This window comes from Hippoglossus stenolepis, chromosome 23 (genome assembly GCF_022539355.2).
Source record: "Hippoglossus stenolepis isolate QCI-W04-F060 chromosome 23, HSTE1.2, whole genome shotgun sequence".
Lineage (NCBI taxonomy): Eukaryota > Metazoa > Chordata > Actinopteri > Pleuronectiformes > Pleuronectidae > Hippoglossus > Hippoglossus stenolepis.
The window spans coordinates 16,499,261-16,561,815 of record NC_061505.1 but is presented as its reverse complement, the minus strand read 5'-3'; the positions used below and the strand labels follow the sequence as shown (position 1 = coordinate 16,561,815).

The window sequence follows — 62,555 nt, the reverse complement described above, 5'->3', positions numbered from 1 at the left end:
GACCAAAAAATAAGGAAGAACTTATACAATCTGCCCTAACGGACATCAGTCTAACTGCATCTTTGGTAAGATCCAGCAGAACAAGACGCAACACTAACTCCATGTTTAACAGAGCTTTCTGGAGCTGTGTCACAACCATCTGCTCTTCACTGAAACATTTTGCGGCTGTGAGGCAGCTTTTCCATTTCACTTTTAGAGTTTGAACACATTACACACATGGGGCCATAGTCAGAAAAGGTTGCTCTTAATGATAAATGCAGGTAGTTTATCCAGTCTGGTTTTCTGCAACCTTTACTTGTTACTTTGCTGTTTGCTTGGTCACTGGTTTTTGGTAGTTACTCTCCAACCAACACTGCTACATATACTGACTGACCAGCATCACAGAAAGTTTGGCCATGTTCCCTTGTTACTATCAAGTAGAGTCAGCATTGCCAGCGTTGTACATAAACATTAGGAAGTAAAAGAGCTCATCATGCTGCAACAGGCTCCTGTACTGTTGTTTTAATGATTCCAAATATTCTACAGAGATGTTCATTACACAAAGCCAGGAAGTCCTAACTACACCATGTCTTTCATAGAGACCTACCTTTTAACAGAATGTGTCATACCTGGCAACAAACTCGACCTCACCTGCTCAGTTTCCTCAGCCCAGACTTGCAAATCTTTAGGCTCATTTAGAAGCTGTCCGAGAGTTCACGTGTTTAATCGTAGTCGTTCCCAGTTTCACTCTTTCAAGTGATTGTTTTCGAGGATGAGTGACTTCCACACCAGTGTCTAGAGTCTGCTGGGAGATTTTTCTGTACTACTCATGGCCTGAGCTCCCCCTCACAATGGGCCTCATTCACTAACCTGTGCACAGAAATGTTCTTACTCTGCGCCGAAAATAAGTGCGATTGCAAAATTGCCGCTGGATTCGTGACACGTGCGCGCCAGCTGATTTTGTTCTTACCACTTTGCCTATGTTTGTGAATCAGAATCTTTCTAAATTGACAGGCGCGTGTCTGTCCTCTGTAATTAGCTGCCACGCCTCTGTTTCTCCGTAAAAGGACATCCGTTTGTCATGAAGAGAGATGTGCAGGAGTGTGCTGAACATTTATTTGAAGTTATAAGAGATAGAGCCCCAAAAGGTCAAAAACACCAGAATTTCACAACAGCAGAAATTGGAACAATTGCATCGGAGGAAGCCTGGGCTGCAACAACTGAGGTGGTGAATGCTGTTTCCTGTACAGTGGTGAGCATTAGAGCTGTGGACATTTCTCCATTCTTAGATAAATCGTGACGTGGACTCTGAATAATTATAACACCGCTGCTCCAGGATCAGGACAGACACTCATTGGTCTGATCGTCCTGTGTCAGAGTCTCTGTCAGTTTGTTTCCTCCTCACTCCCCCTCTGACCTGCTCTCACTTTACACTTTAACAATAAACACCAGCACTGATCACAAGTTATTAGGAAACGTACAGGACTGATGTTTACTTTGTGTTGGTTTGATTCACTCTCGAGTTTATGAGACACGTTTAAACCAACACATAACGTGACAGCACGACATCATCGATTAATGACTAAATACATATGGTTATCAGTTTGTGTGTGAAGAGATGAGCAGACACACTCTCTTGCAGACAGAAGTTCTAACTGCAGATTATGATGCAACTCAGTGTCCAAACTTCTTTTTTGCAGAAGAAGTGACACCCCCCGCGATGCAGAAAAACCAGCACGTCCTGTCCCAGTTGTGCTGGTTTTTCTTCTCTTGTGTGGAGCTGAGTGGTGATGAACAAAGGACTAAGCTACCAGTGCCTCCAGTTTACAGCTAATTAGCCAAAAGACAAAAACATATATAGTTAACTTGTGTCTTGCTAATGTACATGCCTAAGCTACTAGCTAATGTAATAAGTTAGGGTATACAGGCTAATGTACTGTACTTAAGGGGAGAAACTACAGGTGAATACAGTCAATTATAGGCCAATAAACTATTTTACAAAAGCTAAAACTGCTTCATTTTAATATAAATATTCTCATATACTCTATTGTAAACTAAATATACTATCTCAACTGGTATAGTTGAAGATTTTAATTATGACAATAAATGATGAGGATGAACGGGCGTCAATTTCATGGTTATTTAATACATTTGGTCAATGCATTAGTAAATTATTGTTTTCTATTAAAAACTTTTTTATTTATTTATTTATTTTTATTTATATATATTTTTTTATATATATTTTGCATTTAGTTAAAAGTGTGTGTTTTTACATTTTCAAGGGCAGCCGGGCCTTCGTCTGAGGAAGTTCTAAATTTGTTCGTACTCTGTGAACTAAATTGTTTGGAGAGTACAAACAAATTTAGAACTAGATATGTCATTGAATATGAATTATCTAAGCCATTGGTTTTTAAGCATATTCTGCCTAGTTCTACTGATAAACTGATAAATCTCACCTAATTACACCTCAATGTTAATATTTTCAGCTTAACTTTTATTGTCATCCATCCTAAAACAAAGTATAAGGCTAAACAAAATATATATTTTTTTAATTCCAATGTTGGTAAATTCTCTAGGCAAACAGAATGGCCTACACTTCGTGACTAAAAACTCTAGCTGTGGTGAACAGTTGTTAAATGAATTAAAGTGAATGTTCAGTCCAGAGTTAAAACAGCGGAGGAAAGGCAAACAGCATTAAACCACAAAGTGAAACATTAACAGGAGAAAAAAAAAGGCACATTCCATAATCCAGACGAATGATTACTTTAAGACAATCTTTTTTCAGATTCCAGTTTTACATTCATTCACTTATTGTATATCTTTAAATCATATTTATTTATTTGTACAGCTTCTGCTTATATGCTGCTCCGTAATATGGCTGTTATCTGACACTGGAGCCCATATTATTACCCAACTTCCCTTTCTGCAACTTGTGTGTGTATGCGTGTGCGTGTGTTTGCTCATGCTCGAGTGTGAACTACAAAAGGGACTGACTGAGTGGAGCTGAGACACACCTCAGACCAGGAAACAATTGTAGACACTAGACACTAGACAGTAGACACTTGTGAGAATTTCTAACACAGAGAAAGAAGATATAAAAGACAGGGTGAGAGGAAAAGCGTGGGAAGTATAAGAATACAAACGAAGTCAAAGGGAATCCAGAGAGAAAGAAGTGCCCAGTGATACACACTGGACTAAGGTGAGAGTTTTTCTCTTGTTCGTTGTCTTCTGACAATACTATCCTCTATATCACTATCATTTTTTTTACTCTGAAAAGATGCAATGCCCATTTGCTGCAATGCAATATTTGCACCAATTGTTGAAAATTTGAAATAATGATTAATGTCAAAACAAGCTGCTTATGTGGGGACACGAAGGCTCTGGATGTGCTTAGGGAGTGGACCTGTTTGATATATTTTATTCTCTCACCACACACTGTTGCTGACACTGTTCAGGTTTCACTTGCTGTTTGGGTCTCCAAATGCACAAAGGGGGCATTATATGCACATAGTTGGGCAGATGATATGAAACGTGACATGGATCCTCATGGCCTTAAGTACATAGAAGCAAACCACTGTAGAGTTGACCATCTTATGGAGGGGAAGGAGATTAAGAGAATGAGAAGCCAGTCACTATTCCACTCCCATGAGCAATAGTGGGTTCACTGGCCCTTATTCCAGGTCCAAAGCAAGCATACTAAAAAACTGCTCTTCACAGTCACCTGTCATAAAGGGTCATAACGTATACACTTAGCACTCAAACTAAGAGTTATAGCAAATATAATATACATTAGATGTTGTAGTAGCATCAAACATAATAATGACAACATAAGCAATTTATCAAATAACAAATATGTATATAAAGTGGCTCTCACAACAAGTTTGACCTCAAAATACATTACATGGCCTGAACTTGATCCTCATCTACATCATGATAAATTATGAGTGTGGAAAGCCACTGAATATGGCACACTAATGTGAGCAAAGGTATAACTTCAGGCACATAATGATGCATGCTCATGATGCATGCCTTAGTCACATGCTTCCCCAGGGCTGTCATATCGGTTGTTTCAGGCGAATGGGTCTGTTGTTTCATCAGCTTATTTGCATCATTGAAGTTTACATATTCAAAACTATCACCAGAATATGATGCTCACGTCAGTACACTACTGCCCTCACACAAATAGTGAAAGACAGTAAAATAGATTTTTAAAGGTGAATAGCAACATTTTGAAAATGGATGCTGGAGAAAAACTTATGAAAATAATTAAATTAAAACAAATAAAAAGCATGAAAAAAAATGTATAGTATTATATCAGATTAAATAAAATACATGTAACCGTGTTTGGCACCGGTACCACGCAGGAGGTCTTCCATAGATTTGGTACTCTCCCCAGTGTCAGGCTCATGTTCCCACACAGCTGGTCAGTGCAGGATTTGAGGAGCCTGGAGCTGATTCCGTCAGGACCAGCCGCCTTTCTCGCCTTGATCTTCCTGAGCTCTTTTCTCACCTTGTTTGTTGTGAGAGACAGATTAGAGCAGTGGGGGGTGTGCTGGATGGAGTGGGAAGGGGGGCTGGGCTAGGTGTGATGGGTGACTGAGAGCTGAGTGCCGTGGAGGAGGAGGTGGGGTAGTGTACTTGGGGAGCAGATGAGGGGGGTTGCAGCTAGGGTGGCAGGGTAGGGTTGAAGAACGTGTTCAGGTCATTTGCCCACTTCTGGTCCCCTGCAGCAGATAAACCCATATTTAAAGAGAGTTGATAGCCAAGTTGATAGCCATGGGTTAGGTTAAGGTAAGAGAATGCAAACTGTTGACACAAAGTTATTTAGTTTCCATCTCATACCACCACCCCACCCCAACCCACCTTCCTCTGGGAATGGACTGACCCTCAGGCCACTCGGTTCTCCGCCACAGAGACCTGGTCAAGAGTTTTGTAGGGTGGTGTGGCATAAATCCGCTGCAGCTCAACATCATTAAAACCAAGGAGATGGTGATGGACTTACCACGCAGAAGGAGATCCCCTAACCCTGTTGTGATTAATGGGGAGGGGGTGGAGATAGTGGACAGCTATAAGTGTCTGGGGATGCATCTAAACAACAAACTGGAAGGGACAAAGCAGGATGCTCTTTCTGAGGAGGCTCAGGTCTTTTAATTTGTGCACTCGGATGTTTTACCAGTCCAATGTGGCCAGTGTCATCTTCTTTGCTGTGGTGTACTGGGGAGGTGGCATAGGGAGCTATGGCACAATCAAACTCAGCAAGCCGGTGAGGAAGGCAAGCTCTGTGGTGGGGATGGAACAGGACAGTGCTGAGACAGTCTTGTCTTATCTTGTCTTATCTTATGAGCATGCTACTGTCTAAATACATTTTGTTATGCTCAGGCACTTAGTCTTCCCTTAAGATTTCAAAGGAGATTACAACAACCCATCTTTCCACCCTGATGCATAAAGAGCCCTTCCTGTAACTGCACTGTAGGAACATTAACTGTAAATTTATAACGTTGAAGTACTGTTATTTGCATAACTAGCTCACAATTTGCCTATTGAACCCATACTAACCATGGTGTGTGTGTGTGTGTGTGTGTGTGTGTGTGTGTGTGTGTGTGTGTGTGTGTGTGTGTGTGTGTGTGTGTCTCAGATGGAAGACTACACTGTAGCAGTAGCGACTGGTACATCTGCGTATTCAGGTACTAACAACTACATCTTTCTGACCCTGGTGGGAGAGAAAGGGGAGAGTGAACGCACCCTGCTTGATAACCCCGGACTGGACTTCTGTCGAGGAGCAGTAAGTAGGGCCTCTTTAGGATTTAAGATGCTTGTGTAAGGATGGTGCTGGCCTGCCTGTGTGTTTGGATAAGGCAAACCAAAGTCTGTGGGGAGACCAAGATGAAGCAGACTAATATCTTTTTCCCTCCAGAAGGTATAAGACCGTATAACAACTGCTGTACTCTAAGCTTCTTGGTTTGACTATTAGCATGTACGTTAGAGCAAGAAACTTCTCTGTTGACAGATCCATGTTGTTATAAACTCATAAATTCAAGTAAGGACAAATGAAGCTCATCAATTCTTTTTTTTTTTTATTCAGCCATCATCAACAGACAACTGTGCAGAAAATATATCTTTATCAGTCAGACACTTCACAGAACCCTCAAACTCCCAGGACTCTGGTAGATGGCCTGAGTTTGAGGAAGCAATACACAAGCAAATGTGCTAATGTGAGGAGGGCCCTGGGAAAGAATGTTTGAATGTTTCAGTCAGTGAATCTTCTGGTTTGAATGAAGTAGCATTTATCTATGGTTGATTGTATAACTACTTCAAAACCTAACAATAATGATATCTTTCTCCTCTGTCTTTTTTTCATGTCAGGTGGACAAGTACAAAGTGACTAGTCCTTCTCCTTTAGGCTCCCTGCTACTGGTCAGACTGGAGAAACAGAGGTATTGGGTGGAAGACAACTGGTTCTGTCGCTATGTCACAGTGGAGCATTTCGGTGGGGACACAGTGGTTTTCCCCTGTTACCGCTGGCTTATAGGAAACGTCAACTTGGAGATAAGACAGGGAAAAGGTAGGAAGATTCCAAGCATTCAGAGTAAGCTCCTAATTGTCAGCTGTAAACATATTGTTGAGGAAACCTTTTAGCAAAGCAGCCAACCACTTACTCAGGTGTTATTAATAGGTGGACCGTAGTCCAGACATTGTGCAATACGGACCCAGACCTATATCTGATAAATAATTGAGAATTGTCAAATTTTGACAGAGCATTTCTATTGGAACCGGCACAGCTGTGTAGCCTTTATACACTGGTTTACGGCCCAGGAAACTAACAGACCAATTGCATGCATTGTAAATCATCTCATGTGATGATAATTAATCAAATCTGTGGATTCCGATGAGCATTTCAACTGTGTGTATCTCACTTACTAAGTCAGGGTGAGACAAAAGATGGAGAAATAGCCAGTGAGTAAGGTTAAGTCAGGGAAAAGTAAGAAAAGTAACTTTACTTGGCATGTTCTAAAAATAGAAAAGTAGACAGTGAAAACAGAGTTTTTAATCAAGACTGGATGGACTCTTAATTGTTATTTCTTCTGAAAGACATTCAAATGGTGTGTCTCATGTGTTCAGAATTGTTAAAAGGAGCCATGTGAAACAACACTACACCATTCCACTTGACATGAGAAAGAGCATTTTGGTTAATTATTGTTAATTCCCCCTGTTCAATGTGAAAACTGACAATGAATTGTGTTAAAATAGTTTTGCATCAGTTGTTGACTACACACAGATATTGATAAATCTAATATTTCAATATACAGTATGATGTTTTGGATCTTCGCATGAGGATATTTTTTCTAATGAATATCACTAATCAGATATTTCTGAGATATTGATATTGATACCAAGGAAGTACTGAGGTAAATCACTGAAGCTCATTTTGTGCATTAGTCCGTATACTCCTGGTATTAAAATCCTATCAATTATGGAACTTTTCTGGAAGCTGGTAAAAAGAGAACTCAGGCAGCAGCTGATGTCTTATGCAGAAGATTTTAATGTAGACTTGATTTATCAAGGAGACCAGAAGGTGGAACAATATACAAACGGCAACAGATTAACATGAGCAATTGTCGCCCCCAAGTCGGACATCTGGGGCATCTGAGTTAGACATGAAAGTCCCTAAGCATAGACACTACAATGTACTGTTGGTTGGCCCTTTATCTATAACCGCGCGCACACACACACACACACACACACACACACACACACACACACACACACACACACACACACACACACACACACACACACACACACACACACACACTCAGACACAGAGACACACAATCTATTTGGTGAGGGACTTTGCAAAGGCCATTCACGCACGCACACACACACACAGGGTAATAAGATGCACAGCAAGTGGAGGGGTAACCTAAATCTTCCTGTTGTCTCACATCTTAAACCCAATGCAAAACAATAAAACAAAACAACTATTATGATCTGATTACAATGCAGTCATGTTACGACCCTAGCTCGTGGGGGGAAAGGGAAGTACATACACCAGTTGGAATTGGTAGTTGAAATTAAAGTCATTTATTTACAGAGTTCCAAATGAGGTTTCAAACAAATGAAATGAGGCAAACAGCAGAAACGAGGGCCTGTGAGCGTTGCTCAAACAAACAAATAAATATAATCAAAAGAGGACTCTAACCTTGAGCTAATGATGCTAACTCAAAGAAACAACAGATGCAAAAATAAACTCCTCATCTAATAAACTCTAAGCCTGCTAACAAAACAAAAATAACCTAGTGAGGCTATACAAAAACACACTAAGTTTAACACTCAAACAATTAATTCTTATCACAGGCCTGGCTAACATCTAATGCCTGTAGTAACAAAGACCAAGAACTGGCAGGTGCTGCTGAGTGAAGGCAAGCCACGCCTCCACCTGTTGGGGCCAATCCTGCACCCAGGACCGCAGAGCCTAATTAACATAAATACACACAGTCATAACACCCCTCCCCTTAAAATACAAACCAAAGGTATTGTGGCTGAATAATAATACTCCTAATTACCACAATCTGAATTTTATATTTTCATAATTAATTATAAAAATTCATTAATGAACTTAACACAGAAACTAAATATCCACATCCTTGAGTGTTAACATGTATTTCAGTGCAATAGGCTCTCAAAAACCATCATTCAATGATGAAACAAAAGTGAACGCCGACATAAAGTGCAACAACATAAAGGGAAACAACTAACATTCATATTTGTCAATGTCAATATTGGTGCATCCAATCTGCATGAGCTGGAATAGAGTTTCATCTGTCAGCCTGTTTAAATCTTTTGATTTGAAATGCTTCATAGATAGTTAATCTCGCAAATCTTAGTGCTCTCAAACATGCTGGCCATTGAGAGTTCAAAATCTCTGAGGAGTGGAAAGTGGACCTTTGGTAGCAGTCTCCAAAATGATAGTCCCCTCTCATTGAGCTTTACTTAAAACATTGGGTTCGCACAGTTCAAGCTGCAACTCTGGGGGTGTCTCACTGACAGGAGCAGAGAGAGGGTCCGTGAATAACGCTATCCGTGGCTGCATGGCGTGAAATTCTTGGAAGCTGTCTTTTAACTGCTGCTGCAGTGTTTCGATATTAGCTCTGTACTTGTGAATTGTTTTCTGGCATTCAGGGACATATCGCTTCACAGGCGGGAAAGTGTGCCAAATATGGACAAAATGATGAAAAGCCTTCTTTGAACAAGGCTAGTTCACGCTGAAATACGTTCATGTGTGCGTAAAGGTCTGACAAAGTTTGCCCCCTCCCCTTCAGGTGATTAAGATGTGAGGTAATGTCCACAAGGAAGGCCGAATCGCAGAGAAAATCTGTATCCCCGAGTTTTCTGCTGTTCTCCAAAAACACTGGGATTCTGTTCGTCTCCAAACACTTCCCTACCCGTCTGTTCTCGGTGTGCATTTTATGAAACCGGCCAATCCGGTTAATTTTTCCTGTATGGATGGTGCGCCATCTGTAAAAACAGCTGACAGCTCGTCGAAGCCACCGTACTCACTCACACGATTAACAGCATTGAAAATGTCCGTGCCCTTGGTAGTGTCATGCAAAGACAGCAACTCTTCTTGCACTTCAAATGAACTGTCAATAGCTCGTGTGAATATGAGTAGCTGGCTAACATCCGTCACATCTGAACTCTCATCCAATGCTATGGAGAAGTACTTGCAGTCGTGCATGACTTGTTTTATCTTCCCCTTCCACATGATTTTGAAAGTCAAAAATTCTCTGCGTCACTGTGCGACGGGACAGAGAAACAGTTCAAAAGTTTTTAGCCATGTTATCGTCTCCAAAAGCTTTAGCCATCTCCACTGCACATCGCTTCACCATTTCTTCATCTGACAAGGGCTTCTTTGCTTTAGAGAGCTCAAGTTTGCTTCCAACATCAGTGTAACCACCAATTTATTGATATTTGGAAATTGACTCTGATCTAGAAAGATGATATGTTAACATCTAGTGTAAAGGCTAAGTCCCTGTAGGTCTGAACTGTGGGTAAAAGTGCCTTTTCTTGTCTCCACAGCTAAGACACTCAGGGATGAGTCCATAGCTCAGCTGCTGGCACATAGGAGGACAGAACTGCAGGAGAGACAGAAGATTTACAGGTCTTACAAGAAAACAACAACATGAGGACAGGGTTTCACTTTACAGAATTAATGTTTTCAAAGATTCTTTGTATTCATAATTGTATAATGTTGTGTTTTTCTGTGTTAGATGGCAAACATGGGCTCCAGGGGTTCCCAGATGTATTGACGCTAAAACAGAGGCAGATTTACCGCAAGACAGCCGTTTTGAAAATGAAAAGAGAAGCGACTTTGAACATTCCTTGCATTATGCGTAGGTGGCACACAGACATGCAGACACACACACACACACACACACACACACACACACACACACACACACACACACACACACACACACACACACACACACACACACACACACACACACACACACACACACACACACACACTTGATTCTCAATCCCATTCTTAATCTTAAACTTCACTTGATTTCTCACAATGTAACTGTATATTCAGATCTGTATCACAGCAATGTGATGAATGTCAGGTGCACATATACCTTTTCTTCTCATCAGTTTGCTGGAGTTGTCTCTGAAAAAGTTGGTCATCATGTTTGGAAAGTCCTGGAGTGACCTGGATGATTTCAAACAGATCTTCTGGAAGCTGAAAAGCCCAATAGCTGGTTGGTATAGATACACCCAAAAAACTCATTTCAAAACGCAAGGGCTGGGCTGTGTCATGCGGTGCACTACAATTATATTAAATTCTACAAATGAAATCCAAATTCAAAACATGTCATCTATTTTTCTATGCCACATCCAAGCCAAATCTAATGACAACACAGAAAACGAGGTGTATTAGGTTTAATTTTGTCAAGAAAAGGGTAGCCAAGCCATGTCAATACTGAATACAAAGACTTTATGAGATCAGATAAGATAAGATTTTTAAGATTTCTAAGAGAATAAGCCAACATTTAGCTTGAGTGAATAACAACATTTTGCCAAGGAAGATGAGAACAGGATTGCTGGAGAAACATCTTTGCAATCAGGCACAAAGCTGGTATTCTGCCCTACTTCTAGATGAGCTTATATTCCAACACTCTCTATTACACAATGTTTTTTTTGGCAAAGAGGGTATCTGAAGCCACTCTCTTAAAAACCGTAATATGAGTCTTAGCTATAGATGCTGTATGAAAGCCTCAGGAGTGTTAGTGCTAACAAAATAATTGTCCTTGTTAATATAAGCTGCTAAATCTGTGTATACTTGATGCAAAATGACACTACTTTATATACATTGATCTTGAAATTAAAGAAACATCCAGATTCGATTTCACACCCAGTATATGTTTTTGTGTCAGAGTACTGTATGGAGCACTGGAAGGAGGACTGGTTCTTTGGATACCAGTGTTTGAATGGCTCCAACCCAAGGATGATCCAGAGGTGCAAGAAACTGCCAGAGAACTTCCCTGTCACGTCAGACATGGTGCAGAGCTCCATGGCTCCCAGAACCAACATGGACAAAGAACTCAAGGTGGGGAAATGCATTTGTAAAGTTATGATACTAAGTTATGACTCAAATTCGCTCAATTATCTTGCACTGTGGCTTCCTTGTCTCATGTCCAGGAAGGAAACGTCTACTTGTTAGACTACGCCATCCTGGATGGAATTCCCACAAACACAATCAAGGGTAAACCTCAGTACATTGCTGCTCCGCTCTGTCTCCTGTACCAACACCCAGATAATGGACTCATACCTATTGCTATACAGGTATATAATTCACTCTTATTATGCTCATAGACCATGAGTGAAATACTGAATTATCTCAATGTGTCACTGATGTGCATGCACACAATCATACATGCAGTTTATATTCAGTAACAGTTTATTTGCTTTATTGTTGTGACAGCAACAATTGTCTGCCAATTCTTATAATTAAGTTTGAATAAAAGTCTTAGAATATAAAAAAGTTAAAAGAAACCACATGATTGGTAAACACATCCTGAAGATACTAGAAATAGATATATATATAGATAGATAGATAGATAGATAGATAGATAGATAGATAGATAGATAGATCTTAAATTGATATTTGATTAAATTAGATCGATAATTGAAATTAAAGCTGCCAGGTGTATCAAAATACAAGAAAATACAAGGTAAAAATACACAAAAAATTTAATAAAATACACAAGGTGCAATGTAAGTCCAAATACACACTTATAAGACAACAGAATAAGAGATTGAAGGTGCAAAGGAAGTCATGATACTGGTGGTGTGATAACATACTGATGAAATGATGATAATGTCTAAACCTGAAATAATGGTAATTGAATGTAAATATATGACACTGAGAATATTTAAAGAGCATTAAAGAAAGGCTGTATGGCTGTTACTACTTTTGTAAATGATGCTGGGTCATGGTGGTGACTTATATATGAACTAAATATGGTATCAGAGATTTTTTTTTATGCTTAAGATCCCTTTCTTAGTGGTACATGTCAGCTTGTCAAAGTTGCACTTCCTTGTCTACAGTTGGAGCAGACTCCAGGCCTGAACACACCCATATTCCTTCCCAGAGACCCGCCTCTTGCTTGGCTGTTAGCTAAGATATGGGTGCGTCACGCTGAGTTTCAGGTGTTCCAGGTGCTGTCTCACCTGCTCAGGACTCACCTGGTGATAGAGGTGTTTTGTGTGGCCACTCTGAGACAGCTGCCTGCTGTACACCCTATTTATAAGGTAAACTCCCACACAAGTCATATTATCTAACACTGTAATTTTCAGTTAGACCATGTTGCGGTTCTGGGGATAGAGGTAAGCTCACAATCATGTTATCATAACAATACTCAAATATTGCCCAGGGCCCAATTTACTTTAAATACAAGAACCTGACGTTTATTTGACAGAATCTTATATTTGAAGGAGACATTATTTCTAATCTCTGATCTGTGGTTGAGACAAACTCAAACCCTGCTGCTGCGCCATAACAAAGTACTGTCATGGTCACTTTTCTTTTTATCTGAAATATTTTTGCTATTGACTTTTTAAAAAAAATATTATTATTATTATTATTATTATTATTAATAATAATAATTACGACCCACTTTGTAATTTTTAGCTGTACCATTAATGAGACCTTTATGTAAAAAGGATTTCCAGTGACTCAACAGACATAATCCCTCACTGGCAGGCTTTTTATTCGAAATATGAATGATTATTGGAAAATTGCCTTCGGCTCACCAGTAAAACATAAAATCTGACAAACAGATGTATGGACAATACATTCATATTTTAATAAAAATAGAAGTTCAGTTTCTGTGGGTTGAGGTGCAACAGTCACTGTATTGATTACTGCTGAGGAATTGTACATTACACTCCATTCACTGTTACCTGTTATAGTAAAGATTTTCCATCCTTGTTATATAAGCAATAGTTTTAGAATTTGGCTTTTATATGATTACAACTACATTGCTTAAATATGCAATATGCCTACTCACATATACTTCCATCATTACAATTGTCAATTCTGCTTCCTTCATCTCTGTCAGACTTTCTCCTTTGTACAAATACTTTAAATATGTATGCACCTCTAATTTTTTTTACATGTTCTGCTACACATGGCATCTATTGCACTTATGTCCATCCTGGGAGAGGGATCCCTCACATGTGGCTCTCTCTGAAGTTTCCGTGTGTTTTTCCCTGTTAAAAGTTTTTTTTTTTGGGGTAGTTTTTCCTTACATCCCTTACAGAGGATGTTGCACTTTGTTAAGCCCTATGAGACAAATTGTGATTTATGAATGTGGATTATTTTTTCATTCTGTAGCTAACACACATGTTATATTTCTTCCCGCTGTAGCTCCTGGCCCCTCATCTGCGCTACACTCTTGAGATCAACACTAGGGGGCGCACTCAGCTTATCTCTGCTGATGGCATCTTTAAACGGGTGTGGCACATTTATGATTTTTTATGTTATATTTTATTAGATGTTGCCTTGATGTACCTTTCAAGGGACTATTATAGTCACCAGGATGCCAGCCACATCACAGTCACATTATTAATCTTGGATTTCATGTGTACAGTAAACAAAGTGAAAACACACTCACAAGCTGTGTTAAACAATCTTTTGATGATTATCATTATGGTTGTCATCATTGGTGTGATGATCATGTTTTTGTGTAGGTTGTGTCCACAGGTGGTGATGGCGTGTTGGTCCTGGCTCAGAGGGAGTTTAAGATGCTCACCTACCGCTCCCTCCAGCCCTACAATGACTTCAGTGACAGAGGAGTGTCCCGGCTCCCACACTATTACTATAGAGAACACAGTCTGATGTTGTGGGAGGCCATACACAGGTGGACAGCACACACTGCTCATACTTACTACAGGACACTGCTGTTGGGTCAGCTTGATTCTTAAAAAGACTAAGGAAACTCAGGGATCAAACGTAAAAGTCAAGATAGAGATAAGACAAACACAATATGGTTAAGCTAATGACACACAAACCATTAAAATGTTCATGTCTTCATCAAACATTCACAGTGCTGGGGCAAATTAGTGAGTAAACCCTTGGATTTAATACATGGTAAAACCTCCTTTGGCAGCAATAACCTTAAGCAAGCGCTTCTGGTAGCTGCGGATAAGACCTGCACAACGTTAAGGAGAAACTTTTCACATTTACATTATCATGTAAGATGACTTCATAAACTTGGGAATTCATTTTACCCGCAAGGATAGTGAGCTTTCCAGGCCCTGAGGCAGCAAAGCGGCCCCAAATCATGATGCTCCTCCCACGGTACTTCACTGTTGGGGTTATGTTTTCATGTTGGTAAGCAGTGGCCTGCACTGCACATAGATGCACTGTATGAATGTGTGTGTGAATGGGTGAATGTAAAACTGTACTGTAAAGTGCTTTGAGTGGTCATCAAGACTAGAACATCTTTCCCCTTTCTCCTTGGTGTTCTGCCATGGACACCCTGCCTGTTCAATGTTTTGTGGATAGTTGACTCATGAACAGTTCCAATGATTCCTTCCGAACTTTAGCTGTTACTCTAGGGTTCTTCTTTACCTCATTGACAATTCTGCGCTGTGATTAGCCACATTATCCACAGTACCAAATTGTCTCCATGTATAGACAACTATCAATATCAGTCCACTAACTGATGGATATCTTAAGTCTTACTTTGTAACCCTTTCCTGCTTTATGCAAGTCAACTACTCTTGATCCTAGAGCTTCTGATATCTCCTTTTTGCAAGGCATGGTTCACATCAGCTGAGGCTTCTTGTGAATAGCAAGCTCAAAATGTTTGAGTGGTTTTTATGAGTCAAAGTCACACCTACAAATTTGTTTTATTGATTGGACTCCATGTTTGCTAACATCTGACTCCAATAAGCTTTTGCTGGAGTCATTAGTCTAGGGGTTCACATACTTTTTCCAACCCACACTGTGAATATTTGAATGATGTACTCAGTATGGAAAAAAACTACAATATAATTGGTGTGTTATTAGTTAAAACAGATTGTGTGTTGTTCATTTTTTTGTAACATGTACAATTATACATAAATGCTGGTAATTTCATAATCTTTTCTTGCCACGGTATATTATAGAGCATGAATTCCAGCACTCATATAGCACCGTAGCTATTTTATTGCAGAATTGTGAATAATGACACACTAAAGATTTAGCTACTTGATTGTATTTTACAACATTTCACCAGATTTGAGAGGAGATTGGAAAGAATTGGTCCAGACATCATTCAGCTATTTTAAAGGCAAATAATCATAATGACCTCCATGATACAACCACACCAGAGTAAAACCTTGTGGCTGTGAATTGTAATTTATGATTAACAACAATAGCAGATATTAATAATAATAATTATAATCATCGCTGGGCAATTAAAATCATTATCTCTCACTTTACACTTTAACATTAAACACCATCACTTATCAGAAGTTAGACAGGAGAGAAGTTCTTCCCTGCTCACTTAGGCAGCGTAGACACATGTTAACATTGGCACCAAAATTATTCATTTTTCTTTAAAGTTCAATAATTGCATAATGTTTCCAAAGTCGAAGAGTAATCGTGTTAAATAATCGTGATTACAATATTGACCAAAAATAATCGGGATTATGATTTTTGTCATAATCGAGCATCTTTCTGTGGTGCTATAATTATGATTCATTTTGGCATGTAAATGTGGTCATGCCAGGTATTCACACATGTTAAGTCTCGTGCAGATTGGACAATGTATAGTCAAATCAGTGGAAAGTCCTCTTTCATGGCTATATTGCCACGGGTATGATGTTGATGGAAAACGTACTATTAGCACAACTTTTCAAAACAAAAATGTGATCAATTGTAAAAACTAAACATCAACCTTCTAGGAGGATTTCATTAAAGTACAATGCATGGACGTGGCAAAAAGCAAAAGTTGTACATTATATAGGGGGGAGTGCACTTTGGGAATGAGTTTTGTGATTTGAGGTCAGATATGAATCACTATGAGTAATAATTAAATGTAACCGTATTTCAGTTTTGTCTCTGGTATGGTGAGCCTGTACTACCAGTCAGATCATGATGTGCAGGAGGATGTGGAGCTCCAAGCATGGATCGGAGACATAACACAGAAGGGGATGGCAGAGCTCCCCAGCTTTGGTGAATCATTCATATCTTGTTTTTTCCTCCTTAACACACATATTAAATCTAAAGCCTTTAACATTGAGAAGTGCAGCATTGGGGGAAATACTAGATTGTAATTTCACATCCATTCGAGGTCAGGATGGGGTAAATTGAGCCTAGCATAGCACAGTCCTACTATTTTCCAAGTCTCTGTCCAAAATTTAAACAAAACAGAAAACCAAAAATGACAATTTGCTGGGAAGGGCCCTTTTAGTCTCAGAATGCTTAGCTAAGCTAACCACTTTGTGAGCCAGTAGCAAGGCATTTAATGTAACTGCAACTGTACATGGCAGGACAAATATCAGAGGAATTCATCTATATATATATATATATATATATGAAGAACAGAGGGTGTTGCAACAGGCAAAGCAGGCAATTGGTCCCTTAAAATGCTGTTAATCATGGATTTGTTTCAGGTCTGCCCAATAAGCTCAGCACCAGAGAGGAACTGTCCACCCTGCTTGCAGTGGCCATCTTCACCAGTACAGTCCAGCATGCTGCTACTAACAACGGGCAGGTACTGGCACTCCCACACATTATGGTAATGGTCTGTATTTGACCACTCAAAGCGCTTTACAGTATAGTTTATTGACATTCACCCATTCATACAGTATGTCTATGGGCAGCACTTTGTCTATGAGGGGCAATTCGGGGGGTTCAGTATAACACTTTGGCATGCAGATGGGGAAAACTGGGATTGAACCGTCAACCTTCTGGTTGGAGGATGACCGCTCTCTCCCTTCAGCCGCAGCTGCCCACTATTAGTAGTGGTTTTTGTTAATGCACTGACATGTTCAAAGCTGATGACTTACTGTTGATGGTCTAAAACTCAACAGTCCATTGCACTTACTTTGAAAAAAATGTGAATGAACTTTATGTCTCATCATGAATGTTAAGCATGCGCCTGCCTTTTCTTTTTAGTTTGACTGGTGTTCCTGGGTCCCCAATACTCCCTGCACCATGAGACAACCCCCACCAACTGACAAGGGTGCTACCATGGAGATGATCATGGCCTCCCTTCCTGATGTCAGCCAGTCCTGTTTGCAGATGGCTATCACATGGCATCTGGGGCGAGCACAACCAGATGCTGTGAGTCCAACTCTGTCTGGTTTGCATGGGGATGGACAGTACACTCATTAATGAATTTCTAATTTCAATAAGCTGAATTGAGTCTATATGTTGATTCACCCAAATAAGAATCACTTTTCTTCTGGTAGTGTTTTTGTAGACACAGTTTATTTCCTTAGTTCAGGTTTTTAGATCTCTCAGATTTCTTCCTCCACAGCATTAGGAAGGAGGTGAATGGATCATTAATTGGTGCTCAATAATGTATATTTAAAAGTGCTGATCCCTCAAGATTTTCACACACATAAGTTTTTTTAATTTATTTTACTCAGAATGGAGCCAAAAAAACCATCCAGTGAGCAGCAGTTCTGTAAATGAGAGATCAGAGGAGAATGGTCAGCCCGGTTGGAGCTGAAAGGCTACAGTAACTAACCACTAAACCTAACCCTAGCCTCTGGTTACATACTAACCATACTACTATGTTTTAATTTCATTTTAATTTCATTTCTAAGGGATAATCCAATAACAAAGCCCCTTTTGAGGGGAACAGGAGTAGAACTGGAGTTATACCAAATTTCCTACTATTTTTCAGTCTCATTGTCACTGGCTTTGCATGTACCACGACTGATGTTTCCAATAGCACATATTTATGAAAATTATGTTCTTAGAAGCGATAAATTATATTAACATAAGTACATTTTTCAAACAACATAACCTGTAATGTAAAAAACACATCTCAATTATGCTGTAATTTGTCTGTGGAGTTGTTGACTTAACCTGACATTGATTGATTTCCACCCACATTAGTTCCTCTTTCTTCAGCAGTCCCCTTATTTCTTCTGCCTAGATTCCTTTGGGCCAATACACAGAGGAGCACTTCACTGAAGCACCAGCTGTGGAGCTGATCAGTGGGTTCAGAACAGAGTTGGAGAAGATCGAAGCTGATATCCTGAGTCAGAATGAAGGACTGGAGCTGCAGTACCTTTTCCTCCTGCCTAGCCACATTGAAAACAGCATCACTATATAGATTTACGGACTACTCTGTGCATGATCTGTTTTTATGTTGACATATTTTGTTTTATTCAAAAAAGTCGTTGTTCGAGGTTGGTTGACATGGCTTGGTACTGCATTATGCATTTGCACAGTGCATAAATGAGTTGAATGTCACATCTTGTTAAGGCGTGCATCCTGTTGCTTGTAGGTGGTGCTATGATATATGTTGAATTTTGGCATGTAAATGGGGTCACACCAGGTCATCAAACATGTTACGTATTGTGCAGATTGGACAAGTAGTCAAATTAGTGGAACTTCTTGTTTCATAGTGAAATGGCCACGGGCATTCTGTTAAAGGAAAACTTGCATTTAGCACAACTTCGTCGAGGTTGTTTGTTTGCACTTACCAAATTTGAAGTTGTTATGATTATTCTCTTGGAGAAGTTCATTAAAGTAGAATGTCTGCAAATATCAAAAAACAGGCAAAAACTGCTCATTACAATCAACCAACATCGCAACAAAAATGCACATTTAGATATGTTCATACAGGTGTAACAGGCCAAATTAACCCCCGCCCAGATTAAACCTGGGTATACTTTGGCCCAGGCCAGAGTATACCCCGGGGATAAACTGTCCTAGGCCAAACTATACCCGGGGGTGTAAAATAGCCTAGGCCATACTATACCCCTCCAGGCCAGAGTATACCCCAGCTTCAATCTGCAGTCATCAACAGAACATGCACTTTATCTTGAAAACAAGCATGATCATTTTGATGTTGTTATCAGTGTTTAACTTTGAACATTTATATTGTAGCGAGGACTTGCTAGTCTTAGAAGTTGAAGTTTCAGGACGTAGTAATCTTTGATCTTTGTGGAAGTCTAATATTTTTTCTGTTTTTCTGGTTGAAGTAATAAAAGTCTATGTTTTAGAGTTTTAAGATTTAAGTCAGTTAGCTTTCTCACTTAACTTACCTGACAAAGCTGAACCCCCAATAAAATGTTGAAAAATTACTCTCAACACTACTGATATCATGGGGGTATAATCTGGCCTGAGGGATATGAATTGGCCTAGGCCTGTTACACCAGGACTCTTTTAAAACATGCAAAGTTTAGTGCAGATTGGATAATTTATACTGAAGTTATACAAACTTCCCCAATTATGGCCAAATATTGAAATTCAACGCCACACCACAGACATGCCCTGGCGGAGTTGGGGGTGGCCTGGGGTGGCCGTGGCCACCTCATGCTGAATCTTGGCCACCCTATTGGCCAACCCAGGCAACACGTCACAGCTGTCAGTGGTTTCCCCTGTGCGGAACCTTCCTGCACTGGCACAGGCACACTGCCGGACACTTAAGTTGCGCATATCCTGTGAGTGATCACCATAGGCTAAATTCATCACTATGAGCAGTTGATTATATAAAAGAATGGTAAATCTTATTTATGATCCCAGAACCTGAGGGGAAAGTAACAGCGCACAGACACACACAGACTCCGCTGCTGTGTGTGTTACGCCCTTAAAAGAGGAGATATCAATAAAGACGCTCAGACACAATGCTTTCTCTCTGGCAGCTTCATTGAGAATAATATTATTTCCAGCAATATTTACACAAGTACAAAAATTCGTACATAAATCTCCCAACAATTAAATGCATTTTCTCTCAATTTCAAGGTCAACTTTCCAATAGTTTCCTTTCACTTTTCTTTTACAGGCGAGTAAAAATGGAGTGGATGAAATGGATCTTGGATTGGATTTGTTATTGTCTTATTGTGTGTTAAACTTGGATTGCTAAACTTTAGGTGTACTCTTCATTTAATTATGTAGCTAATATGTTCCACTTATAAGTTAATTTCATTATTAAACTTATTGTGATAAGTTGAAAAGTTGGCTCTGACTGCAGGTTCAGATAAAATGTTAGCCGACTCTGAAGACATTTTATATCCAGTAATCCAGCGTTGTGTCAAATAAACCATTATCTACATTACATTATCCACTTGCTTTTCTTAAGAGTTAACTCAAAGATCCTGCTGGTACAAAGTTACAGAATGATGCTTAAATTAACAATCAAGTATACTGGCTAAATAATTGTTAATGTGATGCTTTCTATCACGTGATGACAATGTTTCAGTTAAAGATATGCCATGCAGCAGACAAAGGGCTGGGTTGGGTGAAAGACTTGGTGGACACACTGGTCAGAATGACTGATCAACATTAACAGGTGGATTGTGTTTGGTAGACAGTCGAAAGAATGGAATAATTTGATGTAATGACTAACTAAAATTAAAGTTATCTCATTATCTACTCACCACTATGCCGATGGAGGGATGAGTGAAGTGTTTGAGTCCACAAAACACTTTTGCAGTTTCAGGGGTAACCAGCCTTTAGCCCAGATGACCGCTTCTTCAGATGTAATAAAGCAACAGAAAAAATAAAGCATGCCTCCATACTGCTCATGTGGTGTCATCCAAGCCCCGACATTCATATTTAACTCGAAAAGAGGTCATTTACACTGTGTTTTAAGCCTAAATGTCCGCTACTGGAAATAGTGAAGCTAGCGGACGTAGCCACACGATGGTGTGCTCTTGGGTACGTGACACACATCGTAGGAAGATATCAGAGGACATTTAGGCTAAAAACATGGTGTAAATGACGCCGTTTCGAGTCAAATATAAATTTTGGGGCTTGCGGACACTTGGATGACACCACACGAGCGGTATGGAGTTATGTTGTTTTATTATGTCTGAAGAAGTGGTCACAACTGACCTCAATTGTATTGGATTTGGCTGCACCACTGTTTACCCCTGAGACTCCAAAAGTGTTTTGGTGGACTCAAACGCTTCACCCACCCTTACATCGGCATAGTGGTGAGTAGATGATGAGTGCATTTTCATTTTTCGGTGAAATGAATCCCTTTAAGACCAGCAACATTGACATTACAAAGATGAGTTTCTTTGTATTGTCAATGTTGCTGAGTTTTCTTCTGGAGCTCTTAGCTGGATCTTGCCTGAAACTTGTCCCTATCCTCTTCCCGTGTCAGTCCTGTTATCCCAAGGAGGTGAACTGCTGTTTTTACTATCAGCTGGATCTTTTGCATTTTACATTCCACCACAGCTGTACTATGAATTACTCCTGCAATAAGTCACCAGCTTTTTCTTTTCAACCATTAAGCTTTCTTTTGAGACCTCACTAAATTCCCCTATTGGGCCCCATGGATGTACCTTTTGACCTCAGCTGAAGACACACTTCACCACTCTAACTTTCTGTATCTCTACAACCGATTTCATTACCGCTTATCCCCTGTAGGCAGCGCTATCAGCCTCTCCACATTTTCGTGGTTTACTCTACAGCGTGCACATCTGTGTTGTTTCCTGCACCTTGAAGCTACATGCCCAAACTTTTGACAGCTAAAACACAATAATGACCTTGGTACATAGTCTCTCACAATATAACTAACCCCAACATCCCTTTTTTAGGAACCGCCTCCCCTTGAAATTCTATCAACATTGTCTCAGTGTCTTTCCTTGTCCCATTCACATTCAACCTCTTACTTTGGACATTCACAATCATTCCCCCTTTCAAGTAATTTCTTAACTCCCCAATGCATATATTAAGAGGTACACTGGAGATGACCCCTCTTCAACCCTCTGCCCTACTTGTTCCTCCTACTCTGCTGGTGCTAACCACTTTAATCCCACCAATTTCTTTAAACTTGAGAGCTTTATTTGCCTGCTCCTCATTATTACACCCCACTATCACATTCTCATCAGACAGCACCATAGCAAAATCAATACTTCCAATGGATTTGTTGATCATTTTAGTCAGCTTTAATGGATTGACCTTACTCGCCCCAAACTGGTCACCAAACCTAACAATTTTCTCGAGGCTGCCTGTCAGATGCCAAACTGCTCCTTTTCTTTTCTTTCTCCTCACTTACACCTTACAACTGTTCCCTGACGATCCTCAATTTTTCTCCTCACTACCCACCTCCATACTTCCATCACTATCCTTCCATTCATAAACTTTCTCTTAACCCATTCAAAGAGAGCAGTTGTGCCTCACAGCTGTTCCCTTGTTCCTGCCCACTGAGGAGGTCTACATCCTCCTCCCTGTCATTGGTCTCTGAGAAGTAGCACTCCCATCAGAGTATAAAACAAGAAGAAACTGCAACGGAAAAATCAGGACAAAAGTCATGTGATATTGTAAAAAGTATTGTATTTGCGAGTTAAATTGACTTTCGTATTTGCAAAACGCTCTGTGTTTGCAAGTGAATGGTAGGGAATTATTAAAACATGTTTATTTGTTGAGTTGTGGCATGAATTTAGCTCCATACAGGCCAGTGTTCGTTTGTATTCAAGTTGAGCATAGAGAATACGAGGAGACCTTGAAGGCAGCATAAGCCGTGTGGTTGTACAGACTGGGAGGAGTGAGCCGTTTGTCTCCAGCGGGGATGGCGTCCACTCGTAGATAGAACTGAATTAGCACTATGCACCGGGGGGTTCAAATGCCGGACTACTCCAGACATCGAGACTGAACGCGCGGAAGAGCAGACCTGTAGCCGCTCCGCTACATCAGGAGGAGCACCAGATGTAGCTTAACTGCGCTGTTAGCATCGTAGCTGTTCCGTCAACTTGAGGGCACCAGTGGGTCCAACTCGTAGACAACATACAGCCTGTGGTAACACATAGATCAACAAAATGACCTCAGCCTCCACCAAAGTAAGTTATCCATACACATGAATACACGCGGGTGTCGCCTCCCGGTGTGAACGGTACCTGCAAATCTGTACATAGACGCTCGAGCTGTGCATTCACAATGAACGCGACGCACGCGATCGTTTGTGTTTATTCGCGCGAATCGCGCATAACGCTCGCAAGGCGCGAATAAACACAACCGGGGAGTATTCGTTCGTTCTCCGGAAGAGAGAGAGAGAGAGAGAGAGAGAGAGAGAGAGAGAGAGAGAGAGAGAGAGAGAGAGAGAGAGAGAGAGAGAGAGAGAGAGAGAGAGAGAGAGAGTGACTGGCTGTAGCGACCACCGTTGCTGCGTTGTAGATGTTGTGGAAACACTGGGGGGGGGGAGCCAGCGGATACGTGTTGTGGAGAAGCCGGAGAAGCCCGCGCCGTCGTGAGTGAGTCCACAAGCCCACCCGGAAGAGCACACAGCTCGTGGACTTCCAGCGGCTCCTTCAGGTGCCTCGTCTGGATGACTGTTGTTTCCAGCGCTACCTGAGGCTGCTGACCAGTGACGCCAAAAAAATCGGACCAGAAGTAGCAATTGGCTCTCTGAAATGTTGCTAAAAGTCGCTAGATGGCGTAATGACGCCACGTATTACGTCGATGCCAATTTGCATACGTCGCGCTGCCCACACGCATCCCATTCTCTTGAATTAGAACCAATTGACCCTTCTCTCATAAGGACTTTGTTTTTGGCCACACGCATGGTGATAGGTGTCACAGCATCACGGGTTTCAGGTCTGTGTCTGCACACTGCCCTCCAACCACATGCGGGTAGATGTACTCTCCTGTAGTCTTAGCTCCTACATAGGTGAGCCGCTGTGACAACACGGAAGTACAATTACACATTGTATCATTGGGAACGCTAGAGCGGTGTAACGGTACTTAAATACAGGATTGGTTTGGATAATGTACCAATGTCACCATACAATATACGTATTTAAAATAATGGTAAGCTTTCAGCTTGGGGACAACCATTTGTATCAGGTCCTTTCCTGTTTTTAAAAATGATGGTCCCTTAGCTCAATAAGTTGAAGTCCCTGACTGGCCTTCACAGAGCCCCGACTTGAGCCTCATCTGACACCTGCAGGGTGAACTGGATCACTGACCATGAGACAGACCTTTTTACCAAACATCACAGCTCTTGTGTACCTGCAGCCAGGTTCCAACTTTTGTTGGAAAGACATAAATGCCCATTTTGTTGTGATCACATGTGCAATCATCACATTACTGTTCAAATGTCTGCATACTTGAGGACATGTGCTGACTTTCACACTTTCATTTTAATTGCACATTTGTTCATGTCCACCTACTGTTGAATAAGACAATCGACGTGAGACCTGCTTTATTTGTGTGTGTGTGTGTGTGTGTCTGTATGTGCGTGATAGGTTGGAGAGATCTTCTCTGCAGCTGGGGCTGCTTTCACTAAACTAGGAGAGCTCACGATGCAGCTTCACCCAGTGGCAGACTCCAGTCCTGCAGGGTAAAGCACGCATGTTATCACTTTTGGGGACATTAGTATTAATATCATTTCTAGGAGACCTATCCTAACCAATACTTAACCACTGAATCATCTTTTTCCCAATTAGTGACACAGCTTTGCTCCGAATTGGACAATGCCTCCCTAATTAACTGGCCACATTATGATACACTGTTGTGGAGTAAAGTTTGTCAGCCCTCAGGGGCCCCCCTCATGGCCTGGGGCTCCAAGAAGTTGTCTGCCTTGCCTTTCCACAAGCAGCGCCTCTGGGTTGAAACTGCTGTACACCAGAAGTCCAACTTGTTGTTATTGGTTTTATACACTTTACTACTGATATACTGATACTACTGAATAATCAATCAGCTTCTTTGGCTGGCAAAAGTAATCTTCAACTGAGATAATACATTGATGCAACTTAATTGTGCAAAATTAACAACAACAAATTGGTGTTAAACACTGCCGGTTAAAACCTCTCAGCGAGTGGGTTCATCACAGTATCCACACTGGCAGTATCTGTAATAGCTGCATGTAAGATGTATTTCTGGAAACTTCCACACTGCCCAAGTCAACACCTTGACAATTGGGCTCCTGACGAAATAAAGTCACTGTAGTTCCCATCTTCCCTGCAGCGCTCTGACAAAGAGCACAGTGAAGAGGAAGCTGTATGAAGAAGGAGTTCTTCCCACGTCCTCTGATGGGCCCAAGAGGGTCATCAAAAAAGCCACAGTTACTGTTTCCATGGCAACACAGGGCACCCCAAATATCATCTCTCTGCCAACAGCTCAGGTTGTTGTGCCGTCAAGAGTACTGGGCCCCCCCTCCAACCAGGCCCACCTGAAGAAACAAAAGACTGCAGGTGAGTCCAGTAGCACTACAACATGAAAGCATTCCAACCACTTCAACTGATGTAGAGCTGGTTGGAATACTGTTAATGTCCATAGTATGAATAAACACAAATTTATTCAAACCTCTTGGGTTATTGAGAAAGAATCTGAATTTTCTACCCCACTGTATATTGACATTTTGAGTATTGACAAGAGGTATGGTGATTCCAATCGGGCTAGTAGAATCTACACACTGAATTACTCCCACTAGAATTTCAAGTGACCCTTAGTGTGCAATGTATTGATCATTATGCAAAAAAAGTTTTCCAACAATAATCCCATTCTTTGCATATCTCAAAATGACATGGTTCAACAATTTCAACTGTTAACTAGTGATATGGCTCAAGTTTGTCAAAGTCAAAATACATTATGTACATTGTTCACGAACAGTAAAATAAACATTCACCCTTTTGTTTGTGTGTGTGTGTGTGTGTGTGTGTGTGTGTGTGTGTGTGTGTGTGTGTGTGTGTGTGTGTGTGTGTGTGTGTGTGTGTGTGTGTGTGTGTGTGTGTGTGTGTGTGTGTGTGTGTGTGTGTGTGTGTGTCTGTGTGTATAGATGTTACCCTCAGTGCTCTGAATGACTCGGATGTCAACAGTGATCTTGTTGACATTGAGGGACTGGGTGAGGCGTCCAACTCCAAAAAACTCAACAACTTTGATCAAGGTGAAGTTTGCTGCTCAGACACAGGGGTTGATTTTAGTGGGACTTTGGAGTCGTGCTAGGTTTACAACATCAATTTTATTTACTACCAACCCACAGACATTGAAAAAAGAAAGATGCTCTGGTTCTAAAAGTTGTATCAGTGTATAATCTATAATTTGTGTGATGAGATACTTTCAGATTTCAAGTTCTTACTTGTTATTGTTATGAATGTGGACAGATATGTGTGTAGGAATGTGTTTGTGTGGATCTTTTAGGCGTTGCACATCAAATTTCGTTGTAAAATTTTGTGCAATGACTATAACGCATTCTGATTCTGATTATAGCTGCTCAGCAACATTCAGCATTTCACTTGGCCTTCTTTTTGTCAATTAAAGAAGGGCCTGGTAGAAAACGCATACAAATGTTGTCCGAGGTTTAGATTTAAGTACAGTGTTTGTATCTGTACAGAAACACAAGTATTATATTATCACTAGAATTGAAAAATTTGAAAGGATACTCTGCCCAGCCCAGTTAGACGGTAAGTCATGGGACAGTTTTCCATTTTAGCATGATGTTGGACAAATGTGTTGCACTGTCGAATGACAAAAGCAGCATGTTTAGTTTAAAAGCCTCTATGTGCGAGTGTTACTGTCATTATGGAATTTCCATTAAGTTAGATGCATGCATTGTTTTTAACTTAATTTTACAGATTTCAAAGATGCAGTGCCACTGTGACACTTACTCCACCCACCCTAACCCTAACCCCTGAAAGTGGTTCCTGGAAAAGGCACTATTTCACTATTTCCTTCTGTTCGAGTAACATTTGTCAGAAACTGCAGTGGTTAACTGTTGAATGAAAGTAGTCTTTTAAAAAAAGCATAAACATTTTTTTTCTTATTTTTTTGTCAGATCTAAGTCTTTAATAAAAACAAAATTTGTTTGTTTTGGTCTTTTCGTTGGATTTGTTGACTGTAATAAAAGCACAAAATAACTCCAGACTCTCCTTTCATTGAGCTGCTCATGTTTTTTGTCTTCATAGATAACCTGAGCCTGGACTCCAGCCTCATCATGAATCCAAGTGACCTTCCTCTGCTCTCCCGTTGACCTCCTTACTTCCTCTGACTTTCATACGTTGATAAACAAAACTATGAAAATAAGATAATAAAATGGCTGATCCTTTGTGCCAATGACGCAGACCATCAACTTAAGAGTACATGTAGGATTGTTATGTTGGGTCATTCAGGACTTCTATCTAATCCACTACTGTTGGATAATTTTTACTTCATGACAATTTTATTTGAGACCACCTCTTTCCTCACCCAATTTTGCATTGTAGAAATATCCAACAAGTCTAACATTTAAAGGGGAGATTTTTAGATTCATACTTCCTGTGATATTTAAAGAGAAACTAGGAAATCAAAAGAATGCACAAGAGAACCCCCAGCTTAATTGACAAAGTAAAACACTTGTTTAGTATTTCATGTTCGAGTCAGTCTTAACACATTTTGAAAGTGACTAGTAGCAGATGTTACCACAAGAGTAGTTAGTTATTAAGATTATTTAGAACAGCAAAAACATTTTGGAGGAATTTATGGTTTATTTTAGGATACCTTCAAAGGGAGTTGTCTTCCTTAATCATAACATAAAAGTGTTAGTAGTGAAAAGGACACAAAGTGTCAGATCATTCACAATGTTCTTTTCATTCCAGCCAGGGGCAGTTTCTAATTGTTTTTGAGGCTTTTTGAGAAAAAAGTCATCTAGATAATTCATGTTTTTGTGGAGAGTGACGATTTTTTAAGACTGAGATATTAAAGTGGTGGAAACTCAAAAAAGTGTGGAAGCCAGTTCTCTGTGGCATATATTTAAGTTGTAATTAAAAAAACAACAAAAAGTCGACTTAGTAGCTTTTTTCAGAGCTTTGTGTCTTCACCAATTGATTCAGACTGCCCAGTTGTGGAGATCAGAATCAGCAAAATGTACCTACTGATAAAGACTGTTGGTGGTGAGGGGGTGAATACTGTACTTGGTGTTTTGTTCTTTTACACACAAATGGAATGGAATGCCCAGCCTTTATTTCAGTTTTAGGAAATGATATTACTGACACATTTATGAGTTACTGGACTCTGTGCTTGATGGATAACCATGTAATCATGCAACAGCCATAATCACTTTGTTAAATACTTAGACATCAGTCCATTTGTGCGAAAATGAAACCGAAGCTCATTAAGGTTGATTAGCATTTATAACTTAATAATGGAAGTTGAGACACCTCAACTAGAGAGTAGGGTTTTTTTTTTGTTAAAATTGTAAATACAAAGTGCAGCTCTGCTTTGGTCAGTTGTTGCATTAAACCTGACATTTCTGCAGAGCGACTTTTAAATCATGCTTTAGTCTTGAGTTTTTTGCTGTGATTTTCCCCCTTCGAAGTAGCTGTTGGCTTCTTTTAAATTCAGTTTAACTAGCTTGAGTTTGGCTCTTCACAATGTCTACTCTTATTGTCCTGTACAGTTAGACCCAGTCTGCCTTGCACTGAAGGCTGGATAAATGAAGACAAGAAGGTTATATATTTGTCTGCATTTGTTTGAAGAATTACAAAAACTACTGGACGGATAATATGGATTACCATAACATGGTGGAAATATGTTTTTTCGGTCATGAAAAAAACTATTTTGGTGGAGATCTAAGATTTTTTTCACTTTAACACTGGGATAGGATTTTTTAGCAACATTTTTGTTGATTTCTCAGGGAATAAAATCATGATGTTGATGAAAAACAAAACAATTTATGATTTTGTGCAATTTGGTGCTGATCCAAATGAGAATCTGGATCAAGTGAATTCAAATGTAGATTCATAGGTGAACTGTTGGCCTTGGTTACTCAAGTGGTCACAAACGCTTAGTAAAAAGTTAAATGCAACCCATTGGGATTCGATGTTTTAAAAAACAAAAAATACCCCATCGCCTGATGGAGAAGACCCTGTAAAGCTACAAAAGAACATTTTTATATTTTGAATCATGAAAAACTAAAAAACAAGCATGCAAGTTCTGTTTTTGACCTCAGAATTTAGACATGTTCATATTTATTGCCTTGTTTTATCTGTATTAAAGGGCCCATATTGTGTAAAATACATTTTCTGGGCTTTTACTATCCGTAATTACTTGAAGGGGGTCGGTAGGTACCCACAAAGTATGAAAACAGTCACGCGGACTTTTTCCCTCCTATTAACTATCCCTGCCCTGTGGGTAAAATCCGGAGAATTGGCTACGGAGTTTACCCGCAGTTTGCCTTACACACATGCACATCACAGCAGAAGTTCTGCGTTCACAACAGCAACAAATCGTCCACATTATTCAGGAGAGGTGGAGCAGAAAGAGGCAGGAAGCAAGGTATTAACTCTGCTGCAGAGATTACAGACACCTGTGTCGGCTCTCACATCACTGAGGCTGAGGGGTAGAGCGGTCATCCTCCAACCAGAAGGCTTGTGGTTCGATCCCCTGTGCGTGTCACCCCTGTTTAACTGGGAGATATTTCTTTTCTTTTTCTTCATTTTTGCATTTGTCGCGTGTTAGAAGCGGCATCAACTAAGCTGTTTACTACCACCACAGAAACGACCACTACCTCAAGGTACACCGTGGTCATAGGATAGCTAGCAGTGGCGGCTGGTTAATACAGGGCGCTGCCCCCTCCAACTTCCCGAGACAAAAGAGCCTATCTATAAATGTTTAACATAATGCAATTAGCTAATAATAATTTACTCGTACAATGCTCCTGGTAGACAGTTAGCACCTGTGAGCATTCAAAATATAAAAGAAATATAATCTAATGTGATTGGTCTAGAATAGGTATTGATTTGCTAATGCTGCGAGCTGACTGGTAAAGTTATGGAGACTTCAAGGGGAACTGTGGCAAATCCAATCATTTCTTGACAAAAAACACCCCAACAAGAAAAAAAGGATAAAGGAACTTGTTTAATAATTACAGATTCAGCCGTGCCTACGAAGGTTGGATGCAAAAATCTGGGATTCATCAATATGTTCTTACCTAAATTTGTTTGTACTCTGTAAACAAATTGAGAACATCCTCAGACCATGCATACGCACACATGATGAAGGCTCGGCTGTAGAAACAAACACCCATTTAACTAAATGCATAGTATAACATTTATTATAAAAAGCCTTTAATGGACAACAATAATTTCATTTACTAATGCATTGACCAAATGTATTAAATAACCATATGACCACCTCATTATTTATTGTCATAATTAAAATCTTCAACTATACCAGTTGAGATAGTTTACTTAGTTTACAATAGAGTATATGAGAATGTTCATATTGAAATGTATCACTTTTGGCTTTAGTTATACACACACGCGTCGTGATGGAGCTCACATTTGGGCAGCTCAAGGGTCGTTGGACGTGCTTGGACACAGCTGGCACCTTTATAAACCTGAGAAGGTGCAGAATTATCCTGGAAAGCTGTGTCCTGCACAACTTAGCTATGGCTCATGGCATTCCCTTAACACCTGGAGCAGAACCACAACCAGACCGGCCCGAAGACGCATAGCCAAATGTGGGGGCTTCCTGGCAGGGCTGCAGTGCTGGCTCCCTACGCCTTTAATGATGGTAAGTTAAAATACCTTATTGAAAAGTGTATACTATATAAAGTTGTGAAATAGTTCCCTTTTCCTAATGGGTTCATCCTAAATGTTCTGAAACAAATTACACGTACACACACATACTCAGTCATGCACTTGTTTATTTGCGAGGACATCCAATAACTGTTTCAGTGTTTCATTAATGTTTTCTATTCCTGTCGCAATTCCCTTCACTGAATCCAGGAGAGCCAGCTGATTCTGTACAACCTGGTGGTTGGAACAAAATTGGCTGGTGTGCTCATGTGATGGATCTAGCGGGGAGTTTGCGCACGCACTTATTTTGTGCAGAGAGTAAGAACGTTTATGCGCACATATTAGTGAATGAGGCCCATTGTGTCTAAGTGACTGTTACAACTTTCATGCCATTTTTCAGAGAGGTTTTAGGTCTTGCACCCCCGTTGTTGTCCACAGTACCTCCGTGCCGACACTTTGAAATAGCAAACAGGGGAAGACATAAAAGACATAACCTACACCACATCCAGTTAGTCACCTCTGTTTCTCATAACAAGACATAACATAACAATTGGGTGTAAGCTCGTCCTCATCACTTGCCGGCTGCTGAATCTGTAAATTGGGTTGGTCCGGACTAAGCTCTATTATCCTCTTTCTTTCTTGTTGGGGTGTTTTTGTAAAGAAATTTACCGCAGTTAGCCCTGAAGTCTCCATAACTTTGCCAGTCAGCTCGTACATGCCGGCCAGCTGGCCAACAAACACATTGCGTGTAATATTTCCCAATTGTGACCTTTTTAATGACCACTGAAAAGACTCTGAACACTGGCTGGTCATGTCTTCAGCTTCAAACTGTTTCAAGAGATTTAAATTCGAACTGTAAATGTAAAAAAAGTGCAATTAATTTTCAATGTGAATCAATACCTATTGGCTGTGAATAAATGTAGGAGTGTCTGGGGCACAGAGAGGCTGCATCCCGTGGAAAATCTGCAACAACCAATTAAAAAGCAGCCTCAGGTCTCGTGGACCCCCATTCATCCCGGAAGTATATATATTTAGACAGAAATTAATCAAATACAAATTTGGTAATAACTTATATTGAATGCTTATAGGCACTTACGGTCAACCAGGAGTATTGCACCAGTAAAGTATTATTATTTAATTTAATTATGTTTATTAATATAATAAAAAAATTACATTTATATTTTTTCACTGCCATGATAGAGATCAGCACCCAACACACCCATGAATGTCTGTGTCAGTCCGATATGGTGAAATAAAAATAATTTCAGATGATCAAAATGAACTGCTGGGACAGATTTTATTGACCAAAGGCTGTCAGTTGCAGACCGCTGCTGTGGTTTATCCAAGGACGTAGAAGACGCGGACTGAAGGCACACTTACCTGCGCCCAGTGACTGCTACAGAGCGCTGTCGTAAAAACGTTGGTCTAGCCATCATGTGCATTTCTTTTGGAAGAAGTCAAAAAAGACACAGCTGGTTATAGGATGCGTAGTGATGAAGTAATGATCACGGCATCTGGGTGAGCCATCAGCTGTTTGTTGATGACATCATGCCGCCTTTCAAGCGCTACCTGAGCCTTAGGTTGTGGGGGAATGTATACTGCCATAATTGTTATTATTATGAATTTTGTGAATCCTTTGGAAGAGAGAATGTTCTGCACCTTTATAGTGAGGAGCTCTAGGTCTGGGCAGCAGTATTTGTAAATAAATGTCTTTACTCTGTTTTTCATGTAAAGACACAAACCTCCACCCCTGCTGTTCCTGAAGTCCCTTGTTTGGTCCACTCTTTAAACAGAGCAGCTGGCGTACTTCTCATTCTAATCTCATCCATCTTGTTTGTAAGAGACCTGGAGTTGGCGAGGAACAGACATGGGTGCGCTGGTCTGTACGGGTTAGCCTTTAGCCTAGTGCGTAGCCTGGCTTGCTTCCCGTGTTTTTTTTATCCTCTACCCTACCGCCTGCATCGTTTCACTTGTGAGCCTTTGTTACATCCAGACTTGATTATTGTAATTCCTTATTATCAGGCTCCAGCAGTAAGTTGTTAAAGACTCTGCAGCTTGTCCAAAATGCCGCAGCACGTGTCCTGACAAGAACCAAGAAAAGAGACCACATTTCTCCAGTATTAGCTTCACTACACTGGCTTCCGGTTAAATCTAGAATAGAATTTAAAATTCTTCTCCTCACCTTCAAGGCCCTTAATAATATGGCACCATTATACCTCAAAGAGCTGATAGTACCTTATCAACCCACTAGAGCACTGCGCTCCCAGAATTCAGGCTTACTTGTCGTCCCTAAAGTCTCTAAAAGTAGAGTAGGAGCCAGAGCTTTCAGCTATCAAGCTCCTCTCCTGTGGAATCATCTCCCACTTTCAGTTCGGGAGGCAGACACCATCTGTACGTTTAAGAGTAGGCTTAAAACCTTCCTTTACGATAAAGCGTATAGTTAGAGCCGGTCCAGGCTTGTCTTGGACCTGCTCTTAGTTATGCTGCTATAGGTCTAGAAGGTCGGGGGACACATGACACACGGAGCTTCTCTTTCCAGCTTCTACTTCCTCTTCTCAATCGTTATCACATCAAAGAAATTAATATCTCATCAATACATGTTACTGACTTCACTTCTTCCCCGGAGTCCCTTTGCCTTATTGTCCGCAGATCCAGGACCGCGACTGCGGCCACATCGTGGATTATGATGGTGGATCACGTATCACAGATCGTGATCGTAATGGCGGATTCTGTATCGTGCTGGCTGATCGTGATAATAATGGCGGATCCTGTATCGTGTTGGCATCAGATACTGGTGGTGGACCACGATCGAGGTGGCAGCTGATGATGGATCCTAATGGCGGCAGTGGACAATGACTGTGGACTATGGTGGCATCCGATCTTGATGGTGGATCATGATCTTGCTGGCTGCTGACCATAGACTATGATTGCAGCAGGACTGCTTGATATATAATATTTCTCCTCAGATACTCGACCATTACTGACAATAATCCATCAATTCATTGACCTTCAGTTATGCTTCAAAATGTTTACCCTAATCAATGCTGCTAAAACCTTTATCTTGCTGATGTTCTCCTTTACACTTGACATCTATTGCACTTCTGTCCGTCCTGGGAGAGGGATCCTCACATGTGGCTCTCTCTGAGGTTTCTACGTTCTTTTTACCCTGTTAAAAGGTTTTTTAAGTAGTTTTTCCTTACTCTTGTTGAGGGTTAAGGGCAGAGCACGACAAAACATTCAGAAATGTTCACCTCACATTGGCACACCAAAGCTGTGGATGTTATATCTGTATTTAGTCAGCAATGCATCCAAGAGCAACCCTGGTGATGATACTTTTGAGATGTCTAACAGTTCAGAAAATCATCATGTCTAGTTTCCTCTTTTCTACTTTTTGTACAGACTTTCAGGGTACTCAAAATACTGAATCCTACAGTGCCACCAGCAGGTCAGATTTTCACTTGTCAAACACTTCCATTAAAGTCAAATCAATATTTATTTGAGTGTATTATTACACATCATATTTACAAAAACTATATTAGCAGAAGTTATAACACTGTAAGCTTATTAATAGATCTTTGAGATAAAATAAAACATGAAAAAGTGACAGCATTAACAACAAAAAAGGCAGTAATGTAACTTATAAAATGAACACACCATGTTGTTACTTATGCAGACTGATAACAAATCAAAGAAAATACCTTAATAAATGAGTGCGGAAACAAATGCAGATGTTTCCACTCATGGCATGAGGGCTAAATGGACTGATTGGGCTGAAAATGATCTCAATAATATTCTATGGCCTTCACAGTCAAGAACTTAACCTTACTGAACACTTAGGGGAGATGTGGATGTGTTACAGCACTCTCCACCACCAAAACATCAAATATGGGACTATCTTTTGGAGGAATGGTTTTCTTCAGTAGAGTTCAGTGACTTGAGCTGCTTTCAGACATGTACTGAACTCTGTAGATCGTCTGTATTTCCTCAGGAGGAGGTGCATGTGCGAACGCAAAGATCTGAGTGAGAGGCTCCGGATTATCTGGGGACTTTATCCACCTGGCCTCCTAGTATAAGGTCCGTAGAAAGGAAGGAGAATTTTATGTGAGAACCCTGCAGGGGTTCCCCGCTAGATTTAGAGCAATAAGTGACAGATGCAAAAATGAAAAAAATCATTCAAAAATCCATCTCCCAATGAAATAGAAGTGTCAGACACATATACGAATCTAACAAAGATGTCTAGAGAGTTTGTGGCAACAAGAGCTGAATGTGTGTCTGTGTGATGTAAAAAAAGTCACATGATCTTTGCAGCTGAGTTAATACGTCACTTCCTGTCTCTGTCTGCTGCACCTGGCTGCTCCACCTCTGAGGATTTGTTGCTGTTGTGATCGCGTCTGGACAGAGAACCTCCCACTGCAGTGGATATAAGTGCTACCATGTGGCGCTGATGACGTCATTTGGAGCCAGAGTCCAGTCCAGTAGTGATCATGGTGAGGGGTATCGACTTCCACCGATACATGTGCTCAACCAATTTCGAGTCAATGTCAGCTGTCAATCATGCCATCTAACCCCATTTTCATAACATCAAATATTTAATTTAAACCAAACTTATCAGACACTTCAATATTTCAACATAAGAACTTAAATGACAGAAACTACCTGAAAAATCTATATTTTTTGCCTTCACTTTTGGGAGCTTTCATGTTATCCATCTTTATATCGAATAAAGCACTTTACCCTGTTAAAGTTTTTTGTTTTTTTGTAGTTTTTCCTTACTCTTGTTGAGGGTTAAGGGTGGAGGATGTCACATCTTCCTATGAGACAAATTGTGATTTGTGAATAGGGCTATACAAATAAAATTTGATTGATTGATTGATAATCTTCTGAAACATGTTTGGTTCAAATGTCCATATCTTCACATATATCTTATAATAAATAATATTAAAATTCAAAGACATGTATTCCCTACAATAGAATGCGTACTTGTGAATAATTAATAATTAAGTGGTGGGGCAGTTGGCCTCTACCAAATGAGGACAAATATGACTCGCTGAAATGCCATGGCAATGCATAGATTCAGCAGATTTGTTTAAAGTAGGGTGTGTGTGTTACAATGTGTCTGTAAGTACATCCAAATTGTAGGGCTGCCAGCTTTATCCGATTCTACACTTGTTAAACGCTAAAGAATATGATCCATGGGTGTTGAGGCTTTAGTGGTTTTTTAAGGCACCTTTGACTGAGCTAGGCTGATTACTTTTGTACTTATGTAGTGAAATTGATTTTCAAATTAGAAATTAATTACATTTTTCCAGTAACTTGCCCAACACTGATTTCCGTACCATCACAACAACTTCCTAAAACAACCAGGCTGACATGCACCTACGCGCTCACTTTACCACATCAGTCGGCGAGGTGTGAAAAGGGCTACATGTGTGCAGATGTTGTACTCATCTCTCAAGCTCTATTTTGTCATCCCTGACTGGAATACTATCAGCACTTGTGTATGATGGCCTTCTATATAAACTTTCTCCTCCCTGAGACAACTGGCTTTTTGGGGGTAGCCATTTGGAACATAAAACAATTAGTAAAACAGTTAGTGATCACAAAGGTTAGCAGAGTAGCATTTAAAATCTGTAACATTATAAATACCATATAGGCTACCATATACAACCAAATAATGAAGATTACATAATAAGGTCACATTGTCATTCATGCTGTTTATACTAACTAAGCTTCAAAGAATGATGTTCATTGAACCACAAGCATCAGCAAATAAAAGTTATATTCATTGTCTTGCTTGGGTCATCTTTAATCACTGCTTTTGCTACAGTGCTCATATTATATATTGTATGATATTTTGTTTTCTAGTAAAAGACAACCTGCAGTGCATCAAAAATTCATTCTTTTATTTCTCAAAAAAAAGTTTCATTCAACTATATATGTGACTTTTGCTCTGTTTACGTATGACGGACTGTTAAATGCTTTATTCTCCTTATTGTCCATTATGTCTTCCATCTCATTCTCTGCATTCTCTCCTTTTCTCATCATCTTCAGTGGTAACAGAAGCCCGCCATGTTGCTGGGTGTTGCCGTTTACTGTCTGGCAGCAGTGAGCTCCCCCCTTGTCTTTAGTTAGGAAGTAAAGGAGGGCGTTAAGCCAAGCGTTGAATGACGCCAAAGGCCTTGTTATCTTATAGCACATGGAGACCATGGTCATGGTAGGACAGGGCACTCTCTTTGTCACTTTCAACAGGAGGAAAATTGTTTTGGTGACATGAAAGGGGAGGAAACAAAGAGCAAAGAGGAGAGTGATAGTGATAATGGTCCTGATAGATTTGCGTCTGCGATTGGCATATGGGGAGTGGGCACCAAGAAAAATGGAAATTCCTCCATCTCTTCCAACTGTCCTTGACAGTTCATTGCTTCCTCTTTTTTCTCTTCCAGCTATTGCCAAGTTTGTTCTCCATCTTCTCTCCACTCCCTCGTGTCCTCCCTCTCTCTTGCCTCTGTGGGATGAGGGGCGCGAATGCAGAGTTCTAAATATGGTTAGAACAACATGAGAGTAACACCAAGCAATTATAGAAAAAGGCAAAAAAAAGCCCAGCAAATGGAGTATGATGCCATAGGGTATGTAATCAGGGAACTCCTTATCTATGGCATCATCCCAACAGTTCTGGTATTCCTCAGTGACACCTCCCAAGTTATCATGGCTTGCATTACCATTAATAGCTGATATCTCATAGTTTGGCTCTTCAGTTATGCTTGCATTGGTGCCAGCCCCCCCCAATCTTGTCACATGACCAGTCTGAGCAAACCGGAATATAGGGCAGGTCAAAGCAAAAACCACAATCCAAACCAGAACACAAGTGTACTTGACAGCCTTCTTGGTCTCCAGTGTGATCACTTTCATTGGGTGGCAGATACCGAGGTACCTGTGGACAGAGATGCAAGTGAGGAAGAAGATGGAGCAGTAGAGGTTGAAGTAAAATAGAAAACGGACAAGGCGGCACATGAAGTCCCCAAAGACCCAACGGTCATGCATGATGTAACTAGCCACAAGGAATGGCAGTGACAGGCCGTACATGAAGTCTGTAGAGGCTAGGTTGACCATGTAGATTAGAGAGGCATTCCAGCGTTTGGTCTGACGGAAGGAACGGTAGAGGACAACAGAGTTAAGGAAAATGCTGAAGATGAATGTGAAAGAGTAACAGATGGGGAGGAAAATGTACTTGTAGGACTCATCTATGCTGCAGGATGGAGATGGAGGGGTGGTGGAGGGAGAAGAAGAGGGTGAGGGTGAACTTAGAACACCATGGAGTACTGAGTCACTAATGTTGAGAGGAACCCCACCACTGGATGACATTCTGATGAATAAATGGATTTTCATGTGAGGAATAAGTTGAATGAGGCCGTGGCTTGTATGTTTGTTGTTCCGTCAGACTTCTTCTCTCTCATCCTTGTACTCTGTACCGTTTATTGTCAGTTCTGTGTGATCCTTTACTGTAGATTTTCTGGTGATTTCAGATCCATGAGTCGGTGTTTACCTGGAGATAAAGAGACAAGTTAGTAATCAACTTACAGTGATTCAAGGTTCTCAGTTAATTTGATGAACTCAATTTCAACTTGGTGATGCAATCAGTAGTTTTTCACGGTCTCTTTGCACGAAATAATCTGTGGATGCCTTTCATCAATTTTGATCATTCTAATTCTGATTCAGCTGGTTTACAAAGCTGGTTCAAACATTTTCTGATGATGGTTTCAAATCAAGTGTATTATTATACATCAAGGATCAATATTATGTCCCCTGCTATTTACACTATAACAGTTTGCTTTTATTGACCTCCGTATCCGTTTTATCAATGTACGGTTCCAAACAAAACAGAGGCCAGAGCTTTGATGTTTCTACTCTGCCCCAAATCTTTATCAACTGGATTTCTACAGAGGCAAAACTAAATGTCCTATTAAACACACACTAAAAACCTGCTTAAAACTTCAAATTGGATTCTTATACAGACAAATATGTTATTTCTCTTAACAAAATATTACAGAACCCACTAAAAGATCTATACTGGATTATGTTGTTGTGACAGTAGAATACTGAAACTATATTCTAATATGAGCATATATACAAGGGGATATCAACTCATATTAGTGATGGGAGAGTTCATATTGCCTCAACATTACCATCTATCTACATTGTTGTTTGTGAATTTTATTGTGGATGTTAACATTTTTATTATGTTAGCATTACTAATCAAAAGAAATGAACTGCTAAACAAATTGAACTACAAATCATTGATTCTCCTGAGGAACTTTCAAGTTCTATCTGCTAATATTCCAATATAATGTTATTTAATATAAGGGTTAATAATTTATTGGTAGCGATTTTGGAATTCGTTTCAGTGTGTTTAGCACGAATTGTTCTGTACAATTTAGGAAACAGATTTAGTATTAGTTGTACTTGTATTAGTTTGTACAAAACAAGCGCAATTTAACAGAATGAAATAGGGGCAGTATTTGATAGGTGTAGGAAGAATCAGATTCTGCAAAAGCATTGATGTGGACTTACTGTACTGTTAGCTATATCTAACTTATATAATTCAAAGAAAAATAATTCTTAAATACTGAGCCTGCTTTTATCTACCACAACTGCAGAGACAACTAGGCACTTATTAAAAGTCGTATATAAAAAAACGACCTTCATTTTACACTACATTCTTCTTTTCTAATCCCCACTCCTACTTTAGTTTACTATTAATCCAAAATAGCAGAGGCTAAGATAGCAAACATAATAATATTACCTAATTTACACCAGCATGTTAACATTATAAGCACCTTTGGATCTAATTCTTAATATCTCAAAGCACCAGTCAATGATGAGGTAATTCAGGAGGTAGTATTTCCCACTGCCCCCAATTCTTTGAATGTTGACCAGGACCTTTGCACAATCTTTTTGACCTCCTATTGTATGCTGCTGATTCTGAGTGCTTGTTTGCTTTCCTGTGTACAAGGGTATGCTGCTGATTCAGTCTCTTCTCACTCCATTAGCTCAGCAATAAGTAACCAAACTTACCGTTGTGTCTCCATCCCACTACAACATTAAGTCTCACTTTAATGACTATAGACTGTCATTACAATTCCAAAACCTACTCTAATTCCAACTCACATGAAGAAGAGTTGTGCTAAGTCAAGATATTTCAGTTGAACAGGATTAATTTAAGCAACGCTCAGTTGAAAGGCTGACCATCAGCCGCACTGCTTCATATTAGGATCAGCACACAGACAGGTGCAACAGTGTGTGTTCAGTGAGCCATCTGCAGGTTTTACCAGCACTTCCCTAGAGTTCAAGTAAATAAGGGTAATGTGTCAACCAGTAACATGACATATTAACAGTAAAACACAAATATAGCCACAAAAGGTGAACTCTTTGAAATGAACTGCATTTATGTATAAACAGATCTCAATTATAACGTTTTGATACCCATAATGTATATTATTTATTCATTCATTTATTATTCACATTGAGAAGTTTAGAAAAAGTATTTGACTGACTCAAATTAGCTTTATTTTTTTAGAAACTAGCAAGCCTGAATTTCAATCTATGAAAGCAGACTGGAGGTGTGCGTTAGATATACTTCAACATATAATAATAACTTAAAAATTTAGATTTAGCTAAAGAAGCGTAAAGAAGCTGATGTGAACCTGGTCTCACAAAAAAGACCTATGAGGCTTATGCTCAAGTCAAGACATGTTGATCTACAAAGTTAGAAAGTGTTACAGAGTCACCTCAAAGAGTTTAGATATTCATCATGCTACAGTCAGACCAGGTGTTTGTAAAAAGCGATGGATTAGTTCTGTGGTTGTGCTCTGATTAATCTAAGGTTGAATTTTTGAGAAGAACACAAAAAACATGTTTGGTTTAAAAAGGGCACTGTGTACCAACATGAAATATCATGCCAGCGGTAAAGTACTGAGGAGGGAGCATCATGACTTTGGGCTTTGCTTCCTGTGGGTCTGGACTGTTCATCATCTTTGATGTAAAGATGAAGTAGGACAATGATCCTGGAATCAAAATAAATCTACTACAGAATGAATTCAAACAAAGTAAATCCAACTTCGGGAGTGGTCTAGTCAGAGTCCAGACCTCAACCAAGTAGAGAAACTGTGGAATGAGCTCAGAGCTGAGTAGCACTGTAGGAGGAATGGTACAAAACTGTTCCTGAACCTTGTGCTCAGGTGTGTAACTGATTCTACTGTTAATGGTTACTGAAGTGACTTCCTTCCAATGTAGTAAACTTTTCAATCATTTGCATCAGGCAGTAAAGTAACAACTTTAAATGACAAGTGTTAGCCCCTTAGCTGCAAGTGCTTATTGTTTTTGATTGCATGCTGCACTGTTTTAATTTTTGGGATGTTTTCACTAAAGCTTCAGGCAGCTTCCATTCATCTTTAAACAATAGGAAAATCTATTTAGTCAGTGCAGTGACAGGACGTATGTAGTGAGAGCACCATGTTTTCTTACAGCATTAATATCACTGCCTCGTTATTACTTACAACAGCAAAGGAGACAATTAGGTAGAAAATCTACTTTTTCTATAAACTTTTTTCAATGTCTGTCGCAGGGAAGGATTACCTGCAAATTCAAAGAATGATTTACGACAATCAGGCTGGAAAAGCATATTTTTAGCGCGAGGGAGAGAAAAAATAAGCAGGGGAAGCGAGACTGGCTATGCGCTAGGCTAGACTAAAGTCTAACCCAGGGGTCGGCAACCTTTACTATCAAAAGAGCCATTTTGCCCCCTCTTCCACCAACTAAAATTTGTCTGGAGCCGCAAAACATATTTGATAGCACAGCTTATATAGTTTTATATATAGTTATACTCAGTGTTGTGCCAGTTCACACTTAAAATGAACTTGTTCATAGGTCAGTTCATGCAGATGAAAACGAACTAGTTCACATTCATAGTTAAATTCTTTAGTTCACGGTTCAAAAAATGAACAAGTTCACGTGCATTTGTTCCATTTTTTATTGGGATGATTTAGGTGACAAACTTACGATCATGTGTTTAGTAATGAATCCATGGTGTTGGATCATGTATCCGTGTCGCTCCGGTCATTTTAACATTGAGTCCTGACTGTGAGCGTCACGTCTCGTGTCATTTTTCATGATGTTTAAATGCAGTCTCAAACTCTGGAGCTAATAAAACAAACACCAAGTTACTCCATGTACTGATCAGGTCCTGATAACTAGTGATGAGTGTTTATGAGATTTAGTGAGAGCAGGTCAGAGTGGAGGAGGAAACAGAAACTCCAGCTCGGTACAAACCAACTGCAGCTTCTGCTCTGATCACTGAGCAGCATGTGACCAGAGAGAAACTGGTTTTACTGTTTCCACTGTTCTTCAACGAAGTCACTGACCGGCTGCTTCACGTGAACGAGCTCTGATCTCACTGTGTAACGCTCTCAGCGAATGAGTGGGGGCGGAGCCCCGTGGCCTGTGTGTGTGTGTGTTTGTGTGTGTGTGTGTGTCTGTGCTCCCAGACAGTGCGCGCGCACACACACACACATATACACACACTCTCTCGCTCCTGGTATCCACATAATGGATGATTTAAAAATTAAACGTGAAAACTCATTATATAAAAAATGGATTCGTTCAGTTCATCGTTAACGAAAAATATAACTGTTCATGCAAAACACTATACAGGGAGCCGCTACATGCGGGTTGCCGACCCCTGGTCTAACCCAAACAGACCAGCGCTCCCAAGTCTGTTCCTCGCCAACTGCAGGTCTCTTACAAACAAGATGGATGAGAAATACGATACATCTCCTCATCGCTATGCAGCGTGCAAACAGCTGTGTTATGGTGTGGATTCATAATTCAGCCAACTTTAAGCCCCTGTACATTGATTTCCTTGGATGTTCCATTTGCCTACAAGAGGAGGGGGAAGTATGGATTTCTTGTACCTGTATAAATGTATGTAATACTCAATGGTTATGTTAAATCAGTTATAATATTGTTAGAAGATTGTCTTTACGGAGAAATTGATGAATATGTTATGTATCTTTGCTTTTATGAATATGTTGGGTATTTTGATCTTTAAAACCCATCCCATTGTCGCGCTTTGGTACGTGCGCCCAGGATTCAGTAAGTGCTTTAGACTTGGACTGGCTGTGTCTGACTTGATCTGCTGGCAGCTGCAGTGGTGGAGTAAAGTTACACAAGTGTAAAGTCTGACACATGTTTTACTTCTCGTAGCTTCAGCTAGATGAGAACACGGTCGATCTCGTAGCTTTTTCTTTTTTTTGTTGCAGATGAAATGGATGCTTTGGAAATCCCTTTGTTTCTGCATAAATAATATGACTAATAACGAAGTTGACTGAGAACTTTTTTTTCAGCTGAAAAGTTGATTAAATTAAACTATAGTGTTAAGTGACCATGTGTAAATACACAGGAGATACAATTCATCACATCCTCTTAGGAGAGAAATAAGCAGATAATGTTTTCCTTCTGTATTAATCATACAGATATATGTGTGTGTGTGTGTGTGTGTGTGTGTGTGTAAACATACATACATATATAGTTTAGTTTTTAAATTACGAGGTAAAAGGTAGTTATTGTTACTGTATGTGACCTTTTTTAGTTACAAAAAGAGGGTTAAGAGGGTTCAGCTTTTAACACCTTACATTTATAGATATACGAAGCAGAAAACACATCTGATTTCTCAGAATAAAAACATAAGACACGTCTTGCGTGTCACTGGAGCCTTCAGCCAATCGGAGCAGAGTGGTGATGTCACAGAGGCGGCCCCAAGGTGGTGCGGCTGGAGGAGAGCAACAGCGCGGTCTGACTGCAGCCGGCTCGCTCCCGCGATGTTTTGCGGTCACATGACCTTGTGACGTTCTGCAGCGCTGGATGAAGTCGGACAACATTTCTAACGGCACGCATCGTGTTAGGACCAGCATGCATCACGTCAAGTCGTACGCACTGACTCTCTCAGTTTGCATGTGGAGCAGTGGCCTGACAAGAGGATGTAAACTGATGCGGTCCCTGTTTTACGTTATGTCATTTCAGTACAAGCATCTAAAAAGAACTGGGGTGTCGCAGTGTTTTGTCGGAGTGTCCTGAACTCACTCCTTTTTTTCACTACTTCCAAAACAAACGTGCTGTCTTGATCGAGGTTTTTACGACAGGTGACAGTGGAAACACTACCGCTTTTGTCCACAGAGGCGCCAAAATCAACAAAGATGATGAGTTCCTTGTAAGAGCTTTAAAGCTTAATGCTACTTCAGCTACAAGCTCCTTAAAGCTACTTTTGAATACATCTAAGCGCTGTAAAACTCCACTCTGTTGTTGCAGCAATATTTTCCCATTGTGAAGTTTTTTGGCATGCACATGCTTGCATGTAAAAACAGATTAGAAATATGGTTACATGTATACATATACAAGTTTGTGTGGGAGAAATCTGGCTGGGAGACCATGTTTACATAAACATACATGATATTTAAGAAGACACAAAAAAGTGAAGACTCTACGTTTACTTTCATTGATTATATGACTGAAATGTGTCTGAATAAAGGGACATCTATAACTGCATAAAATAGTATGACAGAAATTTTCTTCAAATCACATAAGAGATTTTTTTGCAAGTAAAATATATATTTACTACTATTCCATTGGCTTTGATTCATTTTAACATTTGCTATTCACTGTGAAGCATTACACATTTAAAGACATTTTGAAACACTGCATAGTACAATGTAGAAATTAAATAAAAATACATCCACATATAAAAGATTATGTAGCATGTATTCAGAAATGCTCAGCACATCGGTAGGCAATACATACATTTTATTAAAGGTCTAGTGAAAGCTCCACACATTGATTGATGTGGACTTTTCTTAAATTTCTTGTCATCAACCTTCTCCAGTACATTTACCTGCATTATCGTTACACAAGTGACTGTTTTTGTACGATACTTTGTTAAAGTTAAGTCCCACATTTACTTTGCTGTTCAGTGTGGTAGGTTAGTCAGTTTCACTGCACTAAGGCCTTTTGACAACGGGAAATGTTGAGTGTTTTCATGTGAGGTTAAGCATTGAGGTAAACATTAGATTTTCCGCTGACCAAAGTGGCTACTGGTAAAGAATTATGTAAAAGTTTTCAAAATCTAATATCCAACCAACATCAGAATTCAGACCTAATAAAATCAAGTGGTTTTATATCTTTTAGGGCCTGATGAATGAAAGGTCTTTTTAAGGACATACAGACACCCTGCTTTAAGAAAATCAATTCAGTACATATTATTTCCTGTTTTGGACTGAATGCAGGCCTAATCAACACTGTTAGTTTTCTTGAAGCAGCTATTATGTTCGGAGAAGCCCCAGGCTTCACAAAGTCCAACTTGGTTTATCATGTGCCCCTAAATTCATATTCATTCTTATTAAGAAATGTTTTCAGTTAAGCTTTTAAAGTTACAAAACAACTTGAACTGATGTTTAAAAATAAACTGTTTTACTGCTTTGGCAAATATTCTGGATTAAATATGACCACAGTGAAATCTTCAGAGCTGCATTAGGAGTTTAGTGTTTGTCTAAAGGGAACTGCATAAAACTCATAAATACCTGCATCACTGCAATCTGCTGTTAGAAAGAAAGCTTACCTGTGCCAGCGATGACTTTTACTCCATATGGCTCCTGTTACATCAGTCACCCATCAGAATAATCACAAGAAAATACAAAAAAACTTCAAAAGGCTTTGACTGCAGTACATGTCGGCAACTGTAAAATTCACCCTTTTCTGGTTGTATAAAATAGTCAGCACACATCAGCTGTAATCAGGTTTTATCAGTCGCAATTAGTGACCTTGACAGTAGGACCACTTCAGCTTTCACCTCTTTTCTGCTGCTTCCCTGAACAGTCCGGCCAGTTTCTATGGTAATTCAGTCCCTCCCTCTGTCCCTCATTGTGTGTCATCCAATTCTTCTTCCCGCTTCAGCTGTTGTGCGTTTGTGTGTGCATGTGTGTGTGTGAGACTTGCTTTCTCCTCAGCTGCTGAGCTGGATGTTGTGCAATGGAGGTTGAGAACACAGATTGATTCTACCAGTACGTGTGTGTATGAGTATACTTTTTAACAATAATGTAAAATAAGTGATCCTTAACTGAGTTTTCTGCAAGTGCCTAAGTACTGACCAACTTTTCTTCAAAAACTGTGGAGTGAGAAAGTTCTTTTGAGCTTTATAGAAAGTGGAGCTTGAGATATGACTGTCAAATTATAACTGCAAATTGATTATTTATTCATACTTCAACCTTTTATGCAGGTTCTGTGTGTGGGAAGAGGGAGTGAGTGAGAGAGAAGGAAATATGGTGGAAAAGGTTTCGAGAATCAAAGGACAAACCTGGATCAAAGATAACTCTCAAATTCCTGACGGTTCCACTGGAAGCAAGGGCAATAAGATCTAGAATAGCTGCATCATTAGATAATGTATCTCTAAGGTGTTTAGGGCAGAGTATTAGAACCTGTTTTATCTGAGTTTAATAGAATATTGCAGGTCATTCAGGTTTTTATGTCCTTGAAACATATTTGAAATTTAGTTAATTGATTACACTGTTCTGGTCTTATTGGTACCTCACTCTTGGTCAACAAAGAAGAACAACGCCTCGTCTTCCCGAGGACCTTAAGGCTGCTGATCAACTTCTACAGCTGTACTATTGAGAGCATTCTGACATACTGTTGCACAGTCTGGTTCTCAGGAACAGCTTTTTCCAAGAGCTGTGGACAGGCTGTTCAAATCTTAACATCCCCCCCACCCCGACCCTAAGAACAAACTATGTTGTAATGTTCTAACTGCTGCTAACATTGTACGAGTGTGCCATATATGTTATTTTTATATTATAGTCTCTACCATATTTTACTATTTTTAAACATGTATTTATTCAATTCTCTATTTATTCATATATATGCTGCCAAAAGAAATCTCCTTTTGTATTGATGCATAGTGACGATAAAGTATAAATCTATCTATTTAAAGAAATACTAGGCGTGAAAAAAGCCAGTAGTTAATGGTTTTGTATTTATATGACGCTTTTCTAGTCTTGATGAACACTCAAAATGCTTTACATTACAGTTTGCCATTCACTCATTCATACAGTGCATCTATTAGCATCACTTAAATTTTCTATAAGGGGCAAATTCGGGGTTCAGCATCTTGCCCAAGGACACTACGGCATGCAGATGGGGAAGACTGGGATCAAACTGCCGACCTTCCTGGTTGGAGGACGACCGCTCTACCACTAAGCCACAGCCCATAGTTCACATGCTTAGTTCCACAATATTAAAATAATTCTTCTTGGTTTGAGTGTTAATTTAGCGGGAATGAAATTCATCTCATAACAACTTGCCAGGAGTGAACTGTTGGGGGGATTTTAATGTGGATGTGTGATGTATACCAATGGCGAAACAGCAAAAAACAAAACAAAGAAAAGTGGAGTTCAGTCCCTGATGTTTTGTGAAATTTGAAAAGTGAGTTAAACACAGTCAGTCACAATAACAATTACATTTTTCTTATGTGGCATTTGTGAAATGAAAAAATGTCAAAACATTGCGCATCGTCCTTAAAGCATTCAAAACAAGCACTTAATCAGAACAAAATGAAATGTGCTTCATTTATTGTACACAAGAGCACATTTAGGCCTTTACCAGCTTCAACTAAAAAGCTGACACAAAGACATACATGTATAAAACAAATGACATTTTCTAAAAAGAACAATAAAAAAGTAGTAGTATAATAGTTGGCAGAATTAGCAGCTTTTTTAACATGACTCCATTTATATTTCAGTTTTAAGCCTTAAGGGAAAATATACAACACAGCAACATGTATAAAAGCATTGTCCTGATGCTATTAAGCTCCAAATGTTAACCTCCAATGTGTTGTACTTTGTGCTTTTAAAAGTATATATATATTCAGTCAAGTCAAGCTACTTTATACATACACCACAGACTATACTTGTTGAACAGTAAAGTAAAACCAGCCCAATGAGACGACGTGAACTAACCAAGCAGGAACAATTGCTGGTAGGAAAATACAGTTTACATGTACAATTCCACTTCAGTTTGCCCATACTGAAACTGGTAGTCTGTCAATCATCACAGACCCACAACTCAAGTTGCATCGAAACATTTGAGTAAATCTCTGCAATAAAAGGTGATGTTCTTACTACAACTTCTGAAAAGGTGTTCTGTGTGGTTGTCTCATTAACAAACTTTTTCCAATTCAATTTTACAAAGCACACCTTGGGTTGTCTTGTCACAAATACATTTTCTTGCTCCCTTGTTCTTGGCAAAGCCATTTTGAAAAAAACAAACAAATACTGTTGTTGCTTGACTTTCTAGCCAACTGTCCACATCACATCACCAGCGTGTTCCTGTGTACGGGCAGGATCCTTTCAGTGAATTCAAATGTTTGGGTCAGTATCTGTGTCATGTCTTTGTGTCCAACAAACCAATGATTTGATTGATCTGCCCACCTTTATCCTGCATTTACCTAAACTGGATGGAGCTGTCTCACTCTGTCATGAGTTCATATATGGAGGTTTTACCAAGTTAAACTCTTTCTTCTCCACCAGCAAATAATGAATAAAACATCTAAAATTGACAAGGGTTTTGAGTTATTAAGTAGACGTCTGTTTACACTAAGTGTGAACATTAAATACCCCACTTTCCTCTTTTTTCCGAGGAGGTTAAATGACGTTTCTCCACATTTCACCTCCAGATGTTGTTGTAAATTAATGCGAGTCATCAGCACAGGCTGAGATCAATGTGAACACCTAAAGGTGAGTGACAGGAAGAGGAAGGCGTCTTTTTTTTTCGAGTAAAGCGACTGAGTAACGAAGGAAAGTTTGACCAGATGACCACAAAGAAAAAGAAACAACACAATGTACAAGTGTAGTAGTGAAGTGCGGGTTGACGCAGAGGCTGGGCGGGTTTTGGTCAACATTTTAGAAAATATTGCAGGTGGCTGGCCAAAAGTGACAAAGCAGGTCCCATTAATGTTATAGGATGAATTGCATGCAATTCAGCTCAGTTTCGTGTACCGTAAGGCTTCCGCACCATCAACATGCCTCGGATATGTAGCTTTGTAATGGTTCTCTCACATGCGAGTTTATAACTACGGCTCAGTGAAACTAACTTTCCCTTTTAACCACAAAACATTGACAATAACATGAAAAATACTGTGCAAGCGAATGTCCAAGTCCTTTCAGGGAGTCAGAGTCTTCTTAGTGGTTGGTTGGACAGACTAAGACTTTGGTCAGATTGAGAGCATGTGGGGACCACTGTGTCATTGTCTTATTCAGAATAATGTTCACAGACCGTTTGTGTGACATCACCAGTCCTCGCTGTTCGATAGGTGACCTTCAGCTGGGAGTGATCAGCAGTTTCATAGTGATGTAAGATCCTGGACCTCCAGCAGCATGGCGTCCTGCTCTGTCCTCAGCTGGTCTCTGACCTGGAGGCGGCCCACCAGATCTGAGCTCAGGTCTGACACGGACAAATTCAAAATTAATTCAAAATGTAGTTTGTAGATTTGGCAAAAACGTCTTATCAGTTGTTAAAATATTTAACAATAAATGAATGCTATGGTCAACTGAACTTTCCTTTTTCTCTGTTGCCAAGCTCTGTGACCTTTCTTGAATTTCAGGATTACAATATACTTCAGTATTCTGTTCCATAATTCAACAATAGTTGGGTCTCTGCAGGAATCCACATAGCCATATAACTGTTTTGCCTTCATCAGAAGTTAAACAGTCTTTTTCTCTTCCTGGGAATTCTTACTTCTTAAAAACTTTGGAGGCAGAAGGCCGCCCACACTGAGTTGGATTCTGCTAGAGCTTCACCCTGCTAAAAGGGAGTTTTTTCTCTCCACAGTCCCCAAAGTGATTTCTCATTGTGCAAATTGTTGGGCCTTATTATATAATATTGTAATGAATCAAATTAGGACTGGGGTGACGCACCGACATCATCGCTGTTGTTAGATTTTGATGAACAGTTTCTATTTTAACCTACGCAACTTTTCTCACATTTACGGTAGTCTTATTTTAACCTGCGCTGCTTTTCCTGTCTTTACGGTAGTAAATCCTGGCAACACAAGGTAGAGTTTACTTCTGTCACTGAACAAGAGAAAGTGGGGAACAAAGACAAAAGGAATGTTAAAGCTGTTTAGTTGTTAATACTTGTTGAGATAATTTATATGTGTAATGTAGTTATATATTAAGAAAAAAAGGGGAAACTCAAACCACATCTTTTTATTTATTATTTTCTCAAATTAAGCACTTTTAAGATGCCTTTTACAAAACTCTTTATTTTGTTTTTAAATGCAAACCTTATTTTACTTGAAATGAGAAAAGAAGATTTATTTTATTATTGGAGTACCCTCCAGTTCAGTGTGAATATTTATAATAAACATTGTTGAAATACTATTGAATTGTACTTTATTCTTTTTGACTTTTGTCAGTTTTTGACTTCATACAGATATTGATACAACTACTACGCTACTTTGAAAATTTTTTTTTTGATAGACTGCTAAACTTGAATTTACAGTGTTTTTATATTCCTCCAGAAAGTTACGTTGGTTTTCATTTATTTTGTTGTTGGACAACTTAATGTAGATTGATATGTTCCTCTTACTTGAATGGATCAAGCTCTTGCACAAATTTTATTTTGGAGAGATTTTTTACGGGACTGTAAAAGGCAGTTCAGACTGGGCTATTTTTTTTTTGTCAGATTTGTTTGTGTTTAAGAGAAGATAATTAATTAAATAAATATAAATGACAAGTTTTTTAATTTAAATTTTTTATAAATTCAATATTAGGGCTGCAACTATGGATTATTTTTTCGATTAATCTAACGATTATTTATTATTGTTATATAATGAATTTATAATTTTTTTAAAAACTTGTCATTTATATGCATTTAATAATCTTGTCTTAAATAAAAACATTTCTGACAACAAACAAAGTATACACTACAAGAGCTTGTTCCAACAATAAAATAAATGAAAACCTAAGTAAAATTCAAGTAAATTTCTGGAGGAATATCAAAACACTGTAAATTCAAGTTTAGCAGTCTATCAAAAGAAATAATCTTAAAGTAGCCTAGTAGTTGTATCAATGTCTGTATGAAATCAAAAACTGACAAACTAGAAATGAAATAAAGTATATTTCAACAATGTTTATTATTCATTTTCACACAGAACTGAAGTGTACTCTGATAATAAGATAAATATTATTTTCTCGTTTTAAGTAAAACAAGGTTTGTTTACAAAATAAAGAGCTTTTGAAAAAGCCATCTTAAAATAAAATGCTTAATTTTTAAAAAAGTAAATAAAAAGATGTAGTTTGAGTTTCCCCATTTCTTCTTTTTTCTTAATATATAACTACATTTCACACACAAACAATCTCAATAAACATTAACAACTAAAAAGCTTGAACTTTCCTCTTTGTTCCCACTTTCTCTAGTTCAGTGAAGTAATCTCTACTACCGTAAAGACAACAAAAGCGGCGCAGGTTAAAATAAGACTACCGTAAATGCGGGATAAAGTGTGCATGTTAAAATAGAAACGCTCCGTCAAAATCGAACAACAGGTCTGACTCTGTGTAGAGCGGCTTCTGGGCCCGGTCCGGACCACGGTCCGACTATTGGTGACCTATGCTAGTTGATCGTGGGCGAGTTTTTCCGGTTCAGCTTGCTCTTCAGGTGAGTCCATGCTTTGACTGTGCCAGCTTCCATACGACGCGTTGCCACACGTTCCGCGACTCGACTTTACGTAATCGATGACGCCGATTACGTCGACGAGTCACCCAAGCCCTATTCATTATTATATTAACCGAGTAATACAAAAATCTTAAGTATTAATGGTTAGATTAATCAAAATATGAATCTTTGGATTAATCAATAAAAACATAATAGATAGGTGCAGCCCTAGATCAAATATAAAAATGCTATTTAAATTAATTTGGCAATAGTGATCAGGTAGTTCACTTAAAGTGTTAATTTTGGGTCTTTTCGTACATGTTTAGAGCATAAAAAATATTACAAATTCTGTTGTTTTTATTTCAATTGTTAATACAATTATTTTATGCCAGCACTTACCCCACAGGATTTTGATCTGACTGCTTATAGTGATCAATTTGGCCCGGACAAACATTATCACTGTACAGTTGTTTCCACTGTAAAATTGAGTTGGATAGAATTACTTCCTGTGCCTGCAATTGAGATCATCAATCCGTACCCATTGACTTCCATAGGATTTGCCACTACCCTCTTTTCTACTCTTGGGTAAATCCTCAAGCATCTTCCACTGGGTTGGTGTTCACCATTTATTTTTGATTCATCTTTAAAAATTGCCTAAATTCTGGGGGTGATGCTGTCCTGGATTTGTGCATGACCTTGACGGACAAAGCATTGGACAAGGCATTATGCATGCTTGTGCACATTTTTTACGCCACATCACACAGGTGGGTTCAAAATAAAGCTCGCTGAGTCCAAACCCAACTGAATGTACCCAGAATCTTGTTGATACATAAATACCTTCAAGTTTTCTGGGGAAGCCTTTCTAGAAACTAATCTATGGTCTAAGGTTGCCAAGTGTCCTGGAATTCCAAATTCCTACAAAGTTCATCTTATGACTCCACCGTCCATGTTAACGGCAGGGTTTAATTGCTGCCAAGACAAATGTAATACACAAACGATTCTCCAACAATTAAAATGTCCAAATCATTTTAGTGACATTGCGCTCATAGAGAGGTCATTAGCTGTAATTCATAAAGCACACACATCCACCTGGGAGACCTGGGATATCCTTATTGGTCTAAATACACATATTCTTGGACAGATATAATGTGCTGTTTTGGTGTCTTTTTTACTTCTTATTATTTACTTGTTTTTTTTTTTTTACAAAACAGTGATGTTATGTATATAGTTTGGGTGAAATGCTGTTTGTAAACCATTTTCATGTCATAAGTTTAAAAAAAAGTAGATCACAAAAATAGTAGTTGCTTTGATGTGTCTGAGAAAATAAGGCACTACCAAGTGACCAAACATTTCCAAACATTTATGGTCACAGTTGAGTGTAATGACTGTGTGTGGGTCTGTACCTTGTATGGTTTGGCTAAGAGATGAACAAAGACCATTTAGCTCCTTGATACTGAAGCTTTGTAAATCACTGCACTCCAAATGTCTCCTCTGGATTACAGGATCACTATGAGCGGCAGCCTGAGGAGAGGAGAGGAGGAGAGCTGTGACAAATAACATTCAGGGCTGGAAGACAAAAAAGGGCTGCATCACTACCGTTTCATGCTGTGTGCAACTTGGTAACATGAGCCTCACCAGTGTTTTGTGGTCTGTTCTCAGCCTGTCTCGTAGGTTCCTTAGAGTGTTCCTGAAGCCTCTGGACTTTGGTTTCTCTGGCTTGGAGGCAGGCTGAGGATTCTTATGAACCTGGACACTCCCTCTCTTTAAGATTGGGAGGGGACAAGGGGTGGGGTTGACTTTATGAACATGATAGATGTTATACTCTTCATTATAACCCTTTCACTTTTTTGTTTGTATGGAGTGACACCACAGATAATCTTAACTGTTAATTCTACTGTCAAAACATGTTTTAGAGGTACTTACCCATGTGTTTGAGCCTTCCTTCTGGCTCCCATCTCCTTCCTTCTCTTCCTCCTCCTCACTTTCACTGTTGTTGATGAAGCAGAGCTGAAGATTCATCTGTGTCTGCAGGCTAGAGGATACACATCAATAAAATAGACATCATATGTTGGTTTTACTCTGGTGGTCATTTAGGGACATGTGTGACTGACTGATTAGTGTGGGGGGGAATTCTATTCACAAGTTTCTAGACAAAATAATCAAAATTAGCTCATAGGGGGAAAAAAAACACAAAGGCCACCATTAGATGTCCATCAAGCCACAAGAGGAAATGAATCAGACTGTTAAGAGTTCAACAACTTTGCAGGAAAAAAATCATTTTCTGTGGGAGAGTAGGAATTCCTCTGCTGCATAGCAATGCAAAAAGCTGTGACACACCCGAGGAAAGGGACACATATTTAAATATTTAGCACTCCCCACAAGTTGTACACAGCAGCTCTATATTAATGACAATAGGGGATGAAGCTACAAAATGTGGCTGTAACCAGTCCATATGCAAATTAGAGCCTGACATAGTAGACTTATTTAACATAACCAGACAAACAAGAAACTATAACGTCAGGCTAATCTGAGGCCCAATTCATGCTTCTGCGACGAAGCTACGCCGTAGGTGTGCACGTAGCTTATGCACAGGGCTGAGCATTCATAGTTGTGCATATGTGAATGTGAGTCGCGCTGCAACTGCATCACCAAAACACTAGTGGCGGTAGAGTTTCTATGCTGGTGTTGAGTGTCTTCCGGTTTCTGGTCTGCTTATCTACAAATTCTCTGGCGTCTCTGTTTGCTTCAGAACAATGGCGAGTGTTACTAAGCGGATCGTGTTGGAGCTGATAGATGTTGAAGAGCAATTACTTTTTCTAAAAAGAACTGCAACAAAGAAAAGAAAGATGTCAGTCATGTTCGTTCAATGATGTATGTATGGGATGGTGCAATATGTGCTACGTGCAATGTGTTTTTGTATGGGGTGTGTGCAATATTTTATTTATTATTATTTTATGTGCATTTTAATGTTGTGATTGACACAGTTGGTGCTGCTATGTAACTAGTTTTGTAAATATGGAAGCATATGTCCACAGCATTTGAGTCCAAAACAAATTTCCCTACGGGGACAATAAAGTATTTCTTGCGGTCTGCGTCACCTCGACACGTAGTTATATTTTTGGGGCGGTGCATGTCAGGGTAGGGCTTAGGGCTCTGCGTAGAGTACACATCTGTCCTCAGGCTACGGTGTAGCTTCGAAGCAGAAGCAAGAATTGGCCTTACCCACTGCCAGCCTGTTTCCTTGAACTCTGTTAATAGCCAGATAATACAACTAAGTGCTGCATCAGGTCTGAAATGACCAAGTTCAACATTTCATTGAGCTTTGAATTTCTGATTCACTAGTCCTCTTTATAAGAAAAACAACAGTTCTTCAGGTCTGAATTTCTGTCTGTACAAGCTTTGAACTATGCTACTTACATTACAGCTGCTTCAAAGGGCTGCAAAACCTTGACTTAAGTAAACGTAGTAATACCACACTGTATAAATTACAAGTTCAAGTCTGGCTTTCAAATTAGTGGGGGGTGGGAGGGTAAACCCGGACAGGCCATCAGTGTTTCTAGTGTGTGTACCGGGAGGTCAGTGCCAGCACGTGGCTGTTGCAGGCGTCGTCTCCATCCTCCCAGCTCTCTGCTCTCCTGCCTCTCTCCTCCGACCAGCTCACTGGAGCCCGGCCACGCTCCAGGGAAACTCCATTCTGAAACCACATCACACATGTGTTACACAAACACGTCACTGTCCATTCTACTTTCAATCATGATGCGAGTGGCAACAAAAAAGCTAGATAGTTTCCTCTTGTATTCGTTGTGGAAATGTTATTGCTGTGATTGTGTCGAAGTTCTTTGGACTTGGTAAGATGTTGTTAATGTAGCTTAATACAAATCAACAGAGGTTCATAAAGTAACTGATACCAAAGTGAGTCAATCCACATCACTTTGTTAGTATGAATGTAGTAGAAGTCAGAACACATCAACACCCAATACCCAAATTGACGGGTAGGTGTTCTGATCCCGACATCAAGTGTCCTTGGGAAGACACTGAACCCCAACTTGTCTCTGATGGTGGCATTGTGTAATTATGATGTATATGTGATAAAGAAGCTTTATATATATGTAAGTAAGTACTGTATGAATTTGTTGTGTGCTGAAATTCTTTTTTAATTACTTAAATGTAACCATGTGCACTTAGTGTGGCACAGTCCAGACAAAAGGACACATCAAAATCTCATCAAAAACAATGACGTGCTTACAAAAACTTAAGTCGAATTGAATCATGGATGTGGAGAATTGTGACACCCCTACTGGCTTCTGAACAAATATATAAAATCTCAATAAGTTATTTTGTCACTTCCTTTCAATCGAATGTATTAAGAGAAAATAGAAATGTAGCTTCTGAAAAGCTCAAATTAAACATTTCATAAAACAGACGTAAAAAACCACAGAAAAAACCACGGTGTGTTTCGAGTCAAATATGGATGTCGGGGCTTGTGGACACTTGAAAGACACCACACGAGCAGTATGGAGGCATGTTAGGTTTTTTCTGTTGTTTTATTATGTCTGAAGATAGGTCACTAATGTCTTCAACTGTATTGGATTCAGGTGCTACACTGTTCACCCCTGAAACTCCAAAAGTGTTTTGTGGACTCAAACACATTACCCACCCCTCCAGCTAGTGGTGAGTAGATAATGAGCACATTTTCATTTCTGGGTGAACTATCCCTTTAAGTTGATTGAATTTATGTTTGTGCCAGATCAAGTGAGAATAAAGATGCTAAAAATCAACTCCTTTGTCTCTGGCTGCGTTGAGCCCTGCGTTGGGCGCCACTGTGGCAACAGACGATGCCAACGGGGTCTCCCAACCCCAGCCAGAGATGAACCACTCACTTTTCAGCATTTTATTTAAGGACACCAAACATAAATCCAAATAGCTCAACTTAAATCATCCGATAACCTTTTCAGGTTCCTCCGTTCTGTGTCCCTCTTCATGTCCCTCTCCCTGGCAACTCTGCGGCCGCTGCCTGTTTTGAACATGAGGATTAATCAGCCAACAGCCCTGCGCTGATTAATCCTCTGGTGCAGGTGATCTCTGAGCTTCCTCCCTGCCCACAATCGTACTCCCCTCTCCCAGACTGTGACCTCTGACCTTTGCCTTTTTCTCCTTCTTCTCCTCTTCTTGCTTCTCCAGCTCAGCGATGCGCAGGCTCAGTGCTTCCCAGTGCATGATGGGAAGCCCCAGATTGTCCTCACCATAGCCTTCCTGCCAGACCAGGGCAGCACCCTCCGAATCGTCATCATCCTCCTCTCTGTTGTCAGTTTCATCACCACTCTTCCTGTCGTCTTCCGCCTCGTTACTCTCTTTCTCCTCCCGCTGCTGCCTCTGTCTCTCCTTCTCTCCCTCCATCTTTACAGTGGAAACAGCAGTTTAACAGATACAATTTTATACAAGTGTCTGGGACAAAGAGGTCTACAAAGAAAATGTGCCCCCAGGTTATAAAACTGTATTAAGTCAAAGTAGTAATTCAAAGAAAACAGGTGTTTCTGGCTGCCTAAAATCACAACTTAACAGTCATTAGATTCTTCACATTAAAACATTATAACCACAACTTTTTACAACCTGGAGGGACTTCTACAGTTTACAAAGCTAACATATGTTAGGTACTGCATTGACTGATTGAAGTATTTTCAAAAATGATCCAATATTTATCTACCACATCTTTATTTCTGCCAGGGTGAATGGGGCTTTAAAAACAACCCCAGTGTGAGCCCTTCAGGTGTTAGAGCTGACTACTTGTTTTTCTGAATAATAAAAACCTTGGAGGTTACTGAATAACACTTACAGCTGTTATGAAGGAATTTCCACGAAAAACACTGTGGAGACAAAGGGGAAAGGGAAGGGGGTTCATGAGATACAGAAAAGTCAAAGATTTGAATATGCTCAATATGTGCATGAACACAAGCACTAAACCGCATGTTTGTCACAGAAACACACATTTTTAACATCAAGTTCTTCCTTAGCTGCTGATCCAAGCCAACACAATTATTTAATTTGTAGGTTCTTGTATGACCCCCTGTATTTGGACAACATGTAACATTTGAAAACATGAGCATCTTTTTTGCAGTTCCAGCGTGTAGGATTTAGGGGGACCTCTGCAGAAATGGAACATACTATTCATAATAATGTTTTCCTTAGGTTATCCCCTGCTGTGCACTCACATTGGATTCTACTTTCTGCTTACTTTATACTAGGAGGCCAGGCAGGGAAAGTCCACAGATAATCCAGAGGCTCTCACTCGGACATTTGCATTCACACATGCACCTCCTCCGGAGTTCAGTGGATATCTGAAAGCAGCTTTGGGTTAGGATGATCTCTTTAAGTTTACATTGGGAGCAGGTCCTTTTAGATAGCATCTGCCATGTTGCACCACCATGTTTCCAGTGGCCCCGAAAAAGACAATCCAACCAATGGTCCTAGAATAGGATTTTCATGTTTTTACGTTACCTGAGGGCCACTTTTGGTTCTCCTATACACTGGAAGAGTAAAGCTTGAGGCATAAACTATGAAATGCTCCAGGAAAAAGAATTGCCAATCTGGACTGTAATATGTCGGTGTTTTCCCAGTTCCCAGTCACATTTGAGTATGGATTTCATAAAATATTTCAATACAGAGCAAGTACAACCTTAGACAATAAGCAGAAATAGCAATAATGCTGGAACAGCTTACCACTTCTTGGCAACTTCACTGTGTTGAGAAGTGAGTCGAAATGATCAGAAGTCAGGCCCACGATTGGCCATGATTTTTATTCACATTTCAACATTGGTTTGGTATGACTTTCTAATACTGAGCAGGAAGAACCATTACAAATCAGTTTGAGTCAAGAAATATCTGTCCTTTGATTTACTTGACAAAAGACACAGTGTTGACTGTGAAATGTTTTGTTTAAGTGCTTCTCAGGACCCAAGCCTAAAACCCTCCCATTCATTTAAAACGACACTTTCTGTTAAATTTGCTGATGTTTAGACGTCATCAGTAACTATGATGATGGGGTGTTGAGATGTCTATTTTTTGACATTTTAAATAGCAAAAAAGTTACTTTTGATTCTTCTTCGATTATCTATAATCAACAGTAACAACTGATTTTTCATCATGTGAATGAACCATGTTTCCAGGACAAACACACAAGAATGTGCATCGTACCGTGTTCAGAGGATATTAAGAGAAAAAAAAGGTTACAATAAAAGTGGTTTAAGTTCAGGACTATAAGTAATAAAGTCAATTTAAGTGGCAGAAGGCCCTCTACAGGCATTACGTCACTTGTAAGGTGAACTGCAAAAACTCCAGCAAGACGTTATTGAATTAAATATCCGGTTCCCGAGGCTACACCCCTGGAAATCTGACCATATACTGAGTATCACACCAAACGGGAGATTGTTATTTAAAAATGGACACTTACCACTTTACCCGTAACACAAACACAAGTCTACTGGTGTGGTGAGAGGAGTTGAGGGCTCTGCCACATTGCTCAGCTCCCCCAAATTGTCTTCCTCCTTCGCCTCCTTTCCATCGAGTTTCACTCTTTCTCAAACAAAGCACGATGAATAGAAAACACGTCCATAAGAGCCGTTCACGCCAAAGTCTCAGTCTGCACCACAGCTATGTGTCCACAGTTCAGATCCCTCCACAAATCCACGAAATCTTGGTCAACTCTTAACATACGAACAAAAGACGAGGAACTTAGGAATTTCACGAAAAGTAACGTTCGCGAATGCAATTCTCAATTCTGACACTTCCTGTAGCTGCCTTCAAAATAAACGTCTTCTTGGTTAGCTTCCTCCTTTTTGAATAATGTTAGGAGTTAAGAAGAAAGTCTACAATATTACCAGAATAAATTCGCAATTAAATTAGAATAAATATTAGATACGGTTCTAATTTAATTAGGGAAAAAGTCCCACTATTGCAAGAACAAAGAACAAATAAAAAAACCCACTTATTCTGGACCCCAAATCGTGAATAAGCATCTCATTGTTTCTTGAAAAAATATGAGACCCCTTTGAATATCACGCAGATGTAACTATTAACCTTGTAGTCAACAGCTACAAACATCGAGTCAGATTACTCCATGTCTGTGTAGACAGTTTCTTTCATAATTTTTCCAAAGTCCTGATTCTTCTTGTAATAATTTTTAAGTTTTATGATACTTCCACTTTTTAAAATCAGGTCTGGTCCACAGGCAAGAGAATAATCATCAGGCAAAAATATGTTTTTATTTGAAATGCAAAGGTCAACTAGCAAAGTAGCCTACAGGCTGCCACCCTACTCCCTAAAACACATGACACTGCAACTGAATTCAAATATTGCACACCCCTGGGAAGACAGTATACACTCCAAGCACAGCAAGTGATCGCACTGCACACAATGGAACTTAGTATCACAATGCACAGCAATCAATACAGACCACTATGAACTGTAAACAGGTCAAAATCAAATGCCACTAGGGGGAGGCAGAGGACCTCCCTAACACCAAGGGCTGTCTCAAATGAGCCCATAATAGAGTGTCAGGTTATAAAAATTGATTTAAGATTAATCAAAACTGGCATGACAACACATCATCCATTAAACATGAAAAGTCTTTTTTTAAGTTATCATGCCCTGTCCGGCAACAAGACCCCCTGTGGAGTGCGAACATAGAATCTCTTTTGTGAATTTGTGATGGCAGTTTGGTGTGACAGCTTGAAGTGGGGCTGGAGTCACTCTCAGGACAGCCACCTGCAAAGGCACCTACAGATCCCCGGTCCCTTGCTACCTAAAGGGAGGTATTGTGCCTCCCTCTCCTAACACAGGAACAGCTCCCCTACTTAGCTGTCTTCGCTCCTGGCAACACTATAAGTTGCAAACAGCACCCTCCCACCACAGTGCCACAGTCACAGACAACAGCAGTTCAGGCTCTCGTGCTTTCTCTTCAAGGTCATCCAAATGATCCCTTTTATTCTTTTATCAGTCGTTTGGCACGCACACGTGTTCACAGGAAGACAAACCCTTCCCCACTTTGACTCACCACAATGGGATGCTGTTATCCTATAACATAAAATAAAATCTCAACTCTTTTCTTGTAAAATTATGAATTCATTCCTGATATCCCAGAATTCATTTTTGTGTGGCCCGGGAGGGAGGCATTCAAAATCATACCTAAATTCAGAAAAGAACATGAGCAGGTGAGTTTGAGTCAGATTATGGTGTCTCGGATTCTAAGAAAGAAGCTAGGAGAAATGGAAATGATCAAGATTGTCCAAATGGCAACCTGTTGGTAAAACGAAGAACTGAAGAACAGAAAAATAGTGTTACACATTGAAAGTAAAAAAGAAAAAGTGGTATCTCACGGTCAAGTTCTGGGTGAGAATGAAATTACTCTGAGAGTTATAACTGACATTCCTATTCAAGAGGATCGAAAAAAATAAAAAGGTTTGTCAGTGTCTAGAGTTTCAGTACTTGATACTGCCAGATACAATAAAGAAAGGCTGTATGAGTTTCCCAGTCAGGCCTTATGTTCCTACTCCCCTTCAGTGTTAAGCCCAGTTCATGCTTTGTGTCGAAGCTACACTGTATGCACATAGAACGAGGACAGACACAAACCCTTGATCTGAAGCTATTAGAAGGTCCTTAGTCACTTTTGCCAAGGCTGTCTCTGTGCTGTGATTAGCTCTAAACCCTGACTGAAAGTCTTCATATACATTACTTTCCTGGAGAAACTCACACAGCTGATTGGCTACGACCTTTTCAAGGCCAAAATGTCTGCTGATATCTTCTGACAGTTCCTGAATGCACCTCGTCTGAAGATATCAGCAGACATTTCGGCTTAAAACTTGATGTAAATGACGCTGTTTCGAGTCGAATATGAATGACGGGGCTTCCAGACACTTGAATGACACCACAGGAGCAGTATGGAGGCTTGTTATGGTTAATATTGTTTTATTACGTCTGAAGAAGGACTCACCATTGACTTCAATGGTACTGGATTCTGCTCTAACAAAGTTTACCCCCTGAGACTCCAGAAGTGTTTTGTGAAGTCAAACACTTCACCACCCCTCCATCGGCATAGGGGTGAGTAGATAATGAGTACATATACATTTTTGGATAACTATCCCTTTAATCGTCACAGTAAAACACCAAGTCCATTTAGGATCACAAGTTATTGTGAATCAATTTCACAAAAGCGAGAGGCCCAAGGCAAAAGCAAGACAACCCCCAAAAATGCAATGGTTTTGCATGTGATGGCCACAGACAATTGCTCTCTCCTTATCCTTCCTGACTGATTCTTCTCTATTTTTGTGTTCTGCTAGTGTCCTTGTCACCAGTGGTGGTATGAGGCAGCCCAATCAGATTGCCCAGGTAGTCCAGCTCCTCCAGGAAGGCATATCCCTACGTGCAGTCATAGGAAGGTTTGCTGTGTCTCCCAGCACAGTCCCAAGAGCATGGAGGAGCTACCAGGAGACCGGCCATTACAAGAGGAGAGCTCAACAGGGCCGTAAAAGGGCATCAACCCAGCAGCTCCTTTGCTCCTTTGCATCAGTGCATCCGACGCCGCCAAGTACCGCCACAAACTGACCAGGAGCTCTCTGATGCGCTGATCCAGGTCTGGAAGGAGATTACCCAGGACACCA

General features: G+C 39.8%; 4 protein-coding genes across 5 annotated transcripts; 2 read left to right on the top strand and 2 right to left on the bottom strand.

The window, feature by feature from the left end:
- Positions 1 to 2,957: 2,957 nt before the first annotated feature.
- alox12 (arachidonate 12-lipoxygenase) lies at positions 2,958 to 20,774 on the top strand. 2 transcript variants are annotated; one of them, XM_035148171.2, is made up of 15 exons: positions 2,958 to 3,178; positions 5,615 to 5,761; positions 6,343 to 6,541; positions 10,057 to 10,138; positions 10,248 to 10,370; positions 10,636 to 10,742; positions 11,418 to 11,590; positions 11,683 to 11,826; positions 12,592 to 12,795; positions 13,913 to 13,999; positions 14,236 to 14,405; positions 16,587 to 16,708; positions 17,149 to 17,249; positions 17,654 to 17,821; positions 18,645 to 20,774. In XM_035148171.2, exons 2-15 carry the CDS (start codon positions 5,615 to 5,617, stop codon positions 18,822 to 18,824), a joined length of 2,007 nt encoding a protein of 668 aa, XP_035004062.1. In that variant the 5' UTR covers positions 2,958 to 3,178; the 3' UTR covers positions 18,825 to 20,774. The 2 variants fall into 2 exon arrangements, with proteins under 2 accessions (XP_035004062.1, XP_035004061.1); XM_035148170.2 differs by having other exon boundaries at positions 17,149 to 17,273.
- Positions 20,775 to 23,171: 2,397 nt separating this feature from the next.
- Positions 23,172 to 28,422, top strand: zgc:92664 (uncharacterized protein LOC436695 homolog). Its single transcript, XM_035149330.2, has 5 exons — positions 23,172 to 23,505; positions 24,910 to 25,004; positions 25,631 to 25,857; positions 26,442 to 26,549; positions 27,568 to 28,422. Exons 1-5 carry the CDS (start codon positions 23,485 to 23,487, stop codon positions 27,630 to 27,632), a joined length of 516 nt encoding a protein of 171 aa, XP_035005221.1. The 5' UTR covers positions 23,172 to 23,484; the 3' UTR covers positions 27,633 to 28,422.
- Positions 28,423 to 37,080: 8,658 nt separating this feature from the next.
- On the bottom strand, positions 37,081 to 46,915 carry si:dkey-6n21.13 (P2Y purinoceptor 3). The gene is made up of 2 exons (XM_035149075.1): positions 45,818 to 46,915; positions 37,081 to 38,698 (listed from the first exon to the last, which is right to left on the bottom strand). Exon 2 carries the CDS (start codon positions 38,539 to 38,541, stop codon positions 37,081 to 37,083), a length of 1,461 nt encoding a protein of 486 aa, XP_035004966.1. The 5' UTR covers positions 38,542 to 38,698; positions 45,818 to 46,915.
- Positions 46,916 to 47,801: 886 nt separating this feature from the next.
- si:dkey-6n21.12 (schwannomin-interacting protein 1) lies at positions 47,802 to 59,692 on the bottom strand. The gene is made up of 8 exons (XM_035149287.2): positions 59,351 to 59,692; positions 57,737 to 57,767; positions 57,043 to 57,300; positions 55,473 to 55,597; positions 53,827 to 53,935; positions 53,539 to 53,664; positions 53,307 to 53,424; positions 47,802 to 49,692 (listed from the first exon to the last, which is right to left on the bottom strand). Exons 3-8 carry the CDS (start codon positions 57,298 to 57,300, stop codon positions 49,592 to 49,594), a joined length of 837 nt encoding a protein of 278 aa, XP_035005178.1. The 5' UTR covers positions 57,737 to 57,767; positions 59,351 to 59,692; the 3' UTR covers positions 47,802 to 49,591.
- Positions 59,693 to 62,555: the final 2,863 nt, after the last annotated feature.

Excerpts from the sequence above, each read along its gene's own strand:
- alox12 (XM_035148170.2), top strand. The coding sequence starts at position 5,615 with ATGGAAGACTACACTGTAGCAGTAGCGACTGGTACATCTGCGTATTCA. Across the intron at positions 11,827-12,591 it reads TCATACCTATTGCTATACAG|TTGGAGCAGACTCCAGGCCT; the intron begins GTATATAATTCA and ends CCTTGTCTACAG. Across the intron at positions 17,822-18,644 it reads GGCGAGCACAACCAGATGCT|ATTCCTTTGGGCCAATACAC; the intron begins GTGAGTCCAACT and ends TCTTCTGCCTAG.
- zgc:92664 (XM_035149330.2), top strand. The coding sequence starts at position 23,485 with ATGACCTCAGCCTCCACCAAA. Across the intron at positions 23,506-24,909 it reads TGACCTCAGCCTCCACCAAA|GTTGGAGAGATCTTCTCTGC; the intron begins GTAAGTTATCCA and ends TGTGCGTGATAG. Across the intron at positions 25,005-25,630 it reads GCAGACTCCAGTCCTGCAGG|CGCTCTGACAAAGAGCACAG; the intron begins GTAAAGCACGCA and ends TCTTCCCTGCAG.
- si:dkey-6n21.13 (XM_035149075.1), bottom strand. The coding sequence starts at position 38,541 with ATGAAAATCCATTTATTCATCAGAATGTCATCCAGTGGTGGGGTTCCT.
- si:dkey-6n21.12 (XM_035149287.2), bottom strand. The coding sequence starts at position 57,300 with ATGGAGGGAGAGAAGGAGAGACAGAGGCAGCAGCGGGAGGAGAAAGAG. Across the intron at positions 53,936-55,472 it reads GTGCTGGCACTGACCTCCCG|CCTGCAGACACAGATGAATC; the intron begins GTACACACACTA and ends TGTATCCTCTAG. Across the intron at positions 49,693-53,306 it reads TCTTAGCCAAACCATACAAG|ACCTGAGCTCAGATCTGGTG; the intron begins GTACAGACCCAC and ends TGTCCGTGTCAG.